This window comes from Alosa alosa, chromosome 5 (assembly GCF_017589495.1).
Source record: "Alosa alosa isolate M-15738 ecotype Scorff River chromosome 5, AALO_Geno_1.1, whole genome shotgun sequence".
Classification (NCBI taxonomy): Eukaryota; Metazoa; Chordata; class Actinopteri; order Clupeiformes; family Clupeidae; genus Alosa; species Alosa alosa.
The window spans coordinates 6,272,770-6,344,858 of NC_063193.1; the positions used below are offsets into that span (position 1 = coordinate 6,272,770).

Consider the following 72,089-nt stretch of genomic DNA (forward strand, 5'->3'; position numbering starts at 1 on the left):
TTACTTTTTGTCCTGATCATTTAATTGCAAAAGGAAGTGATGGCACAGAAGTCTATATTGGCCTCAGAGAGGATGGCACTGAAGTTGCTATTAAACGCATGACCAAGTCAAACTACCAGGTGCTTAAAAATGAGGAGGATTTATTACGCGGGCTTGACAATCCCAGTATTGTGCGATATGTAGACTTTGTTGAGGATGAAAACTTTGGCTACCTAGCCCTTCAGCTTTGTGAGTACACCCTGGAAGAATACATTCAACCAGAGAATTAACTTTTACCAGAAAACCACCAGGAAAAGATGTAGAAGTCATTCAAAGTCAGGATAACAAAGTGCTTCACAGGGACATCAAACCCCAAAATGTTTCGATTGGTGAGAACAGTTACCACTTTGTCTAACTAATACTGTTCATTCTGTATGCTACACGTGTGTGTGTGTGCGTGCGTGCGTGTGCGTTAGTGTGCGTTAGTGTGCATGCATGCGTGTAGAGTGGGGAGAAAGACCACACTTTCCTGTAGTTGCAAGTTGCAATACTTGACCTAACTAGTTCCCTTGTTTGTTTTGTTAGATATCCAAGGAAAAGCAAGGCTGGCTGATTTTGGCATCAGTAGAAGACTGAATGTTGGACAGACAATATTGCACACAAGGCCTGCAGGAACCAAATGCTGGGAGGCCACAGAAGTGTTAAAGAGTCTTGAAGAGAAGAGTGATAGTGGCTTTAAAAGGAGCTCAGATGTCCAGGTATGTTGTCACAGGACCACATTCGTTGCACAATAGCCTGTGTATTGATGAGGTGTGCACGCCAAGTAGGCAGAACATTTACTTGGAGACTGCATTGGTATTTCACATACCTGGCTATGGTCTGATCTTCACACTGCCATCTAGTGGTGCTAATGTCACACAACAACACACATCAATAAATACTGCATAATACGTTGTGGTCTCAACAGACTTTGTGTCAGGTTGCAGGAATGCTGGTGTACTACATCCTCTCTTGTGGACACTATCCTTTTGGGGAAGGGATTCGCTGTGAGACTAATATTCTGGACGGGAAGTACAATCTGGATTTGGTGGAAGATGAGCTGGCTAAAGATCTGATTGAGAGGATGATCCAAGATGACCCCAAAGACAGGCCAAGAGTGAAGGACACACTCACTCACCCCTACTTCTGGGAGAATGAGAGGTTTGACAGCCACAGTTACACAGCTGCAGTTAGATTTATTGTGCTGATGTGTTTGACAAGTTTTCTTATATACCTGGCTGATACACCAGCTTTCTTGAATGATACACTCCATTGATGGATGACTGGACTATTAAAATGATGACTGTACTGATAAAACTCCTTGACTTTTGATAGACACAGATAAAAATGTTTTTCAAAAACTGCTTCTGACTTTTGATGGTGTGTCTTTTCCTTTGACAGGAGGGTGGAGTTTTTGACAAAAGTTGGTAATCAGAGTGAAGCAGAGAACTGTCGAAATGCAGACAAGAAGCTCTTTGAGGACCTGGAGAAATGCACAGTGGATAAAACCTTCGCTGACTGGAAAAACAAAGTGAGATGAGCATCAAACTCTGGGTGCAATGCAGACTACAGTATACACTTGCTATCAGCAACTGTGGTAGTTATACCTTGCATTCTAGTTTGATATGCGGACTAAAATGCCATTCATGTATTTATTTGTTTGTTTGGTTCTTTGTTTCATAAATCCCAATGGCAGTTTTCCCCTGAGCTGGTCCACAAGCTGGATAATCACACGTCGCCTTACCCAGAGAACACTCTGGCTCTGCTGCGTTTCATACGCAATCTCTACGAACACCAGTAGGTAACTATGGAACTCAGGAAGATAACTTCACAGATTAAGGGTAAAATCCCAGTACTTGTGTTTCATAAGCCTATTGACCTGTTTTGCATATTTGTTAGCCCTGATGAAGCAGAGAGGATCGACCTGAGGGAACTGTTTCCTGACCTGCTTGCGACTGTCTACATGTTTGTCGAAGCTAAGAAGTGGAATTTACGACCCCTCTTGAACAAATTCTTCCCTTCCTGAAGATTCAGTCATTGCTTTGGATATCGTCTTTAGGGGATGTTTATTGATATTTTTAAATGGGTCCAACAGATGATTTTTGTTGAAACTGTTCAGCTTTAAATTCATGAATTATTTTAGTTTTAGTTGTATTTATTATTCGAAAAAAATATATCAACTACAGTATGTCTCTGTATGACTAATTCAACATTAAAATGAAATATGGAATACTCCAACAACAGCATTGTGTATTGAATATTGTACTGTCTCTTTAATATATCATTTTTAAGTTGTCTCAGTGGTTTCATCATAATAATGCTCTCACAGAGCATGGATACAAAACAAGACATGATGTGTTTTCTCACAGTGACTTCACAACAAAGTGCCACTAGACTCAGTTTCAAGTCAGAAACTGGTGATTAAGTGCTTGCTTTTCTCTTTTAAATGGACTTAGGGTACTAGAGAGCATTAACCAATTGCTTTTGGTTTCTTCTATCTGGATACAAAAGTGGATGTTTCTGATAAAAGCACAATTAAATTTGACCTTGAACTGAGACTTTGATTTACCTTATTTGAATGTGGTTACGATTACAATTACTTTTTTTTTTTTGTATCATAATGACGGGAGACCCATCTTTGATAGTTTTATTGTTATTTTACTGGTATATTAAAAAACTTGATCTGCTATATGCATGCTCTGTGAAATTCTTCTGACTCCATTCCTAGTCATGTAGACCATTACTGTAAAAGACGGTTGGGACCATTTTTCCTTTACTACGTTATCCACACTTAAGGAGCCCCCAAAGGACCATGGTGGGAATTATTTTTTAGAGGTGGATTTATTTTTAGAGCTCTTTTTGCATTCCCTGGCAATAGTTTTGTGTTCCCTTGCAATGCTTGTGTTCCCTCACAATAGTTTTGCATTTCCTCACAATACTTTTGACTTTGTGAGGGAATGCAAAACTTGCAACTGCAAGCAAGGGAACACCAGAGGAGCTATAAAACAAAAATTCTCACCACGTCCCTTTGGGGGCGCCATACAAACTAAACATGGAGTGATCGACGGAGAAGCCAATCCCTGTGCTAGTGTTACTTAACAGTAGAGGGCAGCATAACACCAATGAATCGACTGTCCTCTGAGGCAGTATTGGTAGGTAGGCCTACCTCAACATAAATGGGGTAGGTATTTTTGGGCCCCAGAATAGCAGTTCAAACTCAGACCACTTCATCTAATTGAAACACTAGAATCAATTGAGCTACAAGTGAAATGGTACTCATTCAGTATTACTGTAGAATTTTATTTTAATTTTAAGGCTTCCACTACAAGCAACAATACATATTTAAAAATGCAGCCATGTCAAATGGTTGTGAAACAGTACAGCATGTATTCCTGTAAAAGTCTGTGAGCTTCATCTTAGATGATGCTACTGGTTTGACTTCAGAAAAGATCTGATCGTCATATTGCTAATCACCCAAAGCTAATTAGACTAACAACGCTTCTCAGTTGGAGGAAGAGAAGCTGCAAATAAGTCATAAGTGTGACCTAATTATCTTGCCTGACATTTAAAGCCCTCAACAATCCTGCACATTCATTGCTAGCATTTGTGATTCCTCTTTTAAGGTCAAGCAGATGTTAATAATGGATAAACTAAGGGTAGAGTCAGTCATTAGGCTTCCTGCCTTCATTGTCCCACCTGCTGCGTCACGTCGAATTGGATGAGGACGTCAGGGAAACAATCAATGATATCAGCATTCAAAGAAAAGGGAAGGAAACCATGCAGGTCGATCCAGATACTTTAGAAAGGTAGATAGATAGATTGATCGCTAGATAGATAGATAGATAGATAGAAAATGTAATAATCCCAAACGGAAAATTAAAATGTCCAGTTGTTCAGTACCACTATGGTACAGATACAACAGTAGGAAAGCACACCAGAAGATATAAATTATGAATTAATTAAATTAGGACTAATACATATTTTTAAATAAATATTAAATGCACTATGTGAGAGAGGGCCATATCACAAGATCAATCAAGAAACAATGTATATTATTATTATTATTATTATTATTATTATATGATTTGTGAGGATGATGCCACATAGATATATACATATATATGATGCCCCACACATATACATATATTTATATATATATATATATATATATATAAACTATTTGAAGTGAACTAAAGTTTACCAAAAAGTTATCAGCAAAATATATATAGCATTAATGTTATAGTTCAAGTGTTGGTGTAAGGCACTAACAACACCAGGTTTGATGGATCATGTGGCTGAAGGATATGTTTAAGTAGCATATGCATTGCTTTGACTAAAGCATCCTTTTAGTAGAATATATCAGTTGCAAATGACTGAAGTATACAGTATATACACTTTTAATCCCGTGAAGGATCATGTCTTTCATAGGCTGTTATTTTTGTTAAGTGACATCCCAAATGTGTCCAATAGGTTCCTTTGTACCCACTTCATTTTAAAATGTGCTTGTTCTATGCATTCTGTTTTAAGGGAGATATAGAACATATTTATAATATATAGTGTAGAATATATTTGACTGCATCACAGCATTGCATTTCACATCATCAAAGGGTTAACCTGGCATGAATTCAAGATCAAAGGAGGACCCAAAAGAGAAACCTTGGCAAGTGACTGCACAAATTTAATGAGGCAAATTAACATGTATTAATTCTGACCTTGTGCTTTTCCGACAGATGTCTGCAGCAACAAATACACCCCAAAACAAAGATGGCGATAGGACAAAGTGATTTTAAGGGACCTGAGAGATTTGTCGGCTACCTGTATCATCATCATTATAAGGTAAAGCGGAGATTGTATATTACACACACCCACTGGTGTTAACAACAGATTGCATTTGCACGTGACAATAGTCAATAATCAGTGCTGGAAAAAGAACAGAAAGTAAACAAGAGAAATACGCATAGGGCTGGCCTACTTATAAGTGGTCATCATGTCTCAGTGTCTCTCGGAGCCAGAGAGAAACAAAAGAAGTGATTATGTGAAGCGCTGGATGAGTGACAAAAGAAGCTGAGGTCATTATCCCGCATCAGCCAGTTCCTTCACCCTGGATAGGAACAGCCAGTAAATGTAAGTCACTCAGACCCCGTGTCGCTTTCTCAGCTGCCTCTGGATGTGTCGGAGGCTACGGCATGCCGAGTGGCGGCCTAGCCTTGAGAAGCCTTTTTTCGGGCTGCTTTTGACAACTCATTACCTTTAATTTTGGTGATGGATGTGAGTCGCGGCTCGGGGCGAACGCCGTCGTGCCACCCGAGACCGTGGCCTTGGCCCCCCGGATGGTGCAAGGCAGAAAGGCAAACGGGCAGATTCTCCTCAGATCTAATGATTGCCGAGGCACTGACAGCGCCACATCTCACCGTGGGGCAGAGGAGGAAATAGGCCCCGTGTGTGTGTGTGTGTGTGTGTGTGTGTGTTTTGCCCACACGCCTGTCTGTCAGTCTGTCCCACCGGCCGCACACGCTCCCACAAACCAACACGTAGAGCGGAGGCAACTCTCTAGTGTGGCCTACGCACAAGAACTACGGACGTCAGTTTGTTTTCTGAGAAAGACAAAAATCTGATTTCATACACAAAAACTAGCTAATGACCATGTGCTGGATGTCAGTTAACACCTGACTGTGTGTTACATGATTTGCAAGCCAGAGATTGTGAAGACCTATCCCACGCTTAAGAAAATAAGCATGAGCCTTATTATACACAGGTGCAAGCAAGCCTATTTCACACTGCATCAGTAGGCCTACCAAGAGGAATCTTACATTTTTTCAGCGTTTAGTAGCCTAGGCTACACAACTGATGCATATATACATTTAGTAGTGCACATCCTGGCTAATAGGCTACAAACAACTCTACAGTGCAGCCGTTGCCATATAGCAAATCATATATTTAGATAGATAGATAGATAGATAGATAGATAGATGGATAGATAGATACTTTATTGATCCCCAAGGGGAAATTCAAGAAATATATTTGTAGTCTGTCTAATGGCATCCTCTGTAGTTGCTAAACAGGGTCAAATCCCTCCAACCCTCCACTTCCGACTAAAAAAATGAGATCCACCCTGTTGTCACTGTTTGCCTCAGTCCTAGTTAGGGGGTAATCACCTTGTTGCTGGCAGTCCTCTCCCAGCTCAGAAGCCGCCACCACCACACACACACAAACTGTAAGCTACCTTGTGTGTTTTTCACTAATTGAATTGCCTAATGAGGTCCCCTGAGCTACATCACATTAACTTGCAGTTAATTAAAGCTTTAGCAGAGAGACTGACAGTGGATGAAGACACTGAATGAGCAGAGGAATGGAGAGAGATAGAGAGAAAGAGACACAGACAGAAATAGTGAGTTTTTCAGTGTGGCGAGGGAGCCTGACCTGATTTTTTTCGTCGTTGTTATGGGACTTTACATTCCAGGAAGGAACAGATGTCTATTATTTTTTTATTTGTATTTATTTTTGGCTGCCGATTTTGTTGCCCTGGCAGAGCTCCCTGCTTTCCAGTGTGTGTTGCCTAAAATTCAGCCCATTAAACATGGAGACTTAACTCCTCAGAAATATCAGCAAAACAGTTTTTTTTATTTTAGAAATATCGTCATTAAAGTGTCTGTAAATGAAGCAAAGTGCACCCCTTTATGCCGTGGTCATAAGATGTTGGGCAGAACAGTGATAAACACTTTCTGGAAATGTCTTTTATAATAACACAAGATGACTGACATCCCATTAACAACACAACCACACATAATCTCAGTCGCTCACCATTCCAAACTGGTTACTAAACAATATCAAAACCGGTTTACTCTTAACAAAGTTTAAAGAGCTGAATTGATTTCTTTGAGGCACTTCTCATTTTTACAACTTAGTCTTAGTCCCAATGGTCCAATTAAATGCTTAGGAAATTATTATTGCTCAAAGCAAATTGAAAATCTAATTCACCCTCATGTACAATAATGGAGATAATATATGAACAACATTAATTAAGTATCCAACTTAGAAAACATCCAAAGAACGAGAAAGGCACAGACTTTAAGAAACAATGTACAATGTTTATTTATCAATATCACACACTTCAAAATGGAGAGGGTTTGTTGCAAAGGCTGTGATAGTTTACCAGGACTAGGAATTAAACTCATAACTAATATTAAACGGCTAAAAGGAAAGGGGTCTTTTTGTTCCTTTTTGTTGTTTTTTTTTTAAAGAACCTTTTTGATACATGTTATTCTTTTATACAAGTAGTTCAGTTCAATGGATAAATGCATCAAATAAGAAGCCAGTTCTGCAGTAAACTTTACAAAAAATACATTTTGTTTTCGTAAAGAGAGGCAGAAAAGGAGGTGATCAAATATTGACCGATAATATTTATTTCCTTTTCATCATCAAAAAAGTATTGACCTAATGGCTATTTAAAAAGGTAAAAAGCAATATACAGCATTATTAAAACCCGTTAGGGGAAGAGAAACAAAAAAGAGAAAGAGTTGCTTTTGCAGTTTTATTCAGTTGATTTGGTTACCAAGGAGAGGGGCTGCGTCTGAAGCAAATGGTGGGAGTGCAGGGCAGCCTGGTGGAACGGGGAAGGCGGGGACAGCAGGGAGTGGTGCAGGGAAGTGAAGGGGATTGGCCGGGAGAGGATGTGAGGAGTGGACTGGCTGCTCGAGGTACCAATAGCGAGGGAGAGAGCGGCGTGGGAGGCGGAGATGGAGGAGGAAGAGGAGGATGGAGAGGATGACGAGGATGTGGATGAGGAGGAAGGGGGCTTCCCCGGGAGCGAGAAGTGAGGATGGTGGTGGTGGGAGCGTCCCTCGGGCTTGGTGGTGAGGGACAGGGGCTGGGCCTGCTCGGAGTGGGTGGGCGCCGGAGCGGCCGGCGAGGCCAGCGCCGCCGAAGGAGTGGCCGGCGAGTCCAGCATGCTGCCGTGCGACGACGCCGGGCTGTCGATGGTCTTCTCCTGCGGGAGGTACTGCACACACTGCTTCTTGCTGCGCGCCGAGAAATCTAAGAGGGGAAGAAGCAAGGGAAAGGGAGAGAGAGAGAGAGAGAGAGAGGGATAGAGTGAGGGAGAGAGAACAAAAAAGGTAAAAGGAAATTAGGAAAGGTGGTCCTGTAGCTGCACTTTATAGACACACAGCCATTAGATGTCTTTTGTAAGATGCAACCGATAACCAGAGGTCGGAAAAACTCCAGGTTCAGCAAAGACATGAAGTCCACACTAGTATCCCGAGTCAACCATATGGTTCTTCCTACTGGAACAGCAGCTCTTAAACCAGGAGGTGGAGCTGGTGAATGAGCTCAGCTGGCATGATGCATGGCATGGGTGGAGAAAAAAAACACATGGCAGCACTTGGGAGATGGAGGACCTGGAGTTTCCCCACCTCTGCTAATGAGTAGCCTCCCATCAGCTTTAACACACACAGTGAATGGTAGCAAGCCTTAGCCTAGCCCACACAGCAGACGGATGGGTGAACGGATAATGGGTCCGGTAACTTTTGCAAACGGTCATTCCAGTACAAGTGTCCGATGTTTCACAGCTTACCAGAGGAGTTGCTGTGATTCAGTTTTAAGTGATCAATTATGGGACTGCCAGTCTGCATGGTACACATGGCCTTATGTGACTCACTGTGTGTGTGTGTGTGTGTGTGTAATGGAGTGATGTGAAAGCATGCCAGCATTCAAATGGCTCTGGAGGGGCTTTTGTGGAAATGGACCTAGTCATTGGGGAGGTGAAGAGAGAGGATGGCCACTTTCACAACTCTGGCTCCGCTACCTGCACTCACCCTCCCAGCCTGTGACAGCCCGCTGTTAGCACTGAATCTCATACGCTGCATGCCCGAGAGCGCAGAGAGGAGAGAGGAGTTAGCAGTTAGCTAGCAGTTAGCCGGGAACAAAAAGACAACCTAACTGGGAATTAACAAACAAAACAAACAAACAAACAAAAACCCACTGAACTCGAAATCAGGAGAAAGCCATAAATAAACACATAAACAAAAAAGGAGTTAAAAGCTGGACAGTGATTGGTTTCTGATTCTGTCTATCTCCCCCATTAGATGGTGCAGTGGATCAAAAGAACTGCAGAGTGATTTTAGGCCAAAGGGAGAAGAGCAATAATTTGACCATTAAAGTTCGGAGGCTGAAAAATCCAATTCAGTTGTGTGAGACTTAAAAAGAAAATGACATTAGATACACTTTACAAGCCACAAACATCCAGGATTTCCTTCATGGATTACATTGAGTATCTATAGGCCCGTTTTGCACTCCTAAAGCTCAAAGAGTCTGCTGCGAGGGTAACAAGGTTTAGCCCCTGAGAGGAAGTTCAGCCCAGTGCGCTGAGGGGACAGACAGACAGTAAGAAACCTCTTACCCTCAGGCTTCGGCTCCGGTTTATTATCTCTCTTCCTCTTTTTCCGCTTGCCCTGCGAGAGAGAGAGAGAGAGAGAACAATAAGTAAAAGCGTGGAAAAAATGAAGACTGAAGTCTTGAAAGTCATGTTCGAGGAAGAGGTGTTTGAAAAAACTATATGCTTAAGAGGTACTCCTTGAACTTTGCCCTCAGCATAATTTGGAGTGCTCTTAAGAAAGGTAGAACTGTTGAGAGATGGGTTTTTGCCACCGTGACTGGCTAGAAGTGCTATGCGTTTGTCGTTGTGTGGGTGACAGTGTGGGGACTCACGTAGTTATCTCTTGCCGACCAGCCTGGGTACAGCTGAGAGTGCAGTTGTCGCTCTTTCCTCGCCAGCTCGTAGTATTTGGCCTGCTCCTCTCTTGATAGCGAGTGCCACTACGGATGTAAACAAGGCAGCATTGCTGTCAGTGAGTGAACAAACGATTACGAGGACACGCACGCACAAACACACACACACACACATACGTTGCACACTGTGGAACACTCTTCCATCTCACATTTTTCCTCTCTTGCACATGTCTCACACACACACACACACTTCTGAATTATACAGTTAACACAGATTTACAGGCGTACCCATGCTCACAGAGTACACACATTTCAGATTAGACACATACACGGACATGCGCGCTCCCTCACGCCCACACAAACACAACAATTTATCTCTCAGTCATACACATACACATACATGACCTCAGGGAACACACTTCAGATATGACAAACACTCTCACTCACACACTCTCACTCAAACACTCTCACTCAAACACACTCTCTCTCTCTCTCTCTCTCTCTCTCTCACTTGGGTCTCTCTCTCTCCCTCCCTCTCTCTCTCTCTGTCGGTTTACGTACCCTTCTGCCGAGAATCTGGTTGATGGCGGCGCTCTCCTTGAGGGTGCACTCAGCCACCACCTTGGCCCTCATCTCTTTCATATAGAGCATGAAGGCATTGAGGGGCTTTTTGATGTGCGGCTTCTTGTCCTCCTCTTTCTTCATCGGCCCCGGTGACTTCCTGCTGAGCAACATCGAGACAACGGCGGGCAAGTGAGTCAGTCACACAGTGAAACTCGGTGCACGGCCTTGAGTTCAGCCCAGTGTTATGTTAAAGCCTAAACTGCAGGGGTTGAAAACAGCTTTTCATCACACTAGCACATCATGAATGCAAAAGGTGTAAAGGTGACGATGGCGATGTTGGCAACGTTGCCGGGTAGAGTCAGTGAATGATGTTGTTTAGGCACTTTGCCAGAGACACTAGGCAAATTATGTTTTCCTAATCTGGAGAATTTAAAACCATCAGCAGGCAACCAGTCACAATCATCCAATTGATACATTTAGAAAAACATTTAGAAAAACCATTACAACAGCAACATTTTTCAAAAACTTGTCCCATTTATCACCATCTTAAAAACATGCAGTGAGAGACTGGCACATAAACAAAGTAGTAGCAGCAGTAGGCTTTGATCTAATCAGATCTGATAATATCAGAACCTATGGCTATGTTATGCCTATGACAAAAAGGTATTGATATATATATATATATATATATATAAAATCTATAAATATATATATATATAAAATATGAGTTCAAGATTAAAACAAACAAACTAACAAAATGACATAGATAAACAAATGACACCTAAACAAAGACCCAGTCACAGAATAAACAGGCTGAAAGCAGGTACTGGTGAGGAGGAAGAGGAAGGGGGAGGAGGATACTCACGAATGTGACGCTGGACTGTGGTCCCCGCTGGGCTCTTGTTTGATGGCTGGCGAAACGATGGCTGGGTGCGGGATACCCGTTTGGTGCAGACTGTGGGGGTGATGCACCATGTGTGGAGAGAAGCGACTCGACACCAAACTACAAGGAGGAGAACACACACACGGTCAAATAGGATCTGGTTCTTCAGTGTCCACCTGGTAGAATATTACACAACCAACACCTGGTTAACACACTTCATTACCTGGGAGCATTCAACCTCAGAAAATCTGTACCTTTTATCATGTACAATACAAGTTGCTTTTGGATGTACATCTGCTTAACAACTGTGAATGTACATGCAATCCTTTACAATATCTGGGCTATGGTGTTTAGGGAGTACTCAAGCCAGTTGCCCTACAGGTCCAGACACAATGCAGTGAAGCCCAAAGAGTCCAGCGCTGTTGGCCCACTACTGGCTATGTCGGAGACTAGACCTCTTTGTCTTTTGTCTCAGCCGAGTTGTTGATGTCAACATTAGCAGGAGAGGCCTAATGGGATGTCTAGACTAGAATAACAGCAAAAAAGCCCCATTTCCATCAAGCGCTACGAATTTCAGATTTTGTCCAAATAAAGACTTCATCAAAAGCCCCTTTATTCCCCCCCCCCACCCCATTTCACAGCTGGCGGGGGGTGCTGTTGCCACAGCGACGGCAGGGAGCAGACACATGAAACCACTTTCCTTTACCCCTCCTGTTTTTTTTTTTTAAAACACGGAAACGTCTTGTACGGCAGCCTGAACAGGACGCCTTCAGATACCAACACTCTGCTCCCAGTTTCCAGAGGCCAGCACAATGAGGCATTGTCATGAACAAGCTCTCTGGTTCCTCTTAGTCACAGCAGCACACCAGCTACACTGGCCTCTGCAAACAGCATGCTCGGACTACTTGATCAGTTCCCACACAGGTAACCATGAACTATTAGTTAGCATAAATATATAAAAATAAGTAAAAAAAATAAAAAAAATAATAATAATACAAAATAAATAAATAAATAAATGAATTAATGAATTAAAAAAAAAACTTGCCAAGCCACATACACACACATATATACAGTATATGTATGTATGTACAGTATATAGTTAGCTTAGTATATTTCTTTGTAAGTTTATCTAAATGTGATTTTCAGACGTTTTGAAATTTAAGAAGTGATACTTAAGGGTGGATGCCTGTGCGGCCGGTCACCTTGTGGTTTTGGCAAAAATACTCTGAAACATTTTTCTGTAAATATTTGGCAAATATGTATTCCACAACAGTGTCAATAATGAAAAAAGAATGACATTACATCTCTATGATTTAAGTGATAAGTCCTAAAATGTGGAAGACTTAAATAAATTCAGGAAGTGAACAACTACTATAACTCCTAAGAGACATTGCGGAAGAGAGAGGCGATGGCAAGGATCAAACCATATCGGTTATTTACTTTGAAGTCTGCCCTTACAACTGGGATGTGTTAGCATCAGAGCACAAAGACTGATAGAGTGCACATTCAGTACACACTCAGGAATTCCGTGTCAGATTGCCCACAGACTTTGGTGTTAATATTTCAGGTCACACACACACACACACACACACACACACACACACACACACACACACACACACACACACACACACACACACACACACACACCGTAAGGACTTGTACAAATCTCTCCCATTGGAATAGAGCTGCAGAGAAGATCACATGGGAGCTTTCACTTTTTTGAGGCAGTTTGATTCCTCCTGATCATTACACCAGGCTTTCATCTTGTGTGTTTGTGTGAATGTGTGTGTGAGTGTGCACTCACACATGTGTGCACATGCATGTGTGTGTGTGTGTGTGTGTGTGTGTGTGTGTGTTGTTTGAGCAAGAGACACTCAACATTCAACTCAGGCCGAAGCTGGTTTCCCACAAGAGTTGTACTCTGCACTGCAGAAAAGACAGCGGTCTTATTGCACGTGAGTGCAAACTCGCTTCTCCTGCAGGCGATGCCCTATGGCCAGCAGACATACACAATTGCAAGCATGCACTACTATTTCCCAGCATCTGTGTTCAGACACACACACACACAGACACAGACACACAGCATCCCAGATCAACACATGGCGTGGTCCCATTTCACGCCTGGCTGTTCAGCCACATTAGGTCCCTGTTAGCCGTGAAAACAGAGCAGGAATGCGCGGCGATCCACTCATAGCTGAGCGCGGCCCAACTGGCTTGGGCCGCTTCCCGCTTCATGCCTTTTAATTCCTGCTCCCAAACGGCTGGCTGATACATTTGAATCGGAATCAGGGGGCCGCGACCGGGTGCACACAGCCGTCTGCTCGGCAACCGCCAAACAGAGGTGTGTGTGTGTGTGTGTGTGTGTGTGTGTCTGTGTGTGTGTAGTATGGACAGGTAGGGAAGTGGCTGTACCTGGACATGGAGGCGTTCATGGCCAGTGCTGGGTAGGGGTGGCGGAACCCTCCGGGAGGGATGGAGTACATGGGTTGGCCCTGTCTGAGAGAGCAAAGACAGCCAGACGATCAGTGCTTCAGACTACTACACAACGGCATTATGCATTAGCATCACATTCACACTACAGAAACCCAGTCAATGTAAATAAGCCAGGGTGAGATTTATGATTTCTTAGCCATTAAGTATTGTTAGCCTAGTGCATACACAGTATTGCTAATAGTGGTATACATACAGTACTGTGCAAAAAGTTATGTTGTAAAGTTGTTATGCTGTCTGCCATCGGTCTGTATGAGTGTGTGTGTGAATGGGTGAATGTGAGGCATGACATTGTAAAGCACTTTGGGGGCTTGGAGGAGTCGATTAAAGCATATGCAGTCCATTTATGTTGTAAAGTGGTTATGCTTTCAAAATGACATGGATTTTGTATAGTTGTTGTACTCATCAATTTACAACATACAAAGTACAGCAAACCAAAAATACCTAAATATGATGTTTCCTATTTACGCCGAAAATAGAAAATAACTATGCCCAACAAATGCACAAAACTGTATAAGATGTGTGCATGTCTGTATGTATGTATGTATGTATGTATGTATGTATGTATGTATGTATGTATGTATGTATGTATGTATGTATGTATGTATGTATGTATAAAACAAAGATATATATGAAAGAAATGAATGAAATTATAAGCACAACAGTACTGTTAATGGCAGAATGTGTTATGTTTTCATGACTCACTGTGACACGAGCCATCCTAGGGGGTGGGCGATTTGCCCCACAGCTCCAGGAGACAGGGGGTAGTATGGGGACAATTCTGATGGGTGGGGGGTACGTGGGATTCCTAAAAGAAAACGGGAGCGGTTTTCTTGATTTCATATCAACAACATCAAAACTTTTCACCACCTTTCACCAGATATCTGCTTCAGGTCATCCACACAAAGCACAACGACATACACAAATGTGATTTCTTATCAACAATTTCAATTGAGGTTTTCACAACCTTTCCCCTTTTCTGCTTTTATGTCCACACAAAGCACAGTGACATACACAAATACAAATAAAAAAAGAGTACATTATTTAAGGGATAATGGACGACACGGTGGTCTGTTAACAGAAAATAATGCACGGTCGAGGTTGTAATACGGCCCGATGCGCAGCGGAGCTTACGGTTTAAACCTCATAAGTGCATTATTTTCTGTTAAGAGACAACCGTGGAGTCCATTATCCTGCTTATTCCACTATTGCCACATGCGTTGTGTTCATTTCCTGTTATAATTTAAACGTTTTAATCGCTAAAACTGTCTGGTTTGTAGAACTACTTTTTTCTGACACATATTAACTAATTTCTCAACTTGCAGGACAAACTGCCATTACTAGTTCTAAATGGATGGTTGCTATGGCCAAAGGCCAGTCGTTAGTTACATCTCTCCCATTGTCAAGCAGGCATATCGCAGGATTCTGATGAACCTTAGCTTTGAAACATCGCTATTTTACTTGGCCTACTGGCATCCAACTAGCTAAAAACCACCATCCTCATATGCTAAATGTTGCTACATTCTGAATGTTTGTATTTCAATTTAAGGCTTGGATGCAACATGACAGTTCATTTAAACTAAACAACGAGTTTGGTGAATTAATATGCAAGTGTGATACGGCCAACAAATTGGATCTACTTTGTAAATAAGCCAGAGTAAGATTTATGTATTGCTAGCCCAATCCATAACCAGTATTACTGTGTGTGTATGTGCATGTGTGTGTGTGCATGTGTGTGCGCGTGTGTGTGTGCGTGTTGGGCCTAGCACAAACCTGTCTTTGGGTCGAGGATCTCTGGGGACAGGTGTGAGGGCGGAGTGCCAGGGGGGAAGTGGTCGTTGCTGTAGGTGATGAGTGGCGTGAGTGGGTGGACGTGGTGCCCGTGCTGGACCACTGGAACCTTATTGGACTGCAGGAGGAAGATGGAGGGAGGAGGGAGAGGGAGAAAAAGATAAGAAAGAAAAAAAGAAAGAAAGAAAGGGAAAGAGAAAGAATGAAAGAAAGAGGGAGAGAGGACAAGAGAAAGAACATCTATGGTGAAATGTGCATCAGACAAACCATTGCACAAAGATGCTTAGTGAAAACAACAATACGATGACTTGACATTGATGCACTGTAGACTCGAAGTCTGCGAGGGAGCAGTGGGTCTTCAGTCACAGCTGGAGGACTCAAGACAGTAAGTGGTGCTATGGTATCTGGTAAACAACCAGCAGTGTGTGTGTGTGTGTGAGAGACACGGGACCCCATGATGCAATCTGGACCTCCACCAAGGAACACTGCAAGATTGCTCCGGCCTGCCAAGAACATTACTGCCCATTACTGCAGAGGGGAACTGTTTGTTCAAGCCTACAGGCAAAACAAGAGGGGTTGTGGAAACAGAGATCATACCAACATAACCTACATCACACATAACCCACTTAGCTGCACGTACAAAGAGGACCAGCATCCACAACTATCAGACGTTCTAATCGGTTCTAATAGCTCTGATTGAATTTGTTCCGCATTTTAATTGTGACGTTTGATGTTTGTAATGCATGTGAGTGTGTGTAATGAGATCTCTACAGATGTTGTCCGGCATGATCACCGACAATGTTGATAGTACGCCGTTCAAACATTCATCTCCAATGTTGGTCTGGCATCCAGGCGGTGTAGTGCACTGGGTTGAAATCTTGGTGGTTTGTTTCTCGCCACCTCTCTTCTCTTTCTTGGAATTCCGCTGTCGTTGCCAGGGGAACTGAGGCACCCCAAAAGACTGATGAGGAAGAGCTCAGCCTCAAGGCCTTTGCATGCCGAGTCTGTATTCTTTATCATGTGAAATTGTCACATGATTAAAAAAATAAATACAACCTCACATTGAACACACCAAATCCGAAACTTTTGTCCGTCAAAAAAGTTTTTGGACCAGATTCGATCTGTATAGTGTCAGTGAATGAGCTTTCCTACTGCAGCATTCTGTATTTGACAGACCGAGAACACACATGCAAAATTATTACGGATTTTGGGTGTAGGGCCTTTAGGGTCCTTCAACAGTACCTGTAATCATGGTGGTGGTACTGATTTCTGGGATAAGCACACTGATCGGGGAGCCTGTGCTGACGCTTCCTTGTCAGTCAGTTAAGGAGAAGGATAGGCTTGTTTTAACAGGCAACACAAGACTGCTTTTGACCAACAAATGCCAGGGCTAAGCAAAAGGGAAGTAGCGATACAACATAGCAACTAAACAAACCTCTAAATGTCCACCCTCTCCACATGTGTTAAAATTAACTCTGAAAAAAAAAAATCAGTAAACAATAGGCTAGTCCAAATGAATGACGCAATTGCTTTATTTGATACGACAGTTCAGTTTATACTTTCAGATCACCCATTTTGGATATGTGAAATCTATGAGGATGATGTGGTAAGGGAATGCTTAGGAAGTAATCTCTCCCACGGTCCATTGCAACCTGTTCCTTTAGCCTTGGTGAACATGTCATCCTTTTTTCCATCACAAAAAGCACACTCTCCTTTTAAGAGTGCTGTGATCATTGTGAAAGGCACACACACACACACACACACACACACACACACACACACAGAGAGAAAGAAAGAGAGAGAGAGAGAGAGTCACACAAGCATTGCACTCATACACAACCATTATGCACACAAAGGAAATCAATGTGGATCTCGTCTTAGTTGATCTCGCTCTGCAGGGAATCTACGATATAAACTTGTTTTTTCACCCTCCCTCTCCATCTCTCCTCTCCTCTCCTCTCCTCTCCTCTCCTCTCTCTCCTCCCTCTCCTCTCCTCTCCTCCCCTCTCCTCTCCTCCCCTCTCCTCTCCTCCTCTCCTCCTCTGGCCAAGCCTGGGCTGGGCCTTTGTGCCACGGCATCCAGGACTTCCTCCACTCGCTTGTCAAGGTAAAGAACAATCTCCTGCATTATGGATGGCGCGCAGCGCAGGCGGATTCCAGTCGGAGACCCCGAGACCGTGGTGCCAGCGCATTTTGGGCAACACTTCAATAAGACTTGGAAATGATGACCATCAATATTTAATGACTTGGAATACACCAGTCATCACGCGTTAGCGCTCAAACTGATTCTGAAGTTTGGTAGCACCTATTCCAGGGCGCCTGGACCGGAATTTCAAGCAGGCTCCGGGTGATATTCACACAAATCAACTAGAGCCTGGGGAAGGAAGAGAGGGAAAATATATGTTGTAGACTGCAAAGAGAGGGGGGAAAGAAACCGTCTGGATTGCAGTCCACCGGCATAAAATATCTGTTGTGGGACGGAGCACAGCAGATGCGTGCAGTATAGATTATATAGATGGCCATTACGGCAAGACATTTGAGGCAAAACAAGTCAGACAATGATTTTCCATGGTAAATATAATGAAGGAGCAGCCTGCTGTAGGATTTGATTAGGGTTTTTACCTCAGAAATCACTCACTAAGGACTAAACATAAGGTGGAAGGAGCAATGCAAGTCAGAGTGGAGCTGCCTACAACAGCTGGATCAAGTTTCACTTGAGAAAACAAAACAAAAAAAAAAAGAAAAAGTTTGACGATCCAAAGTATCCATTATTCATTTTTTTTTGGTATGTTTCGCTTGGTAATTTGGTCTAATTCAGTCAAATTGACCAACGTGGCGTGATCTGTGAGCTAGATGTAACAAGAAAAACATGTGTAACAGAAGCTGAGTTTGAAATAAAACAACATGCATGTGTACGTGACAGGACGGAAAGAGAGAAACCTGGAACCAGATGGTACATACATCATATTGGGTATGTGTACCATGGCGAACAAGTGAGGGAGGGAGGGAGGGAGGGAGAGAGATAGAGAAGATGAAGGGAGTATGATCACAGAAAGAGAAAATATTTATGTGATAAGGATGGGAAATCCATAGCAAAAGATGACTAGTTAAGAAATCATAATTGTCAGTTAATCAATTGTTAATGGAAATTATAAAATATTATAGTAATAAAATATGACTAAAATAAAACAAAAACAAGAAATAAAAAAAAAGGTCATTAAAGTGAAAGAAAACAGAAAGACTAAGTTCCATCCTACGAACTCGACCGCCATCACGGAAATAAGATCACCACAGAGCTGTCTTATCACGACAATGAAAACACACACACACACACACACACACACACACACACACACACACACACACAAAACACATACACACACAAATAAACAGACAGCCTGGGCACTTCGAGCGGGCACAAAAATCTGCTGAGGCAAGGGGGTGGACGAGACGAGACCAGGTGCCTGGCTGGCCGGCCACTCTGGACCTGTTCGGTCAGGTGGGACAAAGGTGCCAGGGCAGCAGTTGGCTGTGAAACTTGGAGCCATACTAAGAAAACCATCTCCTCTCCCCAGCCAGCCAGTGTAGGAGGGCAGGCGGGCAGGCGGAGGGGCGGGCGAGTTCGAGAGGTGCAGGGTGGACCTCATTCAAGCAAACATGTTTTTTGGATCTGCACATTTGAGATGAATTACAAGGAAAACAGCCGATGGGGAAAAGGGCTTTGGACAAACTGAATACCCCCTGTCTCAGCTGTTTGTGTGTGTGTGTGTGTGTGTGTGTGAGTATGTGTGTGTGAGAGAGAAAGAAAGAGAAAGAGAGAAAAGAGTGAAAGATGGAGCAAAAAAAGTATGTGTGTGTGTGTGTGTGTGTGTGTTTGTACTTTGGTGTCTTTGTACTGCATGTCCACTTTGGGAGTGGGACGTTTTGAATCTTCTCTATCACAGAGAAAAGGAGTCAAAAGAATGTATGGCACGCCGGGGAATCTGAGCCATGTTTGTCATCTCCAACAGGAAACGGATGGGAGAGAAGAGTGGGACGGCCGTGGCATCTCAGTTTAGAGGAGTGCGCTCCTTCTCACCCCCCCACACACATACACACACACACCCCACAAATTCATAATCAACCATAATTCAGACCACTCCGGTCATCAGATGGTCATCCGTCAAGGACGCAACACAATGTTCACATACATACAAACACACGGAAACAAGAATGGCAAGCTCACACACGCTCCTCACTTTGGTTTGGCACCAGAGAACTTCTGTCTGTCAACCTTGGTTAAGTCAAAGGGGTGGGGGAGTGTGTGTGTGTGTGTGTGTGTGAAAGACAGAGAGAGAGAGAGAGAGAAAAGAGAGAGAGAGAGAGAGAGAGAGAGAGAGAGAGAGAGATACAAGGAGAGACAGGGCAAATGAGAGTATGAGAGAGTGCGAGAGACAGACACAGAGGATCCAGGAATAACTGTTCTATGGGAATGGGCATTGAGGGGTAGACGAGGGAAAGGATGATGGTGTGTGTATGTGTGTGTGTGTGTGTGTGTGTGTGTGTGTGTGTGTGTGTGTGTGTGTGTGTGTGTGTTGGGGGGGATGGTGGTGAATGCGGATGTGCTGAAGCCAGGCTCTGTCTGATGCATCCTGTCCAACCCGACCACCTCCCACCCAATCCCCTTCTCCTCCACCAGCACAGGAGTAAGACTTCACAGCTCCACAGAGTCTTGCGGGGGGGGGGGATCAGTATGCAGTTTGTGCTCCACAGAGCCTTTGATTTTCTGATGGGGCTTTGGGCTGTTCAATGTCTTATGCAACAAGAGCCAAAGCCTCTGGAGTCACCCAGTCAAAAGGTCTCTCTCTCTCTCTCTCTTTTCTCTCTCTCTCTTCCTTCTCTCTCTTCTCTCTCTCTGTTCTCTCTGCTAGAGACAAGTGGACAGAGTTTACTTCAAGCTTTTAAAAAGAACAAAGGATGGAGGGGAGGGGAAGATAGTCTACAAAGAATTGAAACAAGGCTGGTCTCGCCTCTGCTGCTGTGCGAGGAAGAGGAGGAGGAGGAGAGGGGGAAAAAAACATTACCAACCCGGTCGGAAACGTGGCTCAGTTTGGAGGATGTCATCGGAATGCCAGCCCCGTGTCCACTGCTGAGGTCATTTAAACAGAGCTATGTGGTGACCTCAGCAGGGCTCCTAATTGAATAAGCGCAGTGGACGCAGACATGACACACCGCCCGAGGGCCTGGGACTGCAGCAGCATTGTGTTGGTCAACCTGACGGCCCGAGCAACAACAACAAAAAAAAAAACACTCAGGACGCACTTAAGGTTTCCCACAGCCTGACCACAAACACGAGATATATTCACTCTCCCACACCAACACACTCTTATATCATGACAGCTGGATTGTCTGGATGAAATCCCAGCATCTCACAACAGCTATACGGATTAAAGTCAACACATCGTTTAAGACACTTAACCTAGCCATCATGCTACGAATCACCAGTGCTAAAACAGTAGCAGAACCACAGTTCATGCTAATATTCACTGCCAGCATTTCAAACCACAGATGTGATCTTGGCCCGGGGATGCTAATCCGGTCAGTCCCACGCATGGGCTGCATTTCAAAAGGAGACCAGTCCCAACTGGACTGATGTCAGTGTGACTTAAGGAGATATAAAGCACATGCATACACGTGCACAACTTTAGCTTTAGAATCCTGACCACTACTCAGAAAAGAGCGACTCATAGGGGGTGAGGCTGAAATCAAAAAGGGTCTGATGATTTCATTATCACCGTATCGGACTGCGCCTGGTATTAAAGGCTCCTGTTGGCCAGATCTCTCCCGCTGCATCTGACATACAGCTGATGGCCAGTGGTTCCCACAATGCATCACCTGGCCCGCTGGCGTCTTTGATGTGTTATTCATGAAGAGGCAGCCCTCTGAACACAGTAGCTTCAGGGTAGATAAAAGGTGTGTGCCAGTTTGTGTGTGTGTGTGTGTGTGTGTGTGTGTGTGTGTGCGCGCGTGCGTGTGTGCGTGTTTGTGAATGTATGTGTACACCCACTCCCCTCTGTCTAATTCAACTGGCCAGCCCCTCATCACCCTTCCCTCTAGTGTACACATGTGTGTGAGTACATGCAGAGACGACACACACACACACACACACACGCACACACACACAACCCTGAATGCTAAACAAACCTGTCTTCTGAATAATTGAGTGCTTCAGACAACCACCCCTCCAAAATTACCATACAGACCTTATGGACCCAATCTGCAAAGCGACAGGAGAGACATCCAAAGGCGTCTCCTTTCAACTATTGTTTGTTGTGTGCGTGTGTGTGTTTTTTGTGCGTGTGTCCATGCAATTGATGTGTTGGTGTGTTACATACATACATATACATATATATATATATATATATATATAGTGTGTGTGTGTGTGTGTGTGTATATGTGAGACAAGAAGCATAAACAAAATTAATAATGAACAGATCCACGGTTTGTTTTAGAAAAAGGGAGATACCGTAATGACTTTTTAATGACGGCTAGTATGGGTGATGGTGGACAAGCCTGAAGCTTGACCTTATGGAATCGATCCCTAACTGGAATATAACATTAGTGGTGATGTGTGCTAGGGCTGCCTGAAGCCTGCCTGAGTAATAAGCAAAGCTTCTTTTTTGTGAGGAAGGACCCCACAGGGAGCTTTTAAACCTAGACTCTGCTTGAGGCAAACAGTTCATAGACGCTTTTAAAAAAGTCCTCATAAAGTAGTGAAGACAGTGGAAAAGTGTAAGTATTTTTTCTTCTTTTTTGTCAAGTTTGTGCTCACTTGACATGTGGGAGGCCTACATTCACTCTCTCCTAGTTTTTCCCCTCTTCCCTTAGATTGTAAAGGACATGGAGGAAAAGAGTGAAGGGAGAAAAAATGTCTGCATATCAAGTCATCATAAATATTGAATGGGCCGAGATCTCACTGATGTGATCCGTATCGCGGGGCTCGAATGCGGAACACGCCTGTTTTAAATAAAGGAGTGCTGGTTCTCTCCTCCCTCAATCTCTCCACCTCTCCTCCTCCTCTCTGCGACTTGTTCTGCCGGCCGGCTCCATCTCAGAGGGCCTCTGGGCCGGCGGGGCTCTGCTCTCCCTGGCCCGTCCCGCTTCTCTCATTAGAACAGGGGCAAACACAGCCTCCAGGCCCCCGAGAGCACCCCTATCCTCTCTCGCTTTCTCTCTATGTACATCTTTCAAACTCTCACATTGCTAGTGTTCATCTGTCCCTCTTCTCTCTCTTTCTCTCCCTCTCTCTTGCTCTCTTTCTCTCTCACTCTCAAACTGCTAGTCTTCATCTGTCCCTCTTCTCCTCTCACTCTCTCTCTCTTTCTTTTCGTCCCTTTCACCTTTCCAGCTCATGATCACCGTCTTCACCTCTCTCTCTCTCTCTCTCTCTCTCTCTCTCTCTCTCAAACTCCCACTCCTTGTCTTCATCTCTCCCTTATTTCTCTCCATCTCTTTATGAACCCACCTTCGTCATCTCCATCTCTCGCTTTCTCTCCATCTCTTTATGAACCCACCTTTGTCATCTCCATCTCTCTCTTTCTCTCCATCTCTTTATGAACCCACCTTCGTCATCTCCATCTCTCTCTTTCTCTCCAGCTTTCCAGCGCTCACTTTGACTCCCCCACAGAAGCGCGCACCTTTTCAACGGCACCTAACCTTGACTTGTTTTTCCTGGATTCTATGTTTCATAAAACTTTTGTTGAAAGCAGTGGAGGAGCAAACATCTCTAGACTCTCACGGCACCGGAGAGGCTATCAAACACACACACACACACACACACACACACACACACACACACACACACACACACACACACACACACACACACACACACATACAATACAGCAAGTTCTTGGCCATGGCCTTTGTATATATTTGTGTTTGTGTTTGAGTACCTATCTGTCTCTATTCAGGTTTGTCATCGCGAGTCTGATGTTGCTGCAGAATGACCTTCCCAGTGACACGAAGGTTAAGTAAATAGTTGCGATTGGTCGTCGTCATAAAAGAGAAGCCCTGTCTGCTTTTTTCTTCTTTTTTCCAAACCAGGCAAAAGACTCACACACACACACACAGAGAGAGAGAGAGAGAGAGAGAGAGAGAGAGAGAGAGAGAGAGAGCAGGCAATGGCTGGCAGCGGCATGGAGGCTTGCCAAACGAGGAAGAGTTCGCCGCGTCCAAGCCTCCTCAATGCCCACCATTCATCTCACGCTAACTCAATTCCCATTACGCTTGCCTCTTATTCAGCCTCTCGTTCTCTCTCTCCCTCTCTCCCCCTCTCTCTCTCTCCGCCGCGGTCCGCATAATGCGAGTGCATGCATTTTATAATGTTATATATTAAGTAAATAAAATCAAACTCCATTGGCAGCGGACAAGCGTGGCACAGCACGGCCAGTGTCCCCCGGGACAAAAGCTCCACATAGGGCGAGGGCAGGGTGAGCAGGAGGTCAGCACTTATTGTAATAAAATAACCTTAATTGGCGGCCAATTGAGGTGGGAGTGACTCACGCGCGCGGCCTTTACTAGACTAGATCCGACTCGAGTTGTCTTGTCTTGTCACTGCTGATGATGGTGGTGGTGGTGGTGCTGGTGGTGGCAGTGCTCTGACCGCTCCACTCTAGCTTTGGTGTCTGGCCGGCATCGAGTCACCGCCTCTGACATCAGCCTCCCTGGACGCGGCTCAATGATGACTTTGTCGAGCACATCATTGGATTTACGAGGCCGCGACGCACGGCCCATAAAAGAGAAAGGACGTCTCAGAGAGCATGTTGCAAACCGCACGCCAACCTTTTTCATGGGGAGGGAGAGGGGGTTGGTGGGAGTTGGTGGTTGGGTTAATAAGGGGAACTGATGTCCCTCTTTCACCTCCGCCTTGTTGTCTGGCACTGGGGAAGGGTCATCAGGGTAGGCTGCTGATTGGCAGTCTGATTCAAGTCTCGGGCCGAGCGCATTACTGCACACTATTTACCCCAGATATGGGAAGTGACCACAAACAGACACTACACAGCACAAGCCTTTTCTGAACTCCTCCTTATGCCTTGTAGTAGTAGTAGTTGTTGTTGTTGGTTTTAGTTTAATTCTATATCAGCACAAATAGCTATCATAAAAAAGGTAAAAAGGTATAATACAATAGTATAATTAAATCAATAAAAGAAAACAACTACAATTATACAGATAAAACTAATTTTAAGATTTTTCAAATCCACATTTTTTTCTCCTTTTGTTGTAAAGGGGTGTGGGAGGGTTATCTGGATTGATCAGCAAACAGACGCTTCCTTGAGGCGCCTAAGGAGTGAAAAAATGTCTCAGCACACCAGGTCCTGTGAGGTCAACGAGGAAAAACAAAAACAAGCAATCCCGTCTAACAGCCCAGCGCAGTGTGCGACGTGAGCAGCAGGTGTACGCAACGTTACCGCTGAGGAATCTTGTCAGAGGCTGTGGAGAGAGAGAGAGAGAGAGAGAGTGTGTGTGTGTGTGTGTGTGTGTGTGTGTGTGAGGTAAACTCAAAAAGAAATACATGCGGTTTAAGATCAACTTGTTTTAGCCCATCTGGTCTTGTCTTCTCACGGATGCTTTCCCAGATCCATTTCCCTTTTAACGTCCACACTTGGTCATTGAACACTTGCTGACACACAGCACTGCTAAAAGGACCAGCCATCAGCGACAGACAGACACAAAATTACCCACTTCACGTCGGCTACTATGTCATTATGAGGCCGTCATGTGAGCCAGGGATGTGAACCAGACTATGCCATGTTGGTGACTACTGTATTGTTCAGTAGACAGAGACAACACTGGAGGCATGTGTTAGTGAAATGGCTTTGTGGTGGACCCAGGGATGTGGACTCACCAAGTGTCCAGGAGTGGGCGAACGGGAGTCTTTGAGGGCGGCTGTTCCTGGGACGTCCAGAAGAGGCCATTTCATCGGCAGGTACTGAGGAAGGAAAGAGATCGAGAGAGACTCAGACAGCCGTAGACTTCCAACACTGAGATAAATCAGCAGACTGACTCACAGCCTGCAAAACGTAATATGACCAGAGGTGCATGAAGTATGACTGTTGAAAGAGATCTTCCACACACACACACACAAACTCTGGTCAGACCTTTCAGACTGGAAAATTCCCTTTCAAACTAAATCAGATCATTTCATACGACTATCACAAAGGGCCAGCATATGGATCTCTTTCACAGAGAAAGCATGATTCAGTCCGTGTGTAGCAAATAAGATTTGGCTAATAACATATAAAAAAACAGCATGAGCAACAGATGAGAATTACAATTATGACAAGCACCTGTGTGTGTGTGTGTGTGTGTGTGTGTGTGTGTGTGTGTGTAAGATGCACTTGGGGCTGGAATAAGAGGAGTGACAGAAGTGTGAAATCGGGTTTTGTCGGGGAATGTGTTTCTACAAGAGTCCAGCTGTGGACTCCCATCCACTGAGAGGTGGGGAGGGGCAAGTGGTTTGTTTGTGTGTGTGTGTGTGTGTGTGTGTGTGTGTGTGTGTGTGTGTGTGTGTGTGTGTGTGTGTGTATGTATGAGAGAGAGAGAAAGACAATGAGCGTGAGATAACAAGTGAATAAGTGAAAAGGAGACAGAGAGAATGTACACCACTGAGGCAATGGCAGGTGTTTGTGTGTGCATCTGTCAGTTTAAGTGTGTGTGTGTGTGTGTGTGTGTGTGTGTGTGAGAGAGAGTGTGACAGAAAATATACATTCGTGGGATTGTATATATAGGGGACAAGGGGTAATGGGGGCAAACAGCTGGAGGCAGGTCTTATCCAGCAGGAAAGATGGGGATGGCTGACACTGTGTGTGTGTGGCTATGTATGTGTATGTGTGTGTGTGTGTGTGTGTGTGTGTGTGTGTATGTGTGTATTTTGTGTGTGTGTGTGTGTGTGTGTGTGTGTGTGTATTTGTGTGTGTGTGTGTGTGTGTGTCTGTAGCTGCTTTCAGACACGTCCTCCGTAGTATATACGGAGCTTTGTCAAATGGAGGTCCGACCCTTCGGGTGATTTAGATATGATGCTAACATGCTGACATTATGCGGTCATATGTGTGAACGACACCGACGCAAATGAACAGAATCTCCGTGTGGTTGAACACGCACATGAACAGAATCTCCGCATGTTCTTTGCTTTGTTTAGACACAAGCTCATTTACATAATGTCCGTCCGAAATACTAGGAGGGTTATGTTGTTCAGATATATGGCCCAACCGCTTGACATCCACTGGGTCTGAAAGCAGCTTGTGTGTGTGTGTGTGTGTGTGTACACAAGTCTACCCCTTCCTGCAAATCTGACTCACTCATACCAACTGCACTACCTGCAAAACAAGCAAGAGCATTTGCTTACGCAAGATGGGGCTTAACTACCGAATTGATATGTGCATTTGGGCTTGTATGGGAAGCCGGGGTTTACAAACGTTTTTGTCTCAGTGACTCGGAGTATTCACTCCACGGAGGTCTGGATTGGAGGAACCTTCTCAGACTCTAGTCATGGTGAACGTGCGGGGGTATTATGTGGCTGAGGAGTGGAATCTGGTCATCTGGTTAGAGTAACCCGCTGGACACAGGGGAGATTTTCAGCAGCACTATGGACGGCCACTTGCTTTTACCCGAGCCGAGGATTCCAAAATGAACCACACAGCTTCTTTTTACTGTTCCAAAGTGTAGGGAGCCCCCGAGAACACTACCACCCTGCCCCCCACCCCCACCGGTCTCATGTGTTCCCCTATTTCCAGGGAGGTGTTGTGCTGGGCACGACGCGCTCTCGTTTTCGCTGAGTGGACAGATTTGGAGATCACACCCTTCACGGAGACTGAAGAACTGAACTACTCAGACCGACCGCACTGGCGGTGTGTGTGTGTGTGTTGGGGGGGCTGCACTAACGGCCAGTCAGGCAAAGACTGGCTGGCTGGCTGGCTGGCTGGGTGTTGCCTGAGCCCGAGCGAAAGACTGAGTTCCACTGTCTCCCCCTCGCTCGTGCACGTCTGTGACTAATTTGGTCCACCTGTGGGACTGGCTCTCGTTATAGAACACTACGGCAATCTCTTGCATTGCCTGGCGGCCGGTCTGATTCGGAATTCATTTCCTGAACCCCCACCTACCCACCAACCCACATTCACAGTCTACAACCAAGCTGACAGCCGACCCCCTCCCCCCGAAATAAAATCACAAACATACACTTACACAGAGGGAAAAACACATAAACTACCAAAAAAACAAAACGCTCCAACTTCGAAAAATCCCAAATCCCGAGCCCAGTGGTAAACACACCGAGCACCAGTCCAATCTCTTCCCCCAGCCATCCAGCTCATGCACATGCCTAAAATCACAGGAGAGCTCTTACTTAATTTGGAAAAACAGCCCTAATTGTAACTCATATAAAGTGCGCTCGCGCTCGCTGCCACCTTGGCCGATTCATGCTTCCAGGAAACCCCGGCACATAGCTCCAGTGAGGCCGTAGTTCATGTGTGTAGGACGTGTACCCCACACCCTGGATAAATAACACTAAACCACATTATTACCTCCCAGTCGGATTGCGGCCAAATCATAACATAATCTCCATTTGCGATATTTACTGACAGATATTTATACACAGGGATTTAAGATATCCATTGAAAAGGGGTGGGAAATAACATGAGGCTTTAAAGTGGACCAAATCAAATGGCTTTTTAAATGGTATGTAGAAAATACTCTGACCTGTCCCCTTGCAAAATGCACACAAAAACACATTCTCATGACATCCTGAGGATGACCGGCCCCCCCTAGAAGGTCAGCCTGTTCGCTGTGCACCACCATGACTCGGCTCGCAGGAAGGAAGTTTGGAAGGCCATGGGTTAAAAATGGACAAGACATATAGAGACCGGAGAGAGGGGAAAGGAAAGGCAAAAAAAGACAAGACTAGAGAGGGAATTGGGAAAAAGAATGGAAAAAAATGAAAGAGTGTGTGTGTGTGTGTGTGTGTGTCTGTGCAAGTAGGAGAGAGAGAGAGAGTGTAAGTCAGAAAGAGGGAAAGACAGTGACAGAGAGAGAGAGAGAGAGAAAGACGGACAGAACGGGAGACAGTGGAAGGGAGGGAAAAGGGTCCATTTTCAGGAATGGGCCGTGTGGAGTGGGCTGAGGGTATTGTTTCCTAGCAGCTGGAGGACCACCGGACCACTAGAAGAGCCAGCGAGGGCAAGTGGGAGGAGGATGAAAGGAGCTGGATGTTTGGAAAGAGGTAGGTCTGTGTATGTCTGTGCGTATGTGTGTGTATATGCCTGTGCGTATGTGTGTGTGTGTGAGAGTGTGTGTGTGTGTGAATGTGTGTGAGTGTGTGTGTGTGTGTGTATGTGGAGGGGCTGCAGAAGCAAGCCTTCCCCAGCCTAAAGACAGGAAATGCTTGGGATTGACATCAGCTCTCTTCCCACTCACCCACTCTACAACCCCCTCCCTTCATCCCCACCCCACCCCCACCTCCATCCTCTCTTCCCCTGCGGCTGGGCGCTAAATCACAGGGTCCCCCTGAATGACGGGGGCCTCCACCCGCTCCACAACTATCAGGAAAGGAGCAGAGAGGAGAGGAGAGGAGCTGAGAGGAGAGAGGTGAGGAGAGAGAAGAGGAGCAGAGAGGAGAGGAGAGAGGAGAGGAGCAGAGAGGAGAGGAGCGGAGAGGGGGAAAAAGGAGAAGAGCGGGGCTATGAGGAGAGGAGAGGGGTGAGGGGCTATGAGGAGAGGAGAGGGGTGAGGGGCTATGAGGAGAGGAGAGGAGTGGGGCGCTTGCGCTAGCACTGCCCCATGGGCCCATTGGGTCCTCTGAGAGCTCGGGCCACACTGGAGCTTGGCCTAATGAAGGGCCGTCTTCTGTGGCAGAGGAGGAGAGGAGCAGCAAGGAGGGGAGGGGGAAAGACACACACACACACACACACGCAAAACAATTCTGATCCCTGATTCTCCCTGTCTAATCTGTGTCAATCACCCAAGTACCTCCACGGGCGCTGTGTGGCTTCTACGCCACCCCTCTCTCTCCCTCTCTCATCCCATTCCCACACAAAACACACACAGACACACAGATAGACAGACAGACAGACAGACAGACACACACACACACACACACACACACACTCCTGGCAGGACTCAGAACATGCCCTGAGGCGCTCCTACACCGACTTCTCCTTCTAATTGCCATTCTGCTCGCCAGACATCCATTTTAAAGACATCCAGATATCATCACACCACTCTCCTTGCCTGTCCCGCCCCCATATTGCACACATTACGGAGTCAAATATCGCTTTCTCTCCTTCTCTTTCTCTCTTTCCCTCTCTCTCTGTCTCTTTTTCTGTCTTTCACGCTCTTTCCTTCTCTCAGCCATCTCCTCAGCTTTCCCTGTGGACAGCGTGGACTATGATGGAAGATATATGTTGAACTGATAGCTGAACGCACTGAATACATATATAGGTTGCTGTCCTTTACTAAATGTTTAAGTTGGTGACAAACTCTCTCTGGAGACACGCCGTGGCCTCGGCCAATGTCCAGCTTTCAGAGACACAAAAAAGAGAGAGACAGAGGGAGCCAAGATGTTGGGCGGTTGGGATGTCAAATCATACACAACATTCTCAACAACTGGCAACTGTCTGTATACAGTATCTTGCCCAGACATGATTGTGTGTGCAAGCCTGAAAAGGCAGGAAAAACCCATATTCTGTCGAGCAGTGCAGCTTGTTTTTTCACTTTTTCCTGTAGCATGCCCGCTCGCTCAAGGCAAAGATTTGGAGCTTGATCAGTAAATATCTCCTTTTATTATCGAATTAATTTTCTTCTTTCTTACAGCACAAACTACAATCACACACAGAAAGATTTGGTTTGAGAGCTCTCCAAGACATGAAGACAGCCAAACGGGCTTTGTGGTCAGAAGCACACTCTCCTGTCTGGCTGTCTGTCTTTGGGCCAGTCGCAGAACACGCCGAACAGATCCAGCCGGCGACACACTGGTCAGGGAGACTCATTCCTGGAGAAATGGCTGGGCTGGATGCTGAGAAATGCTCCAAGCTTAAGGACCTTTCACAACAGCACCCATAATTTTTAAGGTGTTTACACTGAGGGTAGGTGGAAAACACACACACACACACACACATACACACAAAGACTCAAACACACACAAACTCAATTCTGCAATTATGTTTTACAATAGACTTCGGGCGCTCCTATAATCCTTTGCAGGTGCCCTTAACTTCATTTATAAACAAACTCCAAGAGGGCTGCACAGCTCTGGCTGGACCCACTGTGAGGAGACGACAGATTTGTGTGCAGGCACACACACACACACACACACACACACACACACACACACACACGGGTGGCATTTTCTCTTAACAAGGACGAGATGTGCTCTCTAACAAACTGCCAGCATTTACCACTTCAGGGCAAGAACTACATTCAACCAAAACTCAATATTAGTTTCCTCTTGTACTAGTTAAATTCATATTATGCTAAATTTACAGATTTACAAATTACAGATTATTCTTAATTCATTTTAATATGTCAATCCCATTAAATCAGTCTCTCTTCAAAATCCACACCATTTAATGTGCACTGAATGGTAGCTTGTATGCTGGGGGTCCTGATCTATTAGCATGTGTGATTGTTGTCACTGGACAGACAGTGTGTTCAGCTATGCCTGCTGGCTTCCTGGTAGTCGAGCCATGAAAACACATTTAAACAGAAGAGAGAGCACAGCGTCGGGTGCACAGAAATTCTCCATGGGGTGAGGTCATTTGGGTTGTCAGTGGACATGTGTAGAGTTCATCTCTCCTGGTGACTACTGATTTCTCTCATAGTACACATCTGTTACTACGGTACACACAGTCCTACAACAGCATAACACAGCAGGCACAAGGGGGACAACACCAAATGCTACACTTGTATACTTCAGTTTGCCTTTCCGTGCCTATTTGTGGCGGCCTACATTATCTCTCTCCCAGAGTTATAAAGTAGGCTGCCGAAGACAAACTCATCCTATCTAAAAAAAAAAAAAAAAAAAAAACTTTGTGATCCATTTTATACCCCTCTAATTGTCTTCCAACTCCCCATGCCACTCGCACACCATCACCACCACCAACCCCAGCACCCCCCAAATGGGACAACGATGGAAGGGTTTCGCCTAATGAGGGGGGCGCAGATGCCACAAAAGGTGGTATCGACTCCCCCCAAAACCCTTAGTTATTCCAGCCTGCGTCGCGTCCAGGCCTCCTTTGGTTTGTCGAACAGAGAGAATACGGCATATGCTCTGGGGCCTAGTCCCTGCCAGTGTTTTTGGGTCTAATTGTTTCGCTGGGGCCGCTTTCATGGAGATGGAAGGAGAGAGGGAGAGAGAGAGATAGAGAGAGGGAGGGAGGGAGGGAGGGAGGGAGAGAGAGAGAGTGTGTATCAAGGGTCTGAGTGTCTTTGTCGTAGGCGTCAGCGTGCGTGCGTGCGTGCGTGCGCGCGGAGCGGGCGAGCACGCGCGCGCATGTGTGTGTGTGTGTGTGTGTGTGCCGTGCGTGCGTGCGTGCGTGCGTGCGTGCGTGCGTGCGTGCGTGCGTGCGTGCGTGCGTGCGTGCGTGCGTGCGTGCGTGCGTGCGTGCGTGCGTGCGTGCGTGCGTGCGTGCGTGCGTGCGTGCGTGCGTGCGTGCGTGCGTGCGTGCGTGCGTGCGTGCGTGCGTGCGTGCGTGCGTGCGTGCGTGCGTGCGTGCGTGCGTGCGTGCGTGCGTGCGTGCGTGCGTGCGTGCGTGCGTGCGTGCGTGCGTGCGTGCGTGCGTGCGTGCGTGCGTGCGTGCGTGCGTGCGTGCGTGCGTGCGTGCGTGCGTGCGTGCGTGCGTGCGTGCGTGCGTGCGTGCGTGCGTGCGTGCGTGCGTGCGTGCGTGCGTGCGTGCGTGCGTGCGTGCGTGCGTGCGTGCGTGCGTGCGTGCGTGCGTGCGTGCGTGCGTGCGTGCGTGCGTGCGTGCGTGCGTGCGTGCGTGCGTGCGTGCGTGCGTGCGTGCGTGCGTGCGTGCGTGCGTGCGTGCGTGCGTGCGTGCGTGCGTGCGTGCGTGCGTGCGTGCGTGCGTGCGTGCGTGCGTGCGTGCGTGCGTGCGTGCGTGCGTGCGTGCGTGCGTGCGTGCGTGCGTGCGTGCGTGCGTGCGTGCGTGCGTGCGTGCGTGCGTGCGTGCGTGCGTGCGTGCGTGCGTGCGTGCGTGCGTGCGTGCGTGCGTGCGTGCGTGCGTGCGTGCGTGCGTGCGTGCGTGCGTGCGTGCGTGCGTGCGTGCGTGCGTGCGTGCGTGCGTGCGTGCGTGCGTGCGTGCGTGCGTGCGTGCGTGCGTGCGTGCGTGCGTGCGTGCGTGCGTGCGTGCGTGCGTGCGTGCGTGCGTGCGTGCGTGCGTGCGTGCGTGCGTGCGTGCGTGCGTGCGTGCGTGCGTGCGTGCGTGCGTGCGTGCGTGCGTGCGTGCGTGCGTGCGTGCGTGCGTGCGTGCGTGCGTGCGTGCGTGCGTGCGTGCGTGCGTGCGTGCGTGCGTGCGTGCTTTTTAAAAGAGGCCTCAGATAATGGACCCGTCAGTCAGCCCCTACATGCTCTGCCCTTTGTGCGAGTAAATCACCTGCTTATGCGAGCCATTGGCACCTCACGTTGATCTATGTAAGACACACAGAGAGTCAGCCGTTCGACAGCCAGCACACAATGGGGCATGAGAAAGTCTCCACCTAGTTTGGATTGGCTGCCATTGTTTGTGTCTGTTGTTGGGGCAATTAAGACAATTAAGGGACACAATTCTTAAGCAAACGACAGAACCCCCCCCCCCAAAAAAAAAAAAAAAAAGTGCTAATTAGATTTTAATTGGTAGGGGAAGGCAGTCTGTGTGTTTCCTGAGTTTACAGAACACTGCATTCCTTTAAAAACAGTCATAGGCTGAGGAGGTCACAGAATCTGAACAATACACAGAGTCAAAAGTCACTCAACAAACCCCAAACCAATTCTGCCGCAGACAACATACCTCTCTATGTCGGTCCTCTCACCTATTTGGCAATCACTGGTTAATTCAGCTGCGCTCCATTCGGAAGATGGGAGTCACACATATTAGCGTGTCTAGTCAAGTCACAGGTATGTTTGTTTTGGATGGACATACTGTGTACACCAAAGCTGGACTAAAATTCAAATGAGATTTTCTTGGCCTTTGCTCGACAAAGGAAAATGCTAGTCTATGATGGGAAGCAGAGTGCTTTTCCCCACCTCAAGAATAGCTGTGGATACAATCATCTGCACCAAGAGTGGAAGATATATATGTTTGTTGAAATATAAAAACACCAGGTTTCCAAAACAAACATTTCACCTCCTTATAAAATCTGTCAAGAGCAAGGGAGAGTTGTATTCCTTTTCCATGTGAACTCAGCACACAGGTGTCAGCAGTGAACACAGAAGCACATTTTCATGCTGTTGATTCTTACATGTGTGCTAAAAGAATTTTTGGTCAAAAGAGCATCACGGTACAATTCTGGACACGACCCTGTGACCCATCTATTCAACAATCCGACTACCCTGTTCTGTGTCAAGGAGCACTGCAGTCCAAGAGCAAACACAAGTTACTCATCGTCAACAATGGCTTGTTTCCATAGCGCAATGGCACAATTGCGTTTTGTCACATGGTCGCCAGACCTTTTCGCCTTTGTGAGCTTCATGACAAATGCACCCTGTCCTTTAAAAACAACAACCTCTCGACAGACCTGTGGTCCCACCCATCAGGTTTGACATGGGTGGGACCACTTAACGAAGTCCGTCCTGACTCCTGGGCTAACCTAGGCTAGCGTCCGGCTAATGGACACCAGATTTTGTCCGTCTGTGTTTGAGGGGGGTGTGAAGCTAACAGACTCTGACAGTGCTCCCTCTGCTCGCCAGGCACCCATTGTGTGCCACTCGCTCGGCCGCCTTGCTCGCTCATTCAGAGCTTGTCAAAAAAAAAAAAAAAAAAACGGTCAAAGGTCACCCTTCCAGAGTGCAACCGTTTCTATGCCAACACGGCCTATTAAGGCCAGGCATCATAGGCCTCTTAACATGCTCTTGTACACAAAAGAACTATTAGCGTAAAGAGGGCTAGAAGGACATATTAAGGATGAGAGACAGAGGGAGAGAGGGAGGGAGAGATGGAGAAAGAGAGGGAAAAAAATAAAAGCAGGATAATACAAGAAGAATTTTGTAACTTTATCGTTAGAGGAGAACTGAAAGAGGTTCAAGACCCTCCACAAAATAGATGCGCACTTATGGCAACAAATAGTGCAGCTTCAGCATGGGACAATAATTTCACCAGGACCCTTTGGGTCCACTTTAGCAGATGTGCAGACATGAACTGGAGACCTTGCAACGCACAATCAGAAAGCAACAAACTATAATACCTCGATGAAGCTCAGAAACCTCACAATTGGTGTGTGATGAACACATAGCCACACATTCAGTCTTCAGGGATAAAGAAGGCAAGAATGAAGTTGGAAAAAGGGAGGAAGATAAATTATTTCTTTCTTATTTAACGAATAGATAAATAATTGGAGTCCTTCACAAAGTGTTTTAAAGTGTAATGTAACTCCAACCTCCTTTCAATGACAATGATCTAAGTCACTGAAAGGAAGGTAGTGCATAAAACTTGATATTAGACATAGCAAACACAAAGTGTCTCTCTTAGCGTGGGAGTCATCACTTTGTAAAAGTTGGCACCAGTAGCTTTGTGAATAGGATATAGAATAATGAAAAAAAAAAACCTTCATTGCGATTTACAAGTTCTTAATGGAAAACTAAATCGCTGTATGCCTTGGAAAATTGAAACAATCTTAAGGATAAGTTTGAATTACAAATGCTAGAGAGAAATAATGTGATGAACTGAAAGCCATGAAACTATGACAATCACTGGCTGAGTCGTCAATAGTCTCAGCCTCCTCTTACCGATTTAGTCAGATAGCCGTATTGTTCGCCCGCAACTGTTAACCTGTTTAGAGAGGGCCTTTTTGTCGACCCAGCTCTTGTGTCATGGGCAACCTAACCTTGAGCTTGCTTTGGTCCCTAAGGCATAGACGGCTTAAGTGCATGATGATGACGCTTTGCCTTTGGTTCCTCATTCCTGGCCATTTCTTTCAGTCGAAAAAGCATAGCAGTTCATAGAATTCACGCTTTGATCAATAGCTGTCAATAAGTTCTGTCCTTCATTCTGTGCTACCAATAAACTCATCCAGCTGATTTTATCCATGACACCTTGAGGTATTAATTATGAATTCATTGAGAGGCTTCTTGAGTAAATGACCTAGAGGAATATTGTGTGTCCTTCAAAAAGAAACAAAATTTCATTACAGTAAAGTCAATCACTTTATTCACTCAAGAATAGCTCTGGATTTGAAAACCGCCAGCAAAAAAAATGAAGGTGAATGGACCTTTACACTCTTGCTGCAAGCAGTTGATGCATGGAATAATGGCTAATGCTTCTATAAAAATGCTCTTCTCCACATGTGGCCTTGATCACAAAAGCAAAGCTACATTTTGAGTGGTATCAAGAATGCATTGACTATATCTCTAGTACATATAGTCCAGGCAAAGTAGCTTTTTACGACAGACTAATTGTAAAATATTTTTTTCCAGCATAGATAATTTCTATGAAAACAATTCTAAAAATTAAACCTATGCGGGTATATTTTGGGTAGCCTATATTGGATTAGTGTATAGCTCATTTGCATTTTCAAATTCATTTTCAAAGAACCTTTTAAAGAAAATGTTACTTTTCATGGATACGTTCATTGTATGAAGTTTTATTTTGATAGGAGTAAAGGAATAAACTAGCCCCATTGGGGTGTGTTGTTGTCTGGCCTTACTGCACACATCTTGGATTGATGAGAATTAAACATATTTCCTCAACTAGGACTTCTTAGGACTTTTAGTATGTTGTTCTGGACACCTCATAGAAATGATCTATGCTGAAAAAAAATATTTTACAATTTCTTCTATTTTTGTCTCCAACATGAGTTGGACTAATAGCCTGCAGAAGCAAATTTACTTATTATGTAGAGATTAAACCATACATAGTTAGATGGAGAGTTGGACAGGGGTCAACTTAGATCTAATAAAACTACAAGAAACCACAAGAATATTATCAGGCAAAAGCAACAGTGAGTGATAAAGGTGGCCATATTGTGAGTCAGTTTTAAAGTCAGTTTTAGATTTTCCATTTGTTTTCTTCTCTTTTCCCCCCTCTCAACGCCGGTGGTGTCTAGTTACATGTCAAACCGGCCTCCCTGGTAAAGACCGTTCAGCTCAGATTTAATGCCTTGACGTTAACCTGTACCACACACAGCCCACCTCTCTGTTACACGCACACACCACACACACACACACACACACACACCTTTGGTTGAGCTCACTGCATCAGCTGGCTTGGAAAAGTCTTTTTTTCACCTTCCTCTGAATCTGCTGCTTCAGTACTTGTTACATGTTACAGTCAAATGTTACAGGGAGACAAGTGCAATCCAATAGCACTCAATGTTGTAAGCAAAAGCATAGAGTGCTTTCTAACAACCCGTGAACTAGCTGTGCACTGCAGTGAACACACATTTAAAACTGCAGAAAAGCAACCAGTCAAGATTCTCATCCCAGACAAAAATGCTTCATGGGGAAAACAACTGAACCCCTCATTTATGACAAGCGTAGTCTAACCCATACTGAACCCCTCATTTATGGCAAGCGTAGTCTAACCCATACGTGACCACAGGAGGCTCCCTTATAATGTGATGGGTGATTTGACAGGGCTGAACTGGTTATGAGGTTACCCCCCCCACCACCACCACAAGGCAGCCAGCTTTACCCCCATACTACATACCTCAGAATAGTAATCACTTGTAAACTTGGGCACCGACATAAAAAATACCCCCACCACCACCCCCACCCTTCAATCCTTTCCCTGAAAAAGAGAAAATAAATATTTGCCTCTGAGTAAATTTGATCTCAGAGTATTGAGTGGCTGCCAGCGTTTAAATAGGAGCCTTTTCTGAGCGAGGGCACATGGTGTGTGTGTTTTTTCCCCCTCTTTTCCCTCTGCCTTTTCAGACCTCTCTCCAAAGCAGCTGACAGAGTCTGAAGGGCAGGAGGCATCTTTTCCAAGGAAAAAAGAAAGGAGAGAGATAGAGAAAGAGAGAGAGAGAGGGAGAAAGAGAGAGAGAGAGAAAGGGAGAAAGAAATCGAGAGGTGGAAGAAGGGAGCTGTGGGTGGGTCTGGGGCTAAAAAGGAAGAGGAGAAAAAGGGCTAAATTAAACACATTTGTTTCTGCTCGCACATACCACAAGTCTTAAGAAAACAGAGGGCTGATTGTGTTCACTCTGCAGCCCCCACTGACAACCCCACACACACACACACACAACCACTCTGCAACCCCCCCACCCCACCTCCTGCTCCACTCCTCAAATGCATGCATGCATGCACACACACACACACACACACACACACACACACACGTTCCAACACTGTGGTAGTCTCTCACACACACACACACTATACACTCTCAAAACTCACACACAAACTTCCATCCTGTACTACTCTGCTCCCATCTACACACACACACACAGCTTCACCACCAATTCTCCACTCTCCCTCCATGAGACCCCCGGTCCGTTTCCCAGACCCCAGCCCTACTCAACCCCCCCCCCACACACACACATGCCCCTAGAGCTCAAACCACCCCTCCCCTCCCCCAGTACAGCTGCCCACAGATACCTCCTATGTGGAAGCACTAGTGCCTCACATCGAGAGAGAGAGAGAGAGAGGGGGGGGGATTATTGATTAGAGAGATTATTGTGTATTATACATATATTTTCAGTCTTTTATATTACTCAGATTTGGCAATAATGTATCCTATCATGCTAATAAAGCGGCTAAATTGAAAACAAATTAATTGTAATTGAGAGAGAAGCAGCAAGACAGAGAACAGGAGAGAGCGAGAAAGAGATGGCAAGAGTGTCCTCGGGCCTCCTGACAATTTTACTACTTGACATCCCTCTACTACACACAAACACTACTGAAGTAGTCAAGGACACTTGCACATGTAGCACATGCAGTGAGCAGATCCTATTTTCCACAGTGACAGAGAGCACAGGGCTAGTCTCTAGGCTATCGAGAGAGAGAGAGAGAGAGAGAGAGAGAGAGAGAGAGAGAGAGAGAGAGAGAGAGAGAGTGTTCATTCCCAGGGCACAGAGTCCATGACCTTGCTGTTGCAAACACCTAGCTCTATCAGTTCCACCGTACACTCACAATAAAACAGAAACAGGTCTACATGTATACATGTAAACCCTTCTGGGTCGGGAACCGAAATATTAGCATTGAGTAGATTCGATAAGAACTGGGACCGGAATGAGAAAGAACTGGACAGGTTAAAAAATATTTCACAAATTTTGAATTGGGTTCTGTCTATCAATTCCTGAACACAATAATTTATCTATTATTGCTAACAAAGACAAGTAGAGACGTTTTTCAGCTATATGTTTGTCACCGCCGGGTCAGTTATTTTAATTAGCTGCTTGAGATGGATTAATACGTATTATAAAAGCCTCAACATGCATAACATGGTCTGTGGATCAATACCTATAAATTCATATTAACTTTTGAAATGTTCATTTTAAGGCTTACAACATAGACCACTTCTAGAATAAAGAATAACAACATATCTATATTTTATCTTTGCATTTTTTTTACATTTGGAATCGAAAATCAGGAATTGATACAAACCAGAACACACATATATACATGCACATAGATATGCCAGACAGTGTGCCACATATGTATACACGGAGAGAGAGAGAGAGAGAGAGAGAGAGAGAGAGAGAGAGACAGAACTCAACAGGTTTGTTTGTCCTGACATCCACCTTTCCGATGTGCCATTTAAGTGACAGACAGCGGGCCAAAAGAGAGAAAAAAACAGCTTTGCTGCTTTGGCGTCCATCAGGCGAGTTTTGTGCAAACTTGACAACTTGTTCAGCTGAGTGCAGACGGTGTCGAGGACACACACTAACCCACCCACACACTCTTCGGAAATCTCATCACATGTGTGCTCCTGAATTCCTTAAACGCTTTCAGTGTTTTACACACACACACACACAGTGTCAGTCAAGAGGCTTTTTCCCCCTATAGGATTGCACTAAAACAACTAAAATGTACAGACACAAACAAAAGTAAAGAGAGAAATAGAGAGAGAAAGCGGGAAAGCAAACATTTTCCAATCCTGCTCTGCCTCGCCCCCCTTTTATTTTTTGAAGAGAGGGTCTTTTGGAAGCACACTGAGCAGGACCAGCAAGAGGTCAAGAGGTCATCGCTCACTTTCAGGTTCACTGAGAAGCGGCCAAGAGCAAAACAATGGAGCATCTTCAGCCTCCCATAAAGATGCATTAGGGGCACTCCGCAGTGGCAGCCCCCTATGTGTGCAATGCTTTTCACACATCGAGAGACAGAGACAGAGAGACAGATGGAGATAAGAGTGAGACATAGAGAGGAAAGGAGAGGAGGACAGGAACGAATTGGAGGAGTGCCTCTGGTGGGGTTATGAAGCAAATGTTTTCCCAGTTGGACAGGAAGTGCTGGGTTTCACTCATTTATTTGCTCGTGTTGACCTGGACAGGGCTTCCCCTAATAAAAACTGATAGGCTAGACCACCCTGGGGGGTGGGTGTCATATACTCAACTGTGCCTTAAGGTTCTTGTGAATCGCAGAGCCATTTGCTCATCAATATTTTCAGATGAAACTACCTTGACTGTACAGTATACATATTAACAAACTGGAATTCTATCAGCCAAATTGCTGAACGATTCTAGGATCCAAGATGGCTGCCACTATGGTGCAGCAGGTTGGCTTAGTATGTGCCGTTTTTACCAACATTTATTTGAGATGATTTGAGCACTTATTGCACTTTCAGCATGCAGTCAGTTATACTGGTGGTTGTCCAAAACATTTCATTACGTATTAGATACATTATCCATGTGTGTCGTACCATGCATTGCAACACTATACAAAATCCAGACCAAATGTGTCTGGGGGGGGGGTAGTTGTCTATCATATTCCTGCATGTGCATTACATTACACAAGACTTGCATACATGATTATTGAAAATAACAACTATTTATTTAGTGCCTGCATGGTTCTGCATTTTATGCCATTCTGCGCAAGGAATACAAATTCTGGGTTATGATTACACCAACTAGTTTAGACTTTAAATAAATGCAAACTGCTTTTTTCCAGCATGTCTTTGTCGGGGGCAGTCAGACAGAGTGAGGATAACGAGGGCGTCACTCACTGTTACTCATGCGCCATAAACTAGCATGGGTATTACCTCACCTGGACGGCAGCCTGAGTAGGCCATAAAACCGCCCAGTGACAGCCTATTACCTCATCCACGAGTGAGGAGGAATTTCAAGGTGATCACGATGAGGAGGCCTCAGACCCCCCCACCCAAAACACAACAGTATTCCTGGAGAGTTACTCCCCAAACCAACCCCCACCCCAAGGGGGCCCCTGATCAATTATGGCAAGAGTGTGAAGGAATTCTGAGGTGATATCCTACTTCGGCTGCCGCAACAGGGTTCCCTACCAACGTGCAAAACAAAAGCACGACTACAGCACTCACAGCAAAGCCTCCTGGAAAAAAATCGCTATCAGAGTTCGACCCGTTTTCCTCTTTTTTTTTTTTTTTTTTTTAAATCACTTCGAAAGCCACAGAAAGCAAACCACCATACCTTCAAGTCAGTAAATTCCTCACTAATACCCAAATCTCTCCCTACACCCATCAACAGCACACTCCATCCAACTCTTAACTGCTCTCGCCTGCAAACAATTACAGATGGCCCCAGCGCTGTGTATGTGTCAGAAAGTGAGTGAGAGAGAAAGGGAGGGAGAGAGAGAGAGGGAGAGAATGAGTGTGTGTGCCTGAGTAGAAGGAAAGGGGGGTTGAAAAAGAGAGAGAGAGAGAGAGAGAGAGAGAGAGAGAGAGAGAGAGAGAGAGAGAGAGGCTTGGTGCACAATTACAGGAGGGATTTATGGTCTGAGAAACAATTTATAAATCACAGCGCCTAAGCTAATACGATCCAGATTGCTCCGCATGCAGCTGCAATTTTGAGGCTGCGTGAAACGGCATAATAAACTTGACTTCGGGACATCTGGGGAGGGGAAGAGAGTGGGTGGGGGGGTACAGTTTTGTTGGGGGCGGCAGTGAGGAATGGGAAGAAAAGTGAGTGCACGTAAGAGAGAGAGAAAGAAAAGAAAGAAAAGAGAGAGAGAGAGAGAGAGAGAGAGAGAGAGAGAGAGAGAGAGAGAGAGAGAGAGAGAGAGAGAGAGAGAGGGGAAAGACACAGTAGGGCTGAGATAAGGGTGGGGTTCTGGCAAACACCCTCATGGAGTTTTAAGAGACAATACCACATTGAGAGACTCCAATAGTTAGGACTGAAGGTTCACATAAAAAAAGCAAACAAACAAACCCTACAGGACTCTAAGACAATTTCATCAGGCCCCAAAGTGAAGGTCGTAAGTTCCGAATGTCAAAACGAATTACACGTTCCACCAAAAATCCAAAGAAGATTAAATTTTAAAAACTTTTCATTGACGGCCTGCGCTGATGACATGATATAATGGCAGGCTTTTCGACTGAGGCAAGGCTGCTCACAGCACAGACTCTGCCAAAGCTCAGCTACCCCCCTTGCCTTCGCTCCAAGTCCTCTTCACATAGACACATATGCTTACTTCCAAAAATAACATTATCTTTTTGTAAGAGAGAGAGGGGAAGGAAAACTTTTTTCGTGCTGTTTCACAGAGGTTTGGAGGCCGTCATACCCCACTTCCATGCAATGAATTAATAGAATGAATGAGCACCCCCCCCACCCCCAGCAAGCTACAAGCCAGAGCTACAAGCTTAAGGAATCCCACTCAGTCCACTGGCCCTGAACCTTGACCTTTGACCCTTCACTCCAGGGAGTAAACAAAGCTCTGAATGACATTTTGGGGTGGGGGAGAAAATGGGATGTTATCAGGCCCGAGTGTGTCTGTCTTGATCGGCTTGAAATGACCCATTAGCTCTAGTAGAAGGGATTCAAACACTGTGTGGCATTTGATTGCTCAGGGTCCGGCGCACACGCTTGAGGGAAGAGAAAAAAAAAAAAAAAAAAGAGAGAGAGAGAGAGTAAGAGAGAGAGAGAGAGACAGCGCAAGCGCTGAACAAATATAACCAATCCAGCGACTTCTTTTGGGGGTCAAAGTCTTATGTCATTTAATCGCATTTATTGGCCAACACCTCAGCATTAGCTGTAACAACTGGGGGGCGGAGGGGCGGAAGGAGAAATAACAGCAAACGAATTACTTCATCCATCTGACAACCATCAGCACTCTGATTACCCACACAGAAAGAAAAGAGACAGACAGAACACAGTGAAAGAGCAAATAAGATGAGAGAGAGCGAGACAGAGGGAGGAAGACAGAGAGAGAGAGAGGAAGACAGACAGAGAGAGAGAGAGAGAGAGAGAGAGAGAGAGAGAGAGAGAGAGAGAGAGAGAGAGAGAGTGAGAGAGCCATGCATTTCCTGCATCTTTAACAAGAGCTTTCACTAAGCCACTGCTAATATGAATAAAAATGCTGAGCTCTGAGAGACAGAGGCACGGCTTTCTTACTGGAGCGCTGCCACCATCAACAACCTAAACAGACTAACCGTTTGAATCACACTGACACTCGCTCACACTAAAGGTTAAACATTAAGATGATATTGCTTTAAAATATACAATAAATATAAACAATGGTTTTAAAATAAACCAACAATATTCACACACACACATATACACACATACATATACATATATATATATATATATATATATATATATATATATATATATATATATACATACATATACATATACATATACATATACATATACATATATATATATACACACACACACACACATCTTCAAAGCAGGTTTTAGAGGCCTTATAAGATGCTAATGTTTTTTCCATAATGGAGATGCAACTTTAAGAAAAGACAAAGAGAAGACGATGGGATTGAGGAAGGGGGGAGGAGGAGGAGAAAGTGCAGCCGTATTTAAATGAGCCGAGGGAGGCTGAGGATGCCCAGCCCTCCAGTGGCTCAGCTGTGCGACTCTAAGCCGTTGAGGCCCAACCTCTTTGTATCCTGCCTTTCAGGCCCGTCTGAGGCTCTGAAAGACCCCATTCATCGCGGCCCGCTCTTCCCCCTGCCAACGCACCCATACAGCCTCGCCGGACTCGGGCCCTCCATGGCTGCACAGGCACACTCTCCCCCCCCCCCCAGCAGCCCAACCACCACCTCCACCAGCCCCTTTTCACATGAGAAGGAGGCCTGCCCCCCAGCCTGCCTGCCTGCCTCCACGCTCACTAAGGGGGCCACACAAAAGCCCGCAAGGCCAGCGCTGCAGCAGGCTTCATTAGGGGGCACGGCCGCCCTGCACGCACACACACACACGCACACACACACACACACACACACATGCACACACGCGCGCACACACACACACGCACGCACACGCGCGCACACACACACACACACACCTCTTCAAAAAAAAAAAGAAAGTTCCCCCTCATAGTTTTCTTGTATGGGTCTATTCTGAACGAGGTTTTTTATTCCGGGTAAAGTTGTTCCCATTTGGGATCGGAGGGTGAGAGTTTGTTCCCCAACGTGCAGGAGGGATTATTCTAATTGCAAGACACAGGGGTGTAGAATGGGCTGGTCTTGTGTCCAAGTGTGCCTGGCCATTACTGAACCTGCCCGATCTTATGTGAAAGTACAACTGAGCGGGAAAATAGTATGAAATATGCTGTGTGACAGAATAAGGAAGTCTTTTTTCTTTAAATTAAAATGCTGAATAACATAACTATATCAAAAAATATAGGCTCGACACTTTATGTATCTGTGTTAAAACAAGTATGATGATCAGTGCAAAATACAATAATAGAAATGCAAAAATCTTCCAATGTACACTGATGGCAATCGTGGGTCATCCCACTAGTTTAAAAATAAGACTTCTCACTAAATCTAAATTCTGTGTATGCGAGTTAAGTATATTCAGCAGATTCATATTGTGTCAATAGTGACATTCATCCTCACATGTTTTACAGATGATAAGGAGACACACCAAGAGATGGGGGATTTTCCATCATCACTGACACAAGCACACTTTCCTCAGCCACCTAGAAAACAATCAGCCTCCACACCTTGACAAACACTGGACGCAGGTGAAGATAAAGCCACCATACATCGGAGAAGACTTGTGTCTCCTGCTTTTGGGGACGGTAATTGAATCTGATGCTTGGGTAGAACATTGTGACTTGCTAACGAGGCGAATTGATTTAGCGTTGCGAGGTTATGCGGAGGTCCGTTAAGGTAGTAGGCGGCAGCTTGAGGTGAAGCGGGCTCCGGGAGTTAGCGCTCGCATTGAAGCTAATCCGCCGAACAACATGCTTAGCATGACAACAACGCCCCTTTAGTTGCGCGCGGCCAACACTGGGGCCTCTTTGTGTGTTGCGAGATCTCCGTCTTCCCAACAACCTCTCAGTGACTCTGGATTACAAATAAACTTGGGATTTACGAACACAGGGATATTTGGGATGCCTCCGCTTGCTAACGCTGGTGACTAGTACATCCATTAGCACGGCTAATTTCTTTGTGTGTCCATTATGTTCTCTAATGATGTCAACATTATGGGCACCAAAACCTTTTGTTAGGCATTTTGAAGACAAAGGTAAAAAGGAAAAAAACAACAACAAGTGGCTGAGGAGATGAACTCAGTCCTAAGACATTAGGGGGGCAATCGATACGCTACTGGAGTGTTCCAAAGGGCCCTCACACAGCAACAGCATCAGGGTCGTGTCTTTGTGTATTTCATTCTATTCTATGAATACAGTTACTGAGAAGCAAAAATGGGAAAGTAAGTGGTTTCTGAGAAAAAAAGTCAGAGTGAGCATGCACGAGTGTATATGTTTGTGTATGTAATGTATGTGTGTGTGTAGGCTATGTGCTTGAGAATGTGGATGTGTGTGTACACACGTGTGTGTGTGTGTGTGTGTGTGTGTAGGCTATATGCTTGAGAGTGTGTGTGTGTATGAATGTGAGTAGGCTATGTGCTTGAGAATATGTGTGTGTGTAGGCTATATGCTTGAGAGTGTGTGTGTGTGTATGAATGTGAGTAGGCTATGTGCTTGAGAATATGTGTGTGTGTGTGTGTGTGTGTGTGTGTGTGTGTGTGTGTGTGTGTGTGTGTGTGTGTGTGTGTGTGTGTGCGCGTGACGTGCCGAGCTTGGCCAGGAGGTTCGTGCTGATCTCTTACAGCCTCTGGCTGCTCTTACAATCCTCTGCCATGGGGATTGGTTTTGCTGAGTGAGGTTTGGACTGATTTACTACTTCCAACAAGGAGAACAGCTGTTCCTCACTCCTGTCAGCCTCGCTCCATCCCGATGGAGAGAGGGGGAAAAAATGAGTGAAAAAGATGAGCTATTCTATGCTCCGTTAGGATTTGGAGAATCTTATCTTTTAAGGAAAAGCTTTGGCTGTTGTGCTTCCGAGGGGAGTTATGGGGGAAAGACAAGTAAATAAAAAAAGAAAGACAAGAGCACCCCATAATTATCATAACTTTATCTCATTTCAGCTGAGAGCCCTATCCTATTGCTAATGGTAGAGCTCTGCAGGGGCATATGTTTTCTTAGCCCCTTTGTGACCTTACGAGTGGGACGATTCAGTAAATATCAGCGTGCCAAGGAATCTTGATCTGCGGGATCTGATAGCGTCCTGCAGCTCTCCCTCTCGCTTCAGCTGTAATGAGGCCTGGAGTATTCCCGTACCCGGCGGAGGAGCCACTCAGGGGCAAAAAGGAGGGGTGGGAAAGGGGTGGGGGTAGTGTGTGGTGGTTGCTGAGGGGGGGAGTTAAGAGGTCTGATAAGGCAGCGGAGGCCAGAGACCCCAGGGCCCTGGAAGGGAGCCCTGAGCTGGGCTATCGCACAAGGCAAAACGACAGGCCCCTATCTCAGACTCAGGCTGGGCTCTCACCCTGACGAGAAAAACCACCACTCCATCACAGTCTCCAACTAACCCCCACACACACACTCCACACACCCCTCTCTCCTTCCCTCCTCTCTCTCTCTCTCCATTTTTCTCCTTCTCTCCTCCTCGCTCAGCTTTTCTCTCCCTCTCTCTCACTCATTCTCTCTCTGCACAGTTTTAACTGAAACCATCTGTTTGGAATACCAGACTGATGAAGCCCTGTTTGGGAGAGAGAGAGTTTTTTTCTTCCTTCTTCTTCTTCTACTCCTCCTTTCACGTCTCTTCCCCCTTACTTCTCCCTCGCCTCCACAATCAAGTTTTATTAGCATGGAGCGAAACACTTAGTGTTTGGTTTTAGGAGGGCTGATGGTTCTTAATGTGAAATAAACCCCGAGTTTGGCCACGTGAAGGCCACACATGAGCTGGAGGAAGTGGAGGGGCTCGGTTGCAGGTGTGTGTGTGTGTGTGTGTGTGTGTGTGTGGAGGTGGGGGTTTCCACTGCCCCCTCGAACCCCCAACCCCCCATCCCACCTCATTCATCAATCACCTGGCAGCCTTATCACCCAGGAATGAGATCTATTACCCAGATCACACTCGCGTTAGCCAGTGCTACCTCCACCCCTAAACCTGGAGAGTGGATAGGGTGGAAAGTTAGTTGGGGAGTACTGGGCATTAAACTAAGGTAGCAACATGGATTTAGGATAGCACTGGGCACCCTTGGCATTCGCATGACATATGAGAAGTCCTACATACACACACACATCCGCGCGCGCACACACGCACGCACACGCACACACACACACACACACACACACACACACAACCTCCACTCAACTCGTTTTCCCTCACATGACAAGCTCTTTATTTTTGACATGTTGGCAGGCTGGCTGGCTGGCTGCTTGGCAGGCTGGCAGCTGCATTGTCTTGCCCTGAGGGCCTGGAAGAGCGTAGCTGCATTGTTTGGCCACCATGGCCCTCCTGAGAGGCACATTCCGCATAACGTGCCACTAACGCGAGGCTTAACCCTCACCTCAACACACATACGTACAAACACACACACACACACACACACACACATACCATATACACCCGAGCCAAACGTCTGCATTACAACAGGCTTAGCTCATCCAACCAATTGCCCTGTGACAGCCAAGCTCTGCCCATCTGTTGGTCTCCAGAGGGCCGTGTAGGTAAGCGGAGAATATGTCCAGTACAACAGGTTTGATACACGCTAGGTCAAGCACAAAGCAGTGGCCAACTGGCCAACTCAAGATGAGCGAGCACTCCATACCCATTTCTTTGCATTTTCTTTTTTTACTATATTCTCACCTTCCCAAGGTTGACCGACCTGTTTCTGTCACCATAGAGACAAAGAGAGGTAACTTCACCAAAACCAAAAGCCCCTTAAATGTTTTTAAAACATTGTATGAATGTAGACAATAAGGAAGTTCAATATGGAAACACAAAGGATTCATGCATTTGAACGCTGGTGAGTACTGTTCGATAGTAATGGACTGTCATGTGTGATGAATAGATTTATTTTAATTTTACATATCTTATCACTGCTGTCATCTACCATAGGCTGTGACGAACTTGCACAACAACCTCAGCAGCCAAATTAATCTGATACTGTATGCTCTGGCTCTATCCGCCATACTTACCCTATTTGTTTACTCTAGTTTTCCAAATAATGTTTGTCAGTGTTTAAAAGAGTTTATTTGCAGAGCTAACAGTGATTCGAGCAGGCTCCTCCTCAGTGCATACATGGAGCCCTGGACAGGGAATCCAGAGACGAGAGAGATGGGGGGTGGGGGGCTCAAACTAAACTCTGCTCTGCCCGCAATAAAAACATACGCAACACAAAACGACCCCTTCAATATCATCACTTTGAAAAAATGTTGGTATTATACAAGATTATTTACAAGCCTGCTAATTTTAAACTTGAACTGGTGGCGCCGAACGTCAACTCGAGCAGTCACTCAAAAACGGGAAGTCTTTTAACATCGGCCGTGTGTAGCCTTTTTAAATCTCGGGCGAAGGACAAATACTAATTTCGACTGCACAAGTGATCACTAATGAGCTCATCTTCCTCTATTTGTGCACATTAATGACAACCATCTCCTAATAAAACACAATGATCTTAAAAGGTTCGGGCAAACACGTCAAGAGGAGAGGAGACTCAGTTTGCTTGTACCGAACTGAATCAATGTGAGATCAGGCAGTGCCAATAAACTCACGGGGGGTGAGAAAATAACATTAATGCAGAAATTCAAAAGAGAACTTCAAAGGGATTTCATTGATGTCACAGAATGTACGAGGTCGGTGGCGGGGTGTTCGCTGAGAGAGAGCGAGTATGTGTGTATGTGTGTGTGTGTGTGTTACCCATTCCTCAAAGGGTGCTACGGATGTTCTGGATGGGCCATACTCTTGAAGAACCAGAGAGGGCTATAAACAGAATATCTAATGGCAGAGGGGGAGCGAGCGAGAGAGAGAGGGATAGAGAGAGCGGGAGGGAGGGAGGAGTGGCGGGCAAACGAAGGATGGCAGAAGTGATAGATGCCAACTCCTGCTCTCCACAGAGAAAGAGGGAGAGGATAGAAAGCAAATGAGTGAATGAGAGCAAGAAGGAGAGAGAGAGTGTGAGAGAGAGAGAGGCCTGGCAATGTTTCACACACTCAAAACCCGATCCTAAAGGATTCCAGTCCTCAAATCATTTTCACATTCCGTCTACTGAGTGTTTAATTAATAAACTCCTAATATCTACTCCCATCAACTGCCATCTACCAAACAATAACATGGCACAGGGAGCCCTGAGCTTAAGAGATTAGTTGCCCTCATGGACAGAAATCCAATCGGACTCATTTTGAAGCACATCCACTAGTCCTATGCTCCTCTTCCTGAGCGTAAGGCAAAAGGCAAGACAAGAGATGTACGTCTGAGGTTTGTACACACTGGGACCGTGTCTGTTCGTACTGCTCTTGTGAGAGCCACACATACACCGCTCACCCAACACAATTGTATGAGTTCACAGAAAACTGCTTTGAGCAAGTTGCGGCTTCTAGAAAGAGACCTTCTAATTTTTCAGTGCAGTGTGGATCTGTTTACCCTTGATGGGTTTGAAAACAAGACGACAAAAATCACTAATACTTAAAATTAGAAAAATAAAGCTACACATGTTGTTTACACAGGCCTTAAATTAGAAAAGTCCTAGACTTAGAACAGTGTAAAACGCAAACATACGCATACCCACACACAACCTATATACACAAATAGCACAGTTTCACCAAAATGAAAAAGAGGCACAATGTGGCCTCTGTGGAGAAGTAGCCACCGAGGCCCTCCCTTATCCTGCCCCCACTCACACACCTCTTCCCCCCAGCTCCAGTGCACCACTGCTGGGGTGGAGAGGCAAAGACCTGGGCTTATTGCAAGTGTAGCTTAGCCTGGGGGAACTAAATAAATAAATAAATAAATTTCTCTTACGCAGGGAAGAGATTATTTTATATACTAGGACAATGCCAGTGTTGACTTAAAGTCAGGTCTCCTAATTTTTGAAATACCAAAACGTGCAGCAGGGCAGATACACAAGGGGAGAGGTGTGTCGGGCCGGGGCGACTGACAAGTCCAGGCATCATGGCAGGGTGCATTCAGCCTCCGGGATCTCTCCGCCGATGAGTGACAGCTCAACAGGCAAGACTAAACAGTTTAGTGTGCATTTCCACCAAGGTGCATTTATGTGCTTGTGAAAGGATCTGTTTGCTGTGCTTGGTGGGCCTCAAGCATGCACACACGCACATGTGCGTGCGCACACACACACACACACACACACACACTGCTCCAGTTTCTGGTAGTGAGTGGGGATTTAGACCTGTACTACTGGACCTGTTGTTCACATTCAAGCTCTTTCAATAAGTCAACATGTTGACTGAAATGCGGTGAGGATTGTTTAAACTATCGCCCCTCTGTCAAGTGCTTTTGCAGAGTGGACTGTGCCAAAGGGAAAAAAAAACACAGTCCCCTGAAATAAACACGGAATCTTTAAATTGTAGCTGTACAGCACTTCTGCATAGACATACCGGCGACTGGTCGTGTTTTCCAGAGAAAGAGTTAGAGAGAGAGAGAGAATACGACTACATGGCTGTCAGGTTATCCACAGGGATTTGGCACAGATACGACTTCCAGACCTACTCTGGTTATCGGAAAAGCACCGCGTGCTACCGCAGACTGAAACATGGCAATGCTATAGTTAGCTTGGATGTGGCCGAATGGGGTTGCTGCCACAGGAACGGTCTGAAAAAACTAGGGCTTCCAAAGAGGGTTCCCAGGCCCACTGATGAAGTTTGGAAAATGAATCTGATACTAAAACATGGCCGACGAACAACTATAAAATTCTGCCATAAACACCCACAGCCAACAATACGCTGAAAAGCAAATTCTGAGTTTGGAAAATGAATCTGATCCTAAGACATGACCGACGCAAAACCATAAAATTCTGCCATAAACACCCACAGACAACAATACACCACTAACTGAAAACATTAACATTTAATTACATTAAATTACCTGCAAAATGAAACCCTAAACCCACAAAAGACAATGTCCTTACAACAATTACAAAATCACACTGGAGTGAAATGCTGATGCATTCATTCCTTCAGTTTAGTGACAAGAAAAAAGGTTCTTCACAAAAGCCAAGATACGAGAGAGAGAGGGGGAGAGGGAGAGGGAGAGAGAGTTCCTCCTCAAGTCTCAGTGGATTACTGAGGAATTCAGCTGTGAGCAGGCTCTAAATCAATTATGGCAAATCTGTGTTGTTCGTCTCTTTTTCTCCTCTCCTTGTCCTCTTGTTTTATGGAATCTGGGCTGTGCGAGAGGAAGGGCCCATAAATGTCTTCCATAAGCTACTCGTCCAGGGGCCTGCTCCTGGTGTGCTGCAGGTTCGCTCTGGAATCTACGGAGTGAGACGGCATGTCCAACAATGCACACGTGAAATCACACTACCTGAATTAGAATTCTTCAAAAGCACACGTGAAATCACAAAACCTGATTTAGAATTTTTCAAAAAAAGAAAGCAATAATCAAAGATGTCAAAAAAAATAAAAAAGCATGACCACCAAGGATGCAGCGAATAAAATAAATGATTATGTTAATATGTGCACTACATCAACCGCAGATCAATGTTTAGATTACGATCTGTCTCAGTGGTAGGAGGCTTCGTAAGTAGGCCTGAGAGTGTACAACACTCGGTGGGAAGAGAACGTAAACAAATCCACAGACAATTACAGAAAGCTTTGAGTTACATTTTAAACATTAGGGCTCGAGGCAGGGCTAAAATATGCACTCGCTCCCAGCAGCAACAAGCAAACAGACAGACTCCTCAAGAACAACTGCAGAGTCAGCTATACAAAACAGCTTACAAGGTTTTGCCACTCACAAAAGAACTTCCACAAAAAGTCTTCACTCCTTTCCAACTCATACAATCAAAAGCACAGCCTAAAACTACGCTCAACCACTCGAGTTTTGGCATGTGTGGTGGGAGAGAGAGACATTGGAAAGCAATGTAGGATTTTTTCTCTTTTTTTTCGCCGCTCGGCCATGTTTACATTCCTTATTCCGATCTCACAGGTACGCCAAGCACTGCCTCTACACAAGCATATTCAATGCCTTTCCTTCTCCTCTCGCATAGGTTGGCATTTTGAGAAAAATATCAGTGTTGGTAAACACTGAATCCAAATGTTTTATTTATGCAACCTTGCTATTGTTCATCGAGGAGGACATGGTTTGTTATATTTTCCTGTCTCGTCTCTCCCGCTCAACACACACACACACACACACCTCCAGTTGGCTTCAGCACGGGAGGAACTCAATAACAGTTTTGTCTGTATAACTAAGCCCATACTAGAGGTTTCACACATCAGTGAATTTATTCACAAACTGACCATCCAACAATCTGTTGAACCATATTCGACCTCTTTCATGCATATAGCAGGTCTTCATGAATAGACCACTGTAGGAGCTTAACTTAATGTTGTATAACTTATTCCAACTCCTCAAGAAAAAAAAAATCTCTGAATGAAAAATAGTCAGCACAAAACAGGACAGCAAAACCGACGCTTGGTTTACACAAGTGCGAAGTGGCGGCATACTTCAGCTGCTTGTTTCAAAACACACTGTTCCTTTCTTCTTTAAAAAAAAAAAGACAATTGAAATTCAGAGCAGCTCCTGCAAGTGCGCCTCATTTTGTTTTTCAAACTTTTGCGTGATGAATCTGACGGCTAGAGTCTCTCCACTGTCACAGTCACAGCTTAAGATGACTGAATGAATATTCAAAGTATGCCAGTCAGTCATTGTCTAACCACGCTTTCAACTGAGAAGAAGGCTGCTGATTGACAGAATAAGCTCATCTGCTTCACAGCCTCTTATCGGGCCTTGCCCTTTTGGTTAACATCCGTACCCACCACCACACTCTGAAAGGCTAAAGAGGCCGGAACGTCTTCGACTTAAATCTCTCACTTTTCTCTATCTCTCTGTCTCTCTCACTCCCTTACTCTCTATCTCTCTCTGTCCCTCCCTCTCTTTCTCTCGGTCCTTCCCTCTCTTTCGCTCTCTGTTTTCTCCAACATAAATCAAAACAAAAGCAAAACTCTATGCCCCATCCTAGTTTTCGAGGGGTCATGCACTCTGGTGCACTCTGGGATTATGATAGGTTTCAAAACAATGTTGTTTCTTCTTCGGGTCTAGGATAATAAATAGGAGATAACTATCTCAGTGTTTGTTCTCACACACATATCAGTGTGGTGAAAGTTCAAAATCTGGATCTGATTTAAAAAGCTGCACATTATCATTATAAAACCACAGCGAAAATGTCTGCGCTCCTAAAATCTATATTCTGACTCCAACAAAGCCAAATACCTTCAATAGCACATTAAATTCTCATTGAATCTACAACATAGCACCAAAGCTACTTTTATAGATGTTTGCAAACCAATAAATCTGTGAAATAATTGCATAACAATAATTGATATTGAATTAATTGAAACTCAAGGAAGAAAGGGGGAGTAAAGTGAATAAACACAAAAAACTAAAACCCAAAACTATAGACTGGGTGGATGGGGAAGAGATAGCGAAAGGATTGAGGAAGAGATAGCGAAAAGACAGGCATGATGCCTGAAGATAATGTCAGCCAGTCAGCTCTGTGCAGATAACTCAGATAGGTTGAGGGGACAAAGGAGGATCTCTCCACTGGTATGCATCTAGTGTATGGAGAGCAGCCATTAAGCTAATGAGTGTCAATGGAGACCTCCAATGAAGCCATCAAGCGCCTGCTCAGAATGACAATGGCCCACTAACGCCTCTCTAATTGAATGGCGGAGAAAGGAAGGGAGAGTTGATTTGGGATGGCAGAAAAGAGACAGAAAAGCTGGAAAAAAATTGAAAGGGGGTGTGTGGAGGGTTGAGCTGCTTTTCAAAACTAATGCCTGGCTGGCTCCAATCAAATCACATAATGATTTTGGGGTGAGGAAGAGAGTGGAAAGTTGGAAATAAACAATGGAATTACCATTTATTTAAGGCACATAGCAGACTATTCAGGGGGTCAAGACTTCACCGTTGAGTTTCTCTTTACCACAAATATTCAAGGCCTAAACATGCTGTAATACAAATACATGCCATTATGAAATCATGTAGGGATTGCCTTTTGTTCCATTAAAACCAAGGAGCAAGCTGACTCTCAGCAGGCGCAAATACAAAACTATGAGCTTGAAAACTACAGGCAACCTGCTGACCACTGGGGCTGAAACTGATCGTGACACCTGGACATTGAACAACCTGAACTTTCACTGGGAAGGCAGGATAGAGCAATGTCTCTCCTTAGCGTTTGACGTGACTTAGCCAACCAAATCAGGCAACACATAAACTAGGAACCAGCAATTGCAATGCATTCGATGAGATGGGGGAAAAACAATAATGCATAATTTGATAAGATCTCAAAAGACATGGTGGAATAATTTACCATGCCAATGACTGAAAGCCAAATAACAATAGAAGAGAAATTCCAAATAAGCTCCAAATAAGTTTCTTCTTTTGGTCCCAGGGAGGGACATTACACAAATATGGTATAAGGAATGAACCCCAATAAGCATAATAAGTTTAGCTCTTAAAATTATCTATGCAAAATGTTAATTAAATTGAGAAACACCATGACTATTGGAAATATATAGGTGTCTGTTTATCCACAGACATATGTGTATGCATGGAATCATTACTTTTAAAGGGTTTAAAGACAACTGCAAGAACACCAAGTAAAACACTGTAGCACTGATTTTGTTGCTACATAGTGGGAATTCAAGGAAATTCAGCTACGATGTCTATAGCTACATCACTCATGTGTCAAAGAAGTCCTGTAAGGCTATGCCATCAAATCGACTACATGGAGCCACTCCTAAATGGCACAAATGCCGTCAGTCAAATAGTTAAGAAATATGTAGGCCTATCAGTAACCAAAATAAAAGCCTCTTTCAAAAATATTACTTTTAAGTTGACGTGACTTTTTAAAACGTCCGTCAGAGGTGAAGCTTAACTTTCAGGTTCATGATAACCTAACCAACACATTCCACATTAGATCCTTTTCAGAATAAGGGCTGAATAATAGGCCAATTAAGAAATGCTGTAGGCTATTAGTAACCGAAATAAAAAGCCTCTTTCAGAATTATTACTGTTACGTTGACGTGACTTTTTTTTTTTTTACTTCCGTCAGAGAGGTTCACTGAAGCCAAACTTTCAGGTCCATAATACCCCACAATTCCAAATTGGTCCTTTCAGAGTAATTGCTGAATAACAAGGCATAGATCACTAAAAAACAATTTGAAATAGTGAAGAAAACCCTTTTTGTGGAAGGAAGATAAAAATAAGCGGACAAAGGATCTGTGTAGGCCTATTAACTTTTTGTTGATAGGCTACTTGAAGAACATGGCGGAACTCCTAACTACTCCTTTACATTTCTTTGCAGGGGGAATGTGTACGGGCCATGCAGCCTGTTTTTTAACCGTTGGTGTAGTGGATGTATACAAACAACTGAAATAACATTTAGCCTACTGTGTGTAGGTCGGTAAGCCGCGGTACACTACTCACCGTCCTCGCGCTGGGAGACAGGGCGCCGTTGGAAAGGTATGGATTGGTAAGGTCTGGGATCATGAGAAATGGGTAACCAGGATAAGGGGGACTCTTAAATAAGCCTCCATCTTGTCTTCTTAAAGCTTTGGGACGAAAGACAGAGGGATAGACAAGGGAAGGGAAACTTTAAGGATAACTGCATGGAAACTGGTGCAAAGTAAATATAAGTAGTAAGAACGATTGTTACCTTCACTAAAGTAATCTCTGGCTTTCTCGTAACTGTCTAGGTCTCTTCTTGGTTGGGGGCGCCTTTCTGCCTGCTGATAGTAGCAAATAAATAAATCCAACATCAGGAATGGACATGATTACTGTAACATCGTGAACTTGGTTACATGTAACATGAAAGTAACAGGTCAGCATTCGGCTGTCATATGCTACCACGCGTGGTCTCTTACCTCTGAATCCGAAGAACTGCTATTGTTTTCCGACTCGTTTACCAAAGAGGACTTAACGTCATCTAAATCTCTCTCGGCTGACACATTTTCGGATATTTTTTCCTCTTGTTCCCCTTCATCTTTGAAGGAGATCATCTCATCGTTGGCCCCCAGGTCATCCCCACCGCCTCCGTTGAGTTGTGGCATGTTTCTGGATTCGCTGTGTTCCTCTCACACAAAAAACTGAGTTGTATTTTAGATTAACACTGTGCATCAACTTTGTTTCGAGCCAAGTGTTATGTTCCTCTCAGATTCTCTGAGCGGGGACTCGACCAAAACAGGCAGCACCAGTTCCCACGCTTTCAGAACTCCTCGCTGACATATGAAGAGAGCTCCGATTTTTCCATGACTAGAGTTTTCACAGACCCGACGTGAAAGCAGTCCAAATCCCGTCTGGTTAACTTGAAATGTACGATACAGATGTCTTATCCTGCTGTCATGCAAAAACTTTGCAGAAGTCTGCTCGGCACGTCCTCGCAATGTTATTTATTCTCCGTCTGCCCGAGCGTGGTGCCTCGGCACTCTTCCTGGGAAACAAGGAAAAGCAACTTGTGACGGTCCACGCGAACTTCGAGAACGATATCAAGAACACACTCTATTATCCACATGAGTGTACCGCTGCAGGCCTCTGGACGTCTGTTCACAAATGGATCCTCACCACAGAGTGAATGTGCAAGGAATACGCACCCAAAGACCACAAAGTTGTCTGGACTCTCCACAAAAAAAAATTAGCAGGAGTTGTAGCCTACTGCAATCGCACGCATCAACATTCGTTTTCGAATGTTAAACGAACAAAGTACAGAATAAGTTCATACGAAACACTAACAACATATTTTATATAACTACTCCCAAGTGTTGAAATTCGCTTGGTTCGGAGATAAGATATGTCTATCCGAGTGCGTTAACCGCCGGGGAATGCGCAGGCAGAAAAAGCCCGACTCGGTTGGCCGTTTAGAGAGGGAGAAGGCTTCACCAGTTTGTTGAGAATGCAGAGGAGAGGAGGGGTTTGCGCTGAAAAACGACACTCCATTCAGCAGACGGAGACGGAGGATAAACTTAAAGAAACAGTCTGTCCCGATGTGATTCTTACCAAACTAATTATCGATTTGGGAGTTGTTCTGGAAAATGGTGTCGCGAGATTTAACTAGGCTACTTTAATGTTTCATGCAATTCCGTAACTCCAAGACAATACTACACATAATCCAAAATCCTACAATGTGTATTGGATCACATCTAATACGCCAACAAATACACCAACATGATTATGTTTTTCATTTTACAAAATAACTTACTCGTCTTAAACGAATGTTGGTGGGGGAAACGTGTAGTAGCCCTATAATACGCATCAAAACAAAGCCCATTTACTGTCTTGCATCTCCATCAGCATTATTTCCTTCTTGAGTAAAATAGACTTGCCCAGACACAAATAACACTCGATGTATTGTGCATTACCATAACAATAGGCCGATTTGATTTTCACAGGATCCTCATGTAATGCTATTACTGTTTCCCTTACATTTTGTGTACAACATGTGACATGGATGGGACCTTGAATATTTGAGAACCGTCACCAGACAATTATGGTTAGGGGGCAAGTCATCATCCACTTTTTGCAGAGCATGTTTCACAGACAAATAGCAACACTACTGCAGCCTTCACTTTGTTGTGCTATCCTGTGTTATTGGAAACACATTGGTACAGTAATCGCTGATTTTTTTTTTTCTTTTTCTTTTCTTTTTAGAATGACACTGGTAATGAATGGCTATGACTAAATTAAGTACATATAATATAAATAGGTCTAGCTACAATTCCCCTGCTTGAGAAGCCATCAAGTCTAAAACTCTTATGAAGAATGTGGTTACACAGCGGAGTATGTGGGTTTCTAAAAGTGTTTGCAGGCTGCTGTTGGGTTAGTGTATATTTTGTGACTGTGTATCCAGCATTGCAGTAGTCGTCTGAGGGGATGAGCGTCCCCTTAAACCATTGGTGGGGCCCCACAAACTCCTTTCCTCTCTGTCTGTAAGAGTGTGATAACACCCCAAACAATGGGTTTAATTGCATACTCTGTGTTAATTGTATGTTACCAGCACCCTGGAACTACTTAGGAGTCACACTGTCATGGTCGTGAGGCGGTTTAACTGGAGCCTTAGTTGGACTTGGTGATGAAATCACTGAATGTGTGTGTGTGTGTGTGTGTGTGTGTCCGTGCGTGCCTGTGCGTATGTGTGTGACTCTGGAGCTTTAGCTGAACTGGGTGACGAAATCCTTTCTCAATGAGGTGTGATCCCTGGCCCTCCCACTGAGACAAAGCCGGAGGGCCAAGGCTCGCTCTCTCTCTCTCTCACTCACTCACACACACACACAGAAGCACGCACACATACCACACACATGCGCGCACGCACACACAAACACACATAGAAGTATGCACACATAACACACACACACACACACTTTAAGGGGGAAAGGTGGATCTTGGCTCTCTGGGAGGATAGATGATTTCAATGTCTCAAACCAACAGGTTGCCCAAAGTGCAACATTCACATTGGCAATAGCCACCAGACTCTCTCTCACATCCAGGCATTTCAGAGTATTTTCCTGTCGACATATGAATAACCTGAGTGTAGTATCCCACCATGAAAACAGATGGTCTCCCTATGAAGCATGACCTCTATTTTTATTAGAGAATATATTTCAGGGTGGCAATCCTCCTACCCAAGTTATTGCTATAAGTCAGGGCTTTGTCAATGCATAGAATCCACCCCATTTGGGCAAAGTCACTCCTCTTCATTCCTTTCCTTTAGTTTCTCTCTTTTCCCCCTCCCTCAACATTCCACTGGACCCCCTGTTCTGCTGGCACCGTTATGAAGACACTCTTCTCCCCAAACCCTGTTTTATGAAGCCAGATCTGTACAAAGAGTACATGATTGCTTTCTGTAATTGTCACGGATTTTGCAGGATGAGGCACAGATGATCATGGATCAGGGAGCACTAACAACCCTCCCCCAACACACACATATACATATATATATATATATATATATATATATATATATATATATATATAGTATATACACACACACACTGGAAAAATAATCATGGGAAAATTATCTAAAAACAGAGTTAAAAAGATTCATACAGTTTTTACTCTAAAAAAAACAGGTGCTGCATAGGATGGAAGAAATCCATCCTACTGTAAGGAATAGACTATTTTTTTTTCTTTTCAATCCAGACACGATCAAATAGTCTATACCAGATGCCGTATAGGACATTCAAGATTCACTCATTTGCACCTGCTTTTCAGAGTGGTGAAAATCCTCCATTATGCCAATTTTGCAAAACGCCCCTGTCAGTGAGACATATTTTGATCTGTTGCCCTGCCTTGAAAACCAAAAGACAACAATTTTATCATCAAAATTCTATGTAAGAATATCTTTAGTAAGAATAACTTATTAGCATAGATTTTAAGAAACATATTTAAGTTTCTATAACACACAATGCTCTGGCCATTAAATAGCCTTTAGTTGCAGAAATGGTCTTAAAACAAACAAACAAACTGCATAGGATGTGTGTGTATGTGTGAGAGAGAGATTGATTTTAAATTAGTGTTTGTCACCCTGGAGTAATGCTTTCACACACTCACCCACGTCAGATGAGACTGAGAGATTACTCTGTATGAGTTGCTGCTTTTAAAAGCCTCGTAAATGGGTGTAAAACAGTGATTTATTTGCATGGCTAGCCCGATGCCGAAGCACCACTATTGAAAAAGCTGTTGGTAGCATCGGCTAACTAGCGCCAGATTTTGGAGTGCAGGGGACAAGCCGAGATGGGCTATGAGACATACGTTCACACTCGGTATCATGTTTCAATACACTTTAGGTCAATATCACACCGGAATTCTCCTTTAAGGCAGCCCTGGGTTTAGTATTTATGATGCGTGGCCCTTGGGATATATTTCTTTTAGAAAAACCCAAATCCTACTGAGGGTCTCCCATTTAAAAGGTAGTAAGACTGGCAGTTAATGTTTGGTGTTCATGTGGTTTTATGTTAAGATAAAAAAAAAAAAAAAGACCCACAACCTCCTGGAGGGATTTCGTAAATGTCCCTTTTCCCATAATCAATTAAGTTACATGTTTGTTCCAATGTTTTTTCTCTTCTTTTTGTTTGTCGTTTGTTTGTTGTAGTCAGTGAACAATACTAACTGAGAACATGTAATGACAAAGGAAATTTATGTTAATGAAAAACTTCTACCTTCCCTCATCCTCTCCTCAATTTTTGCATCCAGCTATCTCTCACTCTTTCTGTCTCTCTCTCCTCACCATCGCTCACATGCCCTGCACTCACCACCAGGGCTCTTCTCTCCTGATGTAACCTGACAAGCTTTTTTCCTGTCCAAATAGAAAGAGAGGGGAAAAAACCTCATTGGCGTTGTCAACCGCATGTCAGCAGGCTACAGAGTGACTGACAGTCCAGCATAATCTCTAAGGACCTCATTAGAACCCACTCCCCCCTGTGTGTGTGTGTGTGTGTGAGTGAGTGAGAGACAGGGTATATGAGTGTGAATGTTTTAAGAGATTTGTTGTGCTAATGTGTGCTTGTGTGTATTTGTGCTATATACACATTGCATTTCTTTTACAACTGCAAGTGTCATGTTCTTGAACAATAGGGTGCAGCCATAGATTTAGTTGCTGACAGGTGAGCTGCAGATGCATGGCTAGATGAGCCTTCAGGAATAGTGTTTGCTTTCACTGTTGCATATAGGATGCACTCCACAGGAGATCCCCTTCAAAAATGCTGAAATGTCACTCCCAAGAAAAAGCTCTCCCTAACCGTTCAGAAAAACTACTGTTCTAAAATATCTAATGCTGTTGCTGATGATGATGGTGTGTGTTGGGGGTGGGGTGTGTGCGTTTGCAAATCCCAAGTGACATAATTAGATGGTTGTAGCCTTCACAGTTCAACTTATGTATAATTTACAAAATCAAATGTTTGGTGATCCCTGAAGAACATTTTGAACATTCATAAAGGCTCAGCCGTCTAAATATATGAATCTTGCATGTCCCCAGAGTACCGGTACAGGGTTGTCCCCTCCTCAAGAGTCACAGAACTCTGTCATGGGCAATTATTGAGTGGAAAAGAGGAGTGCCACTCTGACATGGCAAGCAGGTGATGATTTGGGATATGACTTCTCTCGCTTGAATCTTTGTGAGGGGATGATGGCTCTTTATGGGGCTTAGGTGTGAGTGCACAGGTTTAGAGTTGAGGGGGGGGGGGTATTTGGGGTACTGGCAGGAGAGGATTTGAGGTTTTCTTGACTGGGGGCATTTAAAATCAGATCACTGCCCTTTATCTGTGTTTATCGCTATTTCTCTCTCTCTCTCTCTCATTGCCTTTACTTATGTCTCTTTTAGTATTCTCTTTTTCACTCCATCTTTGTCGTTCTCATTGTCAGTCTCATTCTCTCGATCACTCCCCCTCTCTTTCTCTCCCTCTCTCCCTGTGTCTTGCCCTCTCTCTTTCATCTGTCTCTTGCTCTTCTCCATCTCTTGTTAGTGAAGAATTCATTTTCTTTAATGGAGAACTGATGAAGGGGTCAGGAAAGAGGTGCCGATCCACAATCCTATCCTGAGGGTACATTGACTGCTGGTCTGCAAATGTATGCCGGGGATGCTGTCCCAGCATCTGCCTGGCTTTGAAGTTGCTCTCTCAACTGCCTTCTGATACGTGACTTTGTGCCCATTTTTTTTTCAAATCTGAAGTGTGTGTGTGTGTCTGTGTGCTTGTGTGTGTGCTTGTGTGTGTGTGTCTGTGTGCTTGTGTGTATCTGTGTGTGTGTGTGCGTGTGAAATGGGGAGGGAGAGACAGAGAGAATCGCACAGAGCGAATCTGCCCTGCTGCATCCTGCGCATTGGAGAATCCAAGGTCACTCTTTCATGTGGTGCCAAGCCCCGCTCGATCTAGGTTTCCCATCAAAGTGATGCTTAATTCAGCCTTAATGAAGGCCTCCTGTCACTGCTCAGCCCCCTCAGTTTTGTATGTGTCAGCGCTGCTCTTTTCTCTGCTTTGACCCAGAATGTACTAGTTAACACATGGGGATCTGCCATACCCACCTGCTGGAGGTAGGTGTGTGTGTGTGTGTGTGTGTGTGTGTGTGTGTGTGTCACTTAGGTAGTGAGGAGGACAGTGAAGTATCTCCATAAAAGAGACTTCAGTATATCATATCTGACTGACTGTTGGTTGTTAAATCCAACTCAAATCTTTTTGAATGCATTCAAATATTCAGTGTGCGCAGTGGTTAACAAACCGCTTTCCTCTTCCCTTTGACTAAATCCACATGCCACTAAATATATGACCTTTTTTTGTGGTTTTCTGCCGGGCTGGTACACAAGCGTTGTTTTGCACCTGCTTTTCTAGCCTATAAGTCTTTAAAGTACCCTCCCTGTCTCGACATAACCCCAGGCTGTGCACTGGGTGGGAGACTAGCACTGCGCGGTGTCAGCTATTTTATTGAATAACATCATATCCATTACACATAGCAGTAGAGCTTTTTTTGTTCTTCACAAACTAAAAAGATGCATGTGGCTGTGTTTTTTTCTGGACAAGTGGGTTGAGCATATTACATGGCAGCATTAACCACCCAGAGGGCGTAACTGTAAGACCAAGTGGTGGTAAGCTGGATGAATGAGAAGGGCTGTGTTTCACTACTTTATTTCCCTTTATTCCCTGTTCTTTCGCCACTCTACATTTAACCAAAGACTTACCATACTACTTTTCCTTAACAGGCAGGTGTGTGTGTGTGTGTGTGTGTGTGTGTGTGTGTGTGTGTGTGTGTGTGAGTGTGAGTGTGAGAGAGAGAGAGAGAGAGAGAGTGTTTGTATTCTTCAGCCGCTGATTTGTAACCTTAGTACACACACTGACACAAAGCATATGATCACTCTGTATATAAACAAGGGAATGTAGTAGATGTTTTTTCTCACAATATGAGAAACAACTTGTAATTACGAAATAAACACTGGTAAGAGCTAGATTAAATGTAGCAAAATCCTATTTCCTATAGTGAGTTTCTGCAATATTTTCCATGAGCCTAATTTTTTTTTGTGTGTCAGAACAGTAGCCTCAAACCTTAAAAGCATGAACCTCTGGAAAATGTGTTATACACAAAATGGTAGACAAAAAAAGAAAAAGATCAAACAGGTATTGAACGAGAATCTTCCATTCTAGTACCTGCCCATTTGCTCACTAGCACTGGGGCTTTCAATTGCCATTTTTGCTTCACCTATTGTAGATGCTTTTAAGGAGCATTATTTTTGAAAACTTCAAAGCCTTCCGAAAGCACTCTCTTTGTGAGTGCGTAGTGTGTGTGCGGCCCCTTGAAAACACCCCTGTATTTTCCAAATGGACAGGAAGAGGGGTGCTTGCCACTATTGAGGTGATGTTAATGCAGTTGGGTAGGGCCATACTCACAGAGACTATCTGCACAGAGCCAAGAATATGTTCCTCTGTGTGCTGCTCATCCATATCCTTAGCCGTGATCCATACTTGGTCTCTAAGGCAGTGTAATGAAGTTGCTGTGGCAAAGCCACTTAAGATGTAGCCTCTTCATGTCCACGTCTGCTTCTTTGGAACATACATATATGTCCAAGACACTTCAAAACATTTTTTTTAACCAACTAACAGACTCTTTTTGAAGAAAGCTAAGCAATTCACAAAGTACTGGTCAGCTATGGTAGCCTGTTCATCTGGAAACACAGGTGTCACCTTTACCTTTTAACCTTTAGTGTGCACATTATGGAGTTTTAACTAAGTTTAAAAACTTTGATACTCCCTTTAAGCTAAATTTGGATCTCGGATCATCATACTTATCCTGCTTGTTAATCCAAATAAAGAATTAAATTGTGTGTGTGTGAGTGAGTATTTTTTCCTTTCCATCAATTAAAATTTTATATTTTCTTTGGCACAAAAGAGGTTTTGTGAAATAACGCTACATGCCCTACCCATAGCAGTAGAGCTGCATTTTTCATGACACACATCAACAGCTTTAGTGTTCGTCAGATATGTTTTGTTGTGGATAGATTCACAGGGCAGGGCTGATTTAATCTATTGTACTCTGCACTCTCAGTGCCTTTGACATAATAATACACTGTTCATGTTATAACTGGTCACTATCCAGTGCGATTGTTTCAGGTATTCTGTTCACGTTTCAGAGCTTAGGCTAATTTCGGTTTACATTCACCCATCATTGGAAGATACACACCTTAAAGGGAAATCTTTTTTATTTGATGACATTATTTCCTTGTATCCAACCAAAGGAAGTCAGTGGAAGGTAGCATTAGGAATGGTGCTACCTCTGAGAAATGTGTGTTCTAATTCTCCTTGATTTATTCAATGATTAAAATGGGCGTGGTGGAGCATCAGTAACGTTACCGACTGACAATGTTCATTTCCTGAACCCACCGTTGCAAGACCATGTTGCTCTGGGTAAAATGCATCTGTAACACTATTTGGATAGTTTGCCCACAGAGACTTAACAGATTATCTATTAATATTCAAGTTCTAATCCTCACTGTTGGGTTTCCCTTCAGACCAAAACACACAATAGATGAAATGCAGTGACGCTTGTGTGTTTTGAGTATATTGCTGGTTAGAGGGAAAAAAGAGCCAAACAAAAAAACAGTTATTTTATGACCAGTGCTGTCTTACTGTTTGTAGGGCACTAAGAGCAATACCTTCCCATCAATGTTGGTGTTGGAGAAATCACAATTGGGAGTCCCACCCAATTAGCCACTTTCATCCCCCCTAAGCAGCAACATCCGACTTCCAGTATTAAACACAAACACACACACCGCATTCTACAACATTTGAAGAGCTGACAAATTACATTTGAGGAGGGTGCTGATTTAATCTAACAGACTCAAATACTTGAAATGTTGAAACTTAACAGGGTGGAGAACTAATATCAGAGCCATCATAACAGCCAAATGCAGGCGTGGTGATGAAATTAGCTTGGCCATATGATCTCTGAAGTGAACATTTTTTCATTATTTTCAATCAAGGAGGCCCATTGTAAGATGGATGCTAAGGACAGGACAGTGCCAGTGGCAGAACAGGCACACTGACTGACTGGGGGAAACCAACACGGCCTAACGGTGTACAAGTTCCAGTGTGGGACTCCCCATCCAGGCATGATATGCATGTTAGCATCTGTTTTAGACATATGGTCTCTCATATGTAGTGTCTAACATTAGGAGCGCCACAGTCATCTTACATGAGTCTTCACCTCCTCACCCCAACCCCTAACACACACACACACACACACACACACTATCATCTTTTCTTGGTGCAGTGTAATGATCCAGTTAGGGACGTCTGTCTCATCTCATCACCCCTGACGCCTGTGTTTTCTCAGCTGAGCGAGAGAGGCTCGCCGAGTTCTCAGAGAGTCCGGGGTCGTCCTGTAAGTCTGTCCACCCCCCCACCCCCTCCACACACACACATACTGCCCCCAAAGCCAGCAGAAGGGCCCTCTGACCTTATTTAATACGTCCGCTGGAGTTTTTATGAGCCTGACGTGCATGGGATGCTTCTCGTTATGTATGGAGCGATGCGTCTGGCAGGCCATGGCTATGCGGCGGTGGCAAAGGCCTGTGCATTGCTTGGAGACAGCTGGGCGTAACCTGAGCCGTTCGGTCACTTATCGGGCCGGCCATTTTCCCATAGACACCGCGCCAAAGAGGGCACCGGAGGAAGAATCCCCCCTTTGTTTTGGTCCTCTGTGGGCCCTGTGCAAATCCAGCAATGCGTTGCTGATCGTTGCCTAGATAGGCCTCCGAAAAACAGTAGACTCGTCTTCGCCCGACACTGGGGCCCCCTTCTCCACCTCTCGTCACATCCGCTTCTCACCAGGGTAGAGGAGGGTGTGTGTGTGTGTGTGTGTGTGTGTGTGTGTGTGTGTGTGTGTGTGTGTGTGTGTGCGCGTGCGTGTGCGTGTGTGTGCTGGGAAGGGAACTTAAGAGTCTTCTTGCAGAGGAAAGAGGCTTTCGGTTGAGGCTGTGGAGAGTATGTTGGGGGCTGTGGGAGGTGGAATGTAGAGGCCGTATTGTTCAAGAGGAGGCCAACTGCACCTGCCCTGTATGTCAACAGAGCGTGGGGCAGACAGGCAGGCAGGATAAGACCTTCGATGCTTGTGCCTGCTTTCATACCAGCCAGCCTATACAGCTGCCTCCTAAGTCCAACACTGACCACAGCAGATGAGGGGGGCATCTTCGTCGGTTTAGGGAGTGCAGGGGAGAGCACAATGCCTGCTTCCTTCAGTATGTGTGGCCCAAGGCTTATCTCCCAGCTCAAGGAGTGCTCTTGGCCTGTGTTCGACTGAGCCTCTTCATGTTTCCCTTGTTGTTGTTATTGAGTTTTTTTTTCCTTCCTTTTTCTTGTTCTCATCTCTCTCCCTCCTGTTTTGTGATGTTTTCAGGATGCTTTTGGACAGTCTGTTTTACGTATACAGACAGGAACCCCCTGGGGGTCGTTGTCAGGTCGCAGGGGGGTACTTACAGGGTCAGGGAGATGCAGCCCGTCCGTTTCCTCTGACTGGCCTTGGGAAAGTGCACCAGAACTCTCCCGCAAATTCCCTCTCAGGAGCCTTTCTCTCTCTCTCTTTTCTCACTGTCTCTCTCTCTCTCTCTCTCTCTCTCTCTCTCTCTCTCTCCACTCTCTCTCTTTCCCTCTCTCTCTCTGTCTCTCTCTCCCCCTTACTCCCGTCACTTCGTCATAGTCACTGGCCTGTTGGAATGTGCATTTCTCCAGTGGATCAGTCCGTGCTCACTTATGCTTTACAGGAGACCCCCCCCCCCCCCCACACACACACACACACACACACACACATCCAAACCCCCCCAACCCTCAAACTTAACAGGCGCTCGCTGTAAAGAGCTACGTCTGGAAACCATCATTTTTATGTGTTGCGGTGTAAAAGTCAGGACCATAAAATTGCAACACAACCCCTTTTTCAGGCATTTGTGCTCGGCGCTGCTCAGTACCTGCATTGTGTCTGCAGCTGGGTGTGAGGCAGACGGGTGTTGTGAAAAACAGTCGGCCCAGCTCGCCCATGATGGCGGGGTCAGTTTTCTTTCCACTCTCTTTCTTTCTCTCGCTCCTCGGGAGCATGCAAATAGGAACAAGGAAATAAATAACGTTCTGTATGGGCTCTCACATCAGACGATATCGGCTGAGTTATTTTTAACTGGCAAAGCAAAGTCTTTGTTTTAGAAATACATCCCGTGACTTTTTTTTCTGTTGGAAAGGACTCTCTCAGAGAGGTTGACTTTCATGTGTCACCCTTTATGGGTGGACAAGTTGTCAAACAAGTTGTGTGATTGCATACAATCTGTACTCATGATGGTATGAAGTTCCCAATATAAGGGTATTTGAACAAGTGCAGGCACATGGTATGTAGAAATTGTCGATACCAAAGCCAGGGCTGTGAACTTCCCTATCTCATTTCCATGGAACAATCGATTCCCACAAGGTATTCCCCCCCCCTTGAACGAGCGACATGAGATGAAACCTGTCTGTTGGACACACTCCATCACACACCGCGGCATGGCCCTTGTGCAGGTGGAGCATCAGGACTGTCGGCGTATATATCAGGAGAGACACACACACACATGGGGCACACCTAAGACGCGCTCCACCAGCCTCTCCACATTCCACACACCCACTGATGGGCAGCTGGCCCGAAAAAATCACTGAACCTGGAGTGTCAAGTGTCCTCTTCACACCCTGCACATCCGTACATTTTATTCCTGTCAGCCGACTGTCGAATACGACAGTGTATTCGTCTTTCAGCGCGTTTTCAGGAAACTGCAGGGAAGTTTTGAACGTAGCTTCAAAAAATGATGGAGCCATCAAAAGACAGGAAAACTGGACACTGTTGTCTGGTAGTCAGAGTATAAACACATCTGAGGACAAAAATAAATTGTGTACATTGCCTTTAGTGGTCAAGGTCACCCCAAAAGTGAGTCTCTAGGTCAGTAGTTCAGTGATGTCCATAAACACATGGAGGACACTTAGGGCCATGCACTTACTACGCTCATTCTGAAGGAATGAAGACCATTTTTTTCCCATATTGGCCATATTGGCAGCATTGGACCCAGAGTCTGCAGTAAGTGCTTCTTGGAGTCAGAGCAGGCATGGTAAACAGAAAAGTGTCCAAACCTGCCCAGAGACGACCACGTTTTTTTTTTTTTTTTTTTTTTTTTTTTAAAAGCTTCAGTTTTTTGGAGGTTGTACACGCCACCCGTGGGGCTTTTAAGTGGTGTGGGGGGGCAATATCAATTCGCCAAAGTTGACAGGTGTATGAAGACAGATAAATCTCTGAACTGACCCATCTGATGAGCCCACTATTCCAAATATTCCCATAAATGAATGGTCAGAGTAGTGAAAATCACAACCTGAACTTGTAAATGACGAGAACAGCATAACTCCACCACCTCCTTATCCTTGTTGCCTCTATGATTGCTTATACTAAATGCAAACACAATGACGATTTAAATCCATGTTGAGCTGATTGGGACATGGAAGTCTGGTCAAAGATTGGTGTCTCTTGTGTAGCAAGGATGTGTTATTTGTGCATTGGTACTCAGTCATAATGCATCATTCTTTCATTCACCCCTCTCACTGAGAGTGAGGTGTCTAGACTCCTAATCTGTAGCCGGCCTACTACATGCCCACTGGATCTCATTCCGATCAGCCTCCTCCAAACCTTACCTCCTACCATCAACAAAGATGCATGTGATTAATGCTGCACTGGCCTCTGGTACATTTCCATTAAAATGGCTCAGGTAACACCGCTGCTTAAAAATCCTTCTCTTGCTCCCATTCAAGTGGAGAACTATCGGCCAGTCTCGCTCGTCCCATTCCTCTCTAAGACTATCGAAAGGGTGGTTTTCCAAACAAGTCACAGAATTCCTATTATGGAATGACCTCCTTGAGCCTAATCAGTCCGGCTTTAAAGGTGGCCACTAGGGATGTGTATCGGCAAGGACCTCACAATTCGATACGCATCATGATACATCGGTCATTGTGATATGATACATATTGTGATATATTGCAATACTTTTTACCGAATATGTAAAAATAGAGCTGGAAACACAATTTGCTGTGTACCACCTGGGCAGTAGAATATGTAGATCACATTATACTGATAATTCAAAAATATTGCAATAGTCAGCTGTATAGACAAAATGCTTAATGCTTTAATAAAAAATATTGGCTGCAATAACACGTTACATTTATATAGCGCTTTGCTCAACACTCAAACTGCTTCACAGGGAAGGAGGAACCTCACTAACCACCACCAATGTGTAGCACCCACCTGGCTGATGCACGGCAGCCATTATGCACCAGAACGCTCACCACACACCAGCTTGTGTGGTGGAGTGAAGGAGTGAATGAGCCAATTACACTGTGGGATGATTAGGGGGCCAGATAGAATAAGCCAGGTTGGGAATTTAGCCAGGACACCGGGGAACCCACTACTCTTTGCAATAAGAGCCATGAGATCTTTAATGACCACAGTGAATCAGGACCTCGGTTTAACGTCTCAAGGACGGCATCTCCAACATGTCCCGTCACTGCACTGGGGCATTGGGATCGATCTTTTTTCCCTTATAATCTTCTTATACTAAATGCAAACACTGACTGCCCCCCCCCCTCTCTCTCGTGCGTGCTTTAAGTAGTCTATGTTCCAAATTATGTTTTATGATAAGGTAACATTCAAGTTAGTCAACTTTGCAAAATACATTCGGGCTACTCTCAAAACATTTGGGGCTGACGCCCCGGCAAAATCGTCTGGTGACACCTATGTTCTGTGTGCTATTGTAGTTGAATAACTTGCATTTCCAGATCAAATGTCTGTTCTTGGTCTTGGATTTTGTGAAATAAATTGCTGGCCTGTACTTTGCCTTTGTAGAATCGAATTGTATTTGTTTTCTAAGCATAACATGAACCATCTTGCTATTTAAAACGCCACTCTGCTAGGTGGCTCTAGGCTATATAGTTCGTTAAATGCGACTTATAGTCCAGTGCAGAGAATACGGTACTCATCTTGCTCGACTTCTCTGCTCCTTTTGACATGCTCAACCTCTACACCCTACTCTCAAACATGGGCATTACAGCGACTCTTATGCACAGCGCACTGCTGAATGGGCTTACGTCATCCGTTGCCGAACTGAATTGTGGGTCCGTTGTGTTGCGTTGCTCCCGTCGCTTGCGTTGAAATTTTTGCTGCACCGACGAACAACAACAGAAGGCGCCAGCCAATCAAGTTACGGTTATACTTCAAGTAATTTGCATAGCTACCGTCGGGAACACCCACTGGCCTGCGTTGACAGAAAGCTGTGTGTGGGAGTCGTAAGCCTCTCTAAAACAGAACCGGGGCCCATTGCACAAAACTGGGATAAGGGATTAAGCTGGGATATCTTGGTTATCCTGGCTCAATTTATCTGTGATCCGGTTGCACAAAAGCGGGATAGGGGGCAGTAGGATATGTTATGGTATAAGATACCATGGAGATTTATTCTGTGAAGCTATAGCCTGCTCCAGACCAGGCTAAGTTCCAGGATCAATTTAATCTCATCCCTTATCTCAGTCAGCAGTCACCACAAACGGAAACCAATAGTTATTTCACTGCCCACTACACATTGTTATCACATATAACTAGACCCACAGTCATTATTTAAACATTTGTGATCATTAATTTCTATTAGTTTCCCATAGACTATAAGGCTATATATAAAATGACGGAATATAGGGTCACAGAGAAGAAAAAAAATCCAAATTCCTCTGCCACTGCAGGACATATTTAACTTAAATTTAAAGCACGCATATTAACTAATGTAACACCTATGTGACCCTGCAAGGTAAAAACCAGTCGCTTTGGTCAAATTTACAAAATTAAGTTATTGTACTCAGACAAACGGCCATAAACTAAGCTTTCCAATGATATGTATATCGAGGGTATTGCAAAAAGTATCACTAAGATAATCGCATGTTGGCATGGTTCTCCTGTCACGATATACCAGAAGAGGAGAAAATCACTTTTTTAAGTAAATTGTCGCGTGCAATAGTGTGAGGGCACAGCTATGATTAGCCTTACGGTAGCATGACTTTGAAGCGGGTGACTGACTATGCAGTTTCAACCGTGCAATGAGTCTTTTTCTGCCCCCTAGTTAATACCTGGGACGGTCATAATGTGTCATTATAGAATATAATTAATGTATTTCGGGGGAAGTAAGGGGAGAGGAAGTTCTGTGTGTAGATTGTGTATAGCCTAGCAATACTTTTAAAATGTGCTAGCCTACTTCAATGGAAAACTTCTCCTGGTCCCTAAAATGACGCCAGGATATTTCTAAAAGTTTGTGCTTTTGACTGTTCGTGCCCTGAAAGGCAAGTCTTTCACATTCATATTCAGTTACATCTGCCAAGAACGATATATTACATTACATTACATTACATTACATTACATTTGGCTGACGCTTTTCAGCCAAAGCGACTAACAACATAGTAAACAGTTTAAGTTTTAGAGCAGTTCTCAACAATTTTAGGACAATTTAAAAACATTAGGGTACAGTAAGAATAAGTGCATCAGTGAGTGCTGTTTTTAACATTTACTTGTCAGTTTGAGAAGGCTGGTGAGTGCTAGGATCAGTAAGACTTGTTGTAAGTGTTGCTATGAGAGGAGATGTTCTCTAAAGAGCTGGGTCTTCAGGAGTTTTCTGAAAATGGAGAAGGATGTCTCTGCCCTTGTAGGAGCTGGCAGTGTGTTCCACCAACGAGGAACAACAGATGAGAAAAAGTTTGGATTGGCTTGGCGCCCGGTGGTAGAGCTAGGCGCCTGAGGAGGCAGAGCGGTCTGGAGGTGAAGCGTATGTCTGT

At 44.8% G+C, this 72,089-nt stretch overlaps 2 protein-coding genes across 9 annotated transcripts in view; one reads left to right on the plus strand and one right to left on the minus strand.

The window, feature by feature from the left end:
• Positions 1-2,195, plus strand: part of LOC125294798 (serine/threonine-protein kinase/endoribonuclease IRE1-like) — a 4,751-nt gene extending 2,556 nt beyond the window's left edge. For 2 of the 6 annotated variants that reach the window (XM_048243802.1, XM_048243804.1), the window contains exons 3-7: positions 565-737; positions 959-1,179; positions 1,420-1,549; positions 1,715-1,815; positions 1,918-2,188. In XM_048243802.1, coding sequence (XP_048099759.1) covers positions 968-1,179; positions 1,420-1,549; positions 1,715-1,815; positions 1,918-2,044 — 570 coding nt within the window. In that variant the 5' untranslated portion in view covers positions 565-737; positions 959-967 and the 3' untranslated portion in view covers positions 2,045-2,188. Of the gene's footprint in view, positions 369-564; positions 738-946; positions 1,180-1,419; positions 1,550-1,714; positions 1,816-1,917 lie in introns of all 6 variants that reach the window. The other 4 variants (XM_048243805.1, XM_048243800.1, XM_048243801.1 and 1 more) reach the window with 4 other exon arrangements.
• Positions 2,196-7,085: 4,890 nt separating this feature from the next.
• Positions 7,086-57,240, minus strand: LOC125294918 (transcription factor 7-like 1-A). 3 transcript variants are annotated; one of them, XM_048243987.1, is made up of 13 exons: positions 56,124-57,240; positions 55,916-55,988; positions 55,687-55,811; positions 25,362-25,445; positions 15,458-15,593; positions 14,390-14,492; positions 13,607-13,690; positions 11,174-11,311; positions 10,306-10,468; positions 9,724-9,831; positions 9,416-9,467; positions 8,832-8,876; positions 7,967-8,052 (listed from the first exon to the last, which is right to left on the minus strand). In XM_048243987.1, exons 1-12 carry the CDS (start codon positions 56,307-56,309, stop codon positions 8,857-8,859), a joined length of 1,272 nt encoding a protein of 423 aa, XP_048099944.1. In that variant the 5' UTR covers positions 56,310-57,240; the 3' UTR covers positions 7,967-8,052; positions 8,832-8,856. The 3 variants fall into 3 exon arrangements, with proteins under 3 accessions (XP_048099942.1, XP_048099943.1, XP_048099944.1); XM_048243985.1 differs by lacking the exon at positions 8,832-8,876 and having other exon boundaries at positions 7,086-8,052; positions 56,124-57,237; XM_048243986.1 differs by lacking the exon at positions 8,832-8,876 and having other exon boundaries at positions 7,086-8,052; positions 10,306-10,465; positions 56,124-57,235.
• Positions 57,241-72,089: the final 14,849 nt, after the last annotated feature.

What these genes read in the sequence shown, in the direction of transcription:
- LOC125294918 (XM_048243985.1), bottom strand. Translation starts at nt 56,309, where the DNA reads ATGCCACAACTCAACGGAGGCGGTGGGGATGACCTGGGGGCCAACGAT. An exon ending in CAGAGATTACTTTAGTGAAG is followed by an intron (nt 55,812 to 55,915) that starts GTAACAATCGTT and finishes TTCGTCCCAAAG; the next exon opens with CTTTAAGAAGACAAGATGGA. An exon ending in GATCCTCGACCCAAAGACAG is followed by an intron (nt 14,493 to 15,457) that starts GTTTGTGCTAGG and finishes GTTTTCTTTTAG; the next exon opens with GAATCCCACGTACCCCCCAC.